General features: G+C 35.4%; 1 protein-coding gene across 1 annotated transcript; it reads right to left on the bottom strand.

Annotated features, from left to right (window-relative positions):
• Positions 1-34738: 34738 nt before the first annotated feature.
• Positions 34739-53879, bottom strand: LOC149548029 (succinate dehydrogenase [ubiquinone] iron-sulfur subunit 1, mitochondrial-like). The gene is made up of 2 exons (XM_089792049.1): positions 53160-53879; positions 34739-35178 (listed from the first exon to the last, which is right to left on the bottom strand). The coding sequence occupies exons 1-2, from the start codon at positions 53783-53785 to the stop codon at positions 35007-35009; spliced, it is 798 nt and encodes a 265-aa protein (XP_089648175.1). The 5' UTR covers positions 53786-53879; the 3' UTR covers positions 34739-35006.
• Positions 53880-72089: the final 18210 nt, after the last annotated feature.

The following is a 72089-nucleotide window of genomic DNA, read 5'->3' as shown; positions in this document are numbered from 1 at the left end:
ACATCAAAGGAAGTTTCAGAAAGTGAGTGTTAATCAAGCTCACTTGGCTAATGAAAGGAAAGCTGGATGGAACCAATGCTAATCAAGCTCACTCAATTGCCAAATGATTTTTGCATGTTTGTAGTGTTAACCAAGCTTTTGTTGGTTAACAAAGGAAATCATTTATGAGTTAGTTTCTATCAAGCTAGGTTGGCTAATGAAAGATTTTCTTATTTTATTTTACTAATCTTAATTGATTTATCTATTATTCCAGCCGACAATGGTGATGAATATTGATTATTCTAAGTTGTATTTGAATCAACTTGACAAAGTGGAAGATATAAGTATAAGGTCAAGTTGTGATTTCAAAGTATGAAAGTGCAAGTTATGAAGAGGTTATTGAATATTTGATGATGAGAAGAGGAAGCGAATTTGAAGGATAAGTAGAATATCCTTGTGGAGAAGCAAAGCCATATATAGTTAGGAAGGATCATGTACAAGCTAAAATATAGATCTAAAATCAGCAATTTAATTACATTCAAATCAGGTCATCTCATTGTTACTCTCTAACCATTGTAGCAGTGATCTAAATCTCCTAACAGATTTTTCTTAACAACAATTTGCAAATCCTCTAACAAGGTGGCAATTCCATTGAATTATTCTCAAGACGTCTAACAAGGCCACTCCTAACAAGGTGATTAAATCCTTTAATAGGGTCACACCTAATAGTGTGTTTTGTAACTTTTAACAAGGTTGGCTCCTAATAGGGCTCACTTCAGAAGAGTGAAAATCAGTAAATAGTTGCAATTGGTGGTTTTTCCCAAATTAGGTTTCCACATTAAATCATGGTGTCAAATGTGTTCATGTTATTTTCTTGCAAGTTAAAGTAATGATAATCATACATAACATTTAGAGGTTTACATGTTAATCCAATTATTACCGAGCTATAGGAATTTGTGTATTGATCGAGATTTAGCAATATTCAATTATCTATTTGCATTTTGCACTGACACCTAAGGGATCTGAGATTTATTTTTGTAGTAATTGATTCACCCCTCCCCTCTCAGTTACTCCTCTTATATTTTCAACGACTATTCCTATACATATTTTTATTCTATACAATTTTTCTCCTTCTCCCCCTTTGACATCAATGAAAAAGGTGTCAAAATTTATTACATGTCAAAATTGTGTCATAAAACCTCTTCTTCGAATGACAAGAGAGAAATGCAATTACCAAAATTGATTGTAAGACTCTTCATATTCTTCTCCCATGATTCCTTGACTCCTCGTCAAATGTTGAGCAGAGAAGACAAATCATAAGATGTTATCTCTACTACATTCATATTTGAGTACACAAAATTTTCAAAAGATGTCTTAACTAACAGACATTCCTCCAATTGACACTCTATTGTGCTCAACTTCACAGATAGGTTTTCTCTTACAAGAGATAACCTCTTAGTTACCCTTATTTTCCTACCTTCCAGTAAGATTATCTCACCATAAGCTTACTAACTTGAGCTTCAACTCTTTTAATCTACATACTAGGTTGACTCAATTGGATGGCCAATGCTTCCACCTCTACGCATTTTTCTTTAAGTTCACTATCAATTTCTTTTGTGAAGCTAAAAGATATCACACTTTTCATATGGGGCTTTTTGTTCAATCTCTCACTTCCCTAATGACTTGGTGCAAGCATCAAGAGTCAATAAGTCATTTCTTGTGTTTTGAAAAATAGTGTCAAATGTCTATGCATCATGCTTTGTCTGAGCTTGTGCAACAACAACCTCTGAAAAACTTGTGAATTCATCATTAAATGCTTGTATCACAGCTTTTTCTCTATCCTCAGGGTTAGAATCAAGTGATTCTTCTATCATAACTCCCTGTAACTTGTCAATGACTTCTATGAGAGTCTTTTGTAAATTCTTTACTTGTTTGTTCTTATTGATTATATTTCTGAGGGATGATTTCAAGTTTAATTGTTCATCGTCATCTAAACCAATAAGTGCATCAAGGGTGATAGATGTGTTGGGTGCACTTGGTTTCTCATCCTTCTTTGCTTCCTTCTTCCTCTGTTCCTCATCCTTTTTCTTCTTCTCATCTTTCTTCCTTCTGATTTCTATCTCCTTTTTCCTCTTTTCCTCTTCCTCTTCCTTCTTTTTCTTTTCTTCTCCTTATTTCTTCATCTTTTGTTCTCTTCTTCTCTTATTTTTCCTTCTTCCTCTTTGCATCTTCTTCTTTCATTTTATTCTTGTCTTCTTCTTCCTTTTTCTTCTCTTCTTCTTCCTTCTTTCTTTCTATACCTTCTTCTTCCTTCCTTCTCTTCTCTTCTTGTTCTTTCCTCTTCTTCTCCTCTTCATTCTTCTTTTTCTCTCCATTTTCTCCTCTTCTTCTTTATGTTTCTTTTCATCTTCTGTGATATTAACTATCACACTTGGAGTGCCAATTTGCACTGTATCTTTTCCAATGGAGTTCTATGAAGATAGATCTAACATCTGCATGTCCTTAGCTTCCACTATTTTTTGTTGTTGGAGTAGTCTGTTCAACAGATATAGGGCTTACTCCCCCTGACTTTGCACTCACTTCCTTTAGTATACAAGTCATATATTTGACAATAGCTTCTTCTATTTCTTTGTTTACTTATTCATAATTTCCTCCCAACAAAATAATATGCCTTTTTTTATTTTGTGGCAAGGGCTCAATCCCCTTTGTAATCTCTTGCAAGTCTTCATCATTGTTAACTTCACAAATATTTTTTATCATGTTTTCTCTGATTTCACTGTCTTCGCCAATGGCTCTTCTTCTCTTATTTATCAACCTAAATGTTTCTCTGAACATCTTCAAACCTTTTATTGTTGAAATCATATTCCTTCCTATTGCATTTTCTAACTAGATTCTATCCATTTTACTTTACATGCTATAAAAATTATTCAACTCAATGAAATTATTATCATTTATGACTTTCTTGTTCAAGTTCTCTACCTTTGGCTTCCAAGGCTTCTTTCCTATATTTTTCCTCACTTTTCCAACTACCTATTCACTAGGTTTGTCTTCTTCATCATATTTATTAGACTCATTTGATTCAACCATTTGTAGTGTCTTTCTCCTCTTTCCAAGGCCACTAGATAGCTTCTTGGTCCTTTTCTTACTAGGTGACCTAGCCTCTTGTTTCACCCTGGTCAATCTCTCTGAATTTCTCTTAGTTGGATCAGTAGATAATTTGTCTTCAACATATGTACTTCCTCTTTATCAATTTTTTTCAAGGGTTGTACAATAGTACATTGTACTTGAGCAACTATTGCATAGGGACTAGTAGGTATTTGTGAAGTAGATTATTCTACTATTACTCCCTCTAAAGGTGCTTCTATGGAAAAAAGAGTAGCTACAAATACCTCAAATTTTCCATTAGCCTTCATCTCCAAGGCTATACCCTTAATCTCATTGAATTCCTTCCTTTTCATTCCTAATTCTTTGAGGATTGATTCTATCTTCTTCCCAACATTCTTCTTGATCTCTTTGTTGTAGATCTTTCTCTCTACTTCTTTGATATTTTCTACACAAGTCCCCCATCTAGGAGTTTCCTTGTGCTCCTTAGACTCATGTATGATCTTTACATACCCTTTAATTATTTCCTCACTCAATTCATAACCCGTGAGGTCTATAAACTTAAATCTTGGTACAACTGCCTCCATATAAGTCACATCTATGTCAACATGAAACATATGTCTTCCTTGTAGTTTTCTACCAGTGAGGGTGGTATTAAATACCCTTGCTTTATGACATATTTAGATTATCTCATTATTCTACTAATATCTTCCACAATATTTTCCTCTAATTTTCTTCTGTAATGCTATGTCACTAAGCACATGGTGCATTGATTCATGTTATCCCATTCCCTATCAGGCATACCAGGGCATTGTGCCATCACTAGGAATAATAGGTTAATCAATAATGACTCAAATCTAAATATTTCACTTCTAGTTTTCTTGATTTTCTCTATATTTTCCATCAATTGGTGCCTTAGAATGCCATACATATTCACTTTATCCTTCTCAACTATCATCATATACATTTCATTTAAGGTTCCAATAGGTTTAGATTCTAATCTCAAACTATGATTCACCTTGTAGCCAATGATCTTATTGATCACTCTCACATCTATCTTCTTAATTAGGTCAATCCTCATGTTCCTACCATCTGTTTTGGTCTTCAAATTTGTCTCCACCATCTTATTTACATTCTTTTCATTTACAAGGTTTTTTCCCTCATTGTACAAACTAGTTATCTTGTGTATCATTTCATTATCAGTCATAACAAGTACCTCTCCAACCCAAAAATTTCCTTCAGGAGTGTAGCTCAGAATGATTCTTCTCCATTCATGGTTTTTGAAGTCCATAAAGAACATATGGTTTATAATGTTTAGTTCTTTAAGGTGTACAAACTCTTCTTTCAATGAAAAGTCACCTTGGGATACTAGGTCTAGGTCCTTATGAATATTATTATCTCCAATGCTCTCAAATTTTCAATGAATGTAAGACCTGACGTCCTCTACATGAAGAACATTCTTTGGAATTTGCAAAAATGGTCCCAAGGGATCATCAACTTGGGATATGAATGGATGCTTCTTAAATAGATATCTTGACCTCTCACTTACATCATTGATGGTAGGATTCATAATTTTTGGCTAATTCAAATACTTTGGAAACTTTGTAAAATAACTAAATTTTGTGAAACTAAGGCTCTTTCAACTTTTCATAATGAATGCTTTCAAATTTTCCTTTACTCACTATCAAATCACTCTAAATTGCTCCTTAACTCATCACACGATTGAATGATACTCAAAATCTTATTTGTATCCTTTAAATCTTTCAAATCAAACTTCACATTAACTGTGCATCTACCAAAATTCATGAAATTGTTTCTCTTTTAACCAGTAAACTTGTTTGACTTCGTTCTCATTCATTTGATCACCAAATGACTTGCACTCTTAATTAGTGATTCCATAATACCTTTTCTACTTCCTGTTAACTTCACAACTCTCAACTTGATTTTTAACTTATGTTCCATCTTCCTAATGATTTGTCTTTGATAAAAGGTGGCTAATTAAAATAAGTTTAATTACACACTATGGTTGTTTTCATTCTTTCTTTAGGTGCATCAAAAAATTGTTCTTCTAAAACTCTATGTCGGCTTTCTAGATCATTTTCTCTCACAAATACTTCCTTTAATTCTTCAACATGCTCTTTGAGTGCTTCCTTATTACTATTAGTGCTATCACTATCATTTCTTTTGTCATTTCTGTTATTGTTCCTTTTTTAGTTAGGAGTCTTGTTGAAATTTCTTCTATCCATTCTACAAAATCCTTTTTTGTGTCCACAGTTATTTCATAACTAACATATAGGTGCATTCCTTCTTTGATTGGTTCCATTTTGATTATCTCGTTCTCTAAAATTCCTTGCAATGTGTCCAAGCTTGTTGTTACATTTGTAACATACAATCTGGTTCATTTCTTCATTAGGTCTTTCTCCATCATTAGATCTTCTTTGTGATCTCCTTCTTTCATCACTTGTAGGGTTGGTATGCCTAAAAATTCTACTATTTCCATTATTACTATCAAACTTAGGTTTCTTATAATTTACGGCTTTTTGTCAAAAACCATGACATTTATAACAATAGAAATTAGTGATAGGTCTAAAAGACTTAACTGTGCAATCTCTCTTCATATGACCAACTTCGTTGCATATAAAACATCTACCTTTGAATTCATGTCTAGCCTCCTTAGATGATTCAACTTACTTTTTTTCTTTGGCTCATCACATTTCTTAGATAGATTGATTGCTCAACTTCTTTAGATACTTCTATAGATGTTCTTGGTTCAATCCTATTTTTATCAATTTCTTTAGGCTTGGGATTTTGAACAACTGATTTGGTTCATTCCTAATTTCAATTTTCTTAGGTGATTTCTCTCCAATAAGATACCCAAGACCTATCTTATCATAAGAAGATCTCCAGAAAAATAGTTGTTTGTCAATTTTCTCACTACTAGAATAAAAAATTTCTAGTTTTTTTGCTTAGCTTGAGTTAATTCTCCTTTTGCAATGGAATTTTACTTTTCCAATTCTGCATGCTCTATTATGACATAATCTAATTCAGATGTTACTTGAGTTAGATGAGATCTTAGGTCTGCATTCTCAAATTTCAAATCTGGTTATGCCTTACTATCATCCTTTTTCAAACTAAACTTTAGTTCAACAATTTTCAACTCATGTTTCAAGATCTCATTTCTTTCTTAAGGATTACTACTTCATCAATTTCATTAGTTTTCTCCTTTGATTCTTTTCTATATTTTAGGTAATCAATCTTATCTTTTAGTTTACCAATGTAATCTTTTGCATCTTCATACCTATCTTTTAGGTTGCCCCTTTCTTCTATAAGAAGATCAATTCACTCTAGGGCTTATTCAAGGTTTCTTTTTAATTGTTCCATATCCATAGGGATCTTATTCAAGATGTGAAGACTCTTCTTACTAATTGCACTCTAATATCAATTTTTAGAAATAGATAATACTGAGGGGGAGGTGAATTGGTATTCTACAAACTTTTTCCCACAATTGGATATTATTAATTACTTTGCAACATAAATAAGAAAGTAAACCAAAAATGTTGAATAGTAAATAAAAAAATATACAAAGGGATCTCACAACACCATTATTTGTGAACTAGGGAAACCCTAGCCAGGGGAAAACCCTAGTGGGGACGGTACCCACAAAATATCCACTAAACAAAAGAATCTTGTTAAGGATATTGACTCTATTAGGAGTCTATGAATTACATATAGTATCTCAGTCCTTGTTAGAGGACTAGGCCCTATTAAAAGACTCAAACCTATTAGGGTTTGGTATTACAATTACAATTGTATGCAAGAAGACCCCACTTCCCTAACATGCAATTATATGATCTATAATGCCTTTATACAAAAGAGGTAGATACAAAAACCTCTTTATCGTTGACTGTCATTCTTCGCATAGCCTAATTTGACATCATAATTCACATCAAAGATCTCTCATATAAATTTTCATGGCATATACATAGTTCAAATTAACATCATATACTTCACATTCTCAGATATATCACATATTGCACTTCACTATACTTCATATGAAGTGAGTCTTTATTTATATCATTTCCTTTCACAAAAACTCTTTTGTAGTCTGCTTGATGCAAACACATGTTACACTAACTTAGGGTAAACATCTAAGATTTCATCCTACAAACATAAGTAATTATTTTGTGACTGAAATAATTCCTTAAGAATTTATACCTCTTTTCTTATTGTACTCTATTATGTTGTGTACACTACCTTTACTGGTATTTAACGTATAACTTTGTTCATACTGTCTCTACAAACTTGCACACTTACGTATGTCATCATGGAACTCTGATATACCTTCCCTTAACTTTGAATGTGCCAAATATCTAAGTAGCCTTTACTATACCAAAAACAATCTATGTGTTGCCAGTGCAACTATCTAACACTTAGACAATTTTCTATCTCTGATTGTAGATTCTTCAAAAGTATATTTTGTCATTACATCGTAAAATATATGTTGCCATAAATGACAACCCTAACTCATCTTACCTAGGCATATTTCCAAATTTCCTTTCCTTGAGTGCTTGAATGTATTGAGAAATAAATGTCATGGATGAGATGAGATATGAAAATGAATCCCCCAAGCCTCCTTATATGTGTTTTTTAGAAAATAAAATAACTCAGGCCGACAAGGGAGTAAAATTAACTAATTAGAAAACTCAAGGACATTCAACCCCTAAAACCCACAACCACTAGGGACTAGGTTGACTTAGGTCAACCTAGTCCATCCCAAGTTGACCTTGTCCACTCCATGTTGACCTAGTCTCAATGGTTAGGATAGATAGGCCTCATAAAGGTTAAGAAGAGGGTGCAAGTGAGATTGAGAGATAACAGACTGATATGGTCAAAAAGGGTAGCATAAAAAACACCTAGAAAACATGTTAGAAGGAGAGAAACAATGAAGAATAAAATGGAAGAGGAGAAGAGGAAAACAAGCCTTAAGAAAAGGTTATCCATGGTTAAAGAGAGGAATTATGGAAAGGGCACTAAAAGCTCTTATAATGCAAGTGCACCCATTTTAAGATGATACATATGCATCATGAGTATCAATTCCAAATACACATAATATACATCTATAGCCACAAAAATTATGCCTTAATCTCTCATGGAGGTTGGATCCATGATTGAATGAGTTCCCTATAGAATACCTTTTAGCCATGTGCCTTCAAATGCATATCAAGGCAACCACATTTTACTTTCTAAATCAATCACAAGCTAGGTCTTGGTGGACATTACCATATGCAAATAAAAACATTAAGACCATAAATATTTCTATTTATATACATAAAATGAAAATATATATCCATGAACAATTAAGAAACAAATATTTGAAACCAACCATGAATAAAATGTGTAGATTGCGGCCCTAGCTAGGGTTTTTATAACTTTGGAAGTAAAGACATAAAACTAGTATATCCACCATGAAGCTTGCAACCTATATAGTCTCCAACATCAAAAAATGGAGGTATATATAGTAGAAAAACATGGAAACTAAAAATGCACAGCAACAACCTCAAATCCATGTATTTCCAAATACAAAAACCAACAAATGGAGTAGTAGATTAAGGGAAAACTAACCTTATACATTCAATACTGGTGTCTCCAAGATGAAACCCAAGAAAAAATCCATTTCGCTGATGTTTCAAATAAAAAATTTCCATCTTTCTATGGTAGTTCAAAGTCCATATGAAAGGTAGGTCACATTTTTGTGCTCAAGAGTACACTTTTAAGATAATATTTTGAAATCAATTTTTCTTTGGAAAGATTTTGGTTTTAACATTATACCTTTTGAAGTTTTAGCATGGAAGGCCAAAGTGTTATTTGTTTATTTAAGAGGAGAGTGTGCTAATTTATTTGGAAAAGGGGGTTCTTTAATCTTATAAAGTGAAATCCTTTGTTTGTAAATTATGTGAAGGGGTCAATGTGAAATGGAGAAAAGGTATTAATGATTGATGGTTAATGAGGGACATATTTTAATGTGATGAAGGGGGATGTGTGCGGTATAAAGTTTAATATTTTAAAGTGGGGTTTCTTTTAATTCAATGGCATTATATTAGTTAATCTTATTATTTAAGGAGGGGGGTTTTGGTTTCATGGAGTAATAAGGATTGTAATGTGAACATGTACATATATGGATCCTTGTAAAAGGGAGGAAATCTTATCATTTTTGCACATACTCATATTGTAAATATTTAAATAGATGATATTTTATAATTTTTCCTATTTAAATATATTTATTAATGCAAATGAGGGGATGCTGAGATTTGACTACACGAAACTCATGAGTTTGGTATTTGGTTAAGCAAGAAAGAATTGTATGCCTTCCCTTATTCTCTATACCTATTGGGTAATTTTGAGGAGGTTGTCAACATTCAACATGATCCTTGGAGCCAAGATCTTTGTGCAGATGTTAGCTGCTTTTTTTGTTCCCAGATTTGATGGAGGTAATGGATATGTTTCCAATTTGTGAGCATGATGCAGGTTTGATGCTCAAACTTAATTATACCATTCCCCTGGGAATTATTTTAGTTAGTTTTTGCATTCTACCTCCTTGGAGTTGGCTTTTTCTCCTTGGAGAGTTAGTACTATTTATTTCCCAAGTCCTACTTTTTGATACAATTTTGTACATTTCCTCCTTATGAATATGATATAATAGTGATCCTCTTTAGCCCTATTTTAACTTATCATTATATTCTAAGTGTTTTAAACTATAAGTTAGCATGATTTTTTGATCCTTAGCTTAAACTTTAATGTTTAAGAAGGCATATGAGAGTTAGATTCATTAAATGAGTTAGTATAATTTTTGTGTGACCAAGTTGAGAAGTTGTGATATAGTTTCCTTATTTTAAACTCTGCACCTTGTTACATTATATGCATCCAAAGCTCATCGGCTCATCCTATGATCAAGTTTTTTATTCATTACATTTGTGATTTTTCCCTTTGAAGCTATATCATCTTCATAATTTTTGTAAAACACCTTTGCTTCAAGTTAAGCTTTTTTCCAAGTCAAGTTTATGTTTTTTTTTCCTCTCTTCCCTTTTCCTACCAAGTTTAAGTTCAGTCTCAATAGTTTATTGAAGGCACATCAACCCTTTATACTGGAGGTTGATCCTTAATATGGAATACCCACAGGGTGAGAATCATTCAAATTTTCACTAGATTGCTAAAAGTTTACTTTAGCAAAAGGGTGTAATATAGTTGAAAATAGTTTCAGTATGCTTGGCGAGACAAGCATTCAAGTATTTAGATTAGTATTTCAAACCTCCACCTATTTGTATCACTAAAAAATGGAAGTACTTCCATTTAGGATTGGGTTAGCCCTTTGAGTAAGTGGTTTGGGGTCATGTCAAGTTCCTTGAATGGATCTTTGACTTGGGTATGGCTTTTTCCCCTATTATGCCCCCTTTTCCATTATGGATGCAATCCTAAGATTCTTGACCTCAAGGTCAAGGATGACTTTTTAGATCAAGGTTGACCTCGACCCTGACCTAGGTCAAGAATGGCCTCAATCCTGACCTAGGGTAGGGTCAACCTCGACCCTAACCCCAAGGTTCAAATTTCAAGGTTCTATGATTTTCATGTGTCAAGTTTTGGAAAGAATTATTTTTAAGCTTCTAGGTCAGCTGTTTTGGTCTCTAAAATGGTAAACTCTTAAATTAGATTTAATCTAGGTCCATTTCTAGGGATTAAGGTTAATTGGGATTTAATGCTCCCATGTTAGTCTTCTCTAGAAATTTGTGCCCTAGATCTCTATATAAGGAGGCCCCCTTCTCTAATTTTATCTAACCATTATTTTGTGCATCCACCTATTATGAATTTTAAACTCACAAGTTCTATGAAGTGAAGATCTACTATCCATCAAGCATTCAAGCATTCAAGCCTTCAAGAGTTCAAGCGTTCAGTTCATCAAGGAGATCCATGAGTAGCCATTGAAGGATTCAAGCTCTATGAAGCCCTCATGTTGAAGATTCATCCATTTCCATTCAATCCTCTTCCTAATGCAAGATCCATTAAGATTGATGTTGAAGATCTAATGTCATTGATTTGAAACATCTTGCATACATTTCTACATCCATTTGGAGCTTCCATACTTGTGGATTCAAGGATTTGAATCCTCCACAAGGATTTCAACATAAGCAAGGTGAATAGTTCCATTTACTTTGTTTATACATATTATTTCAATTACATTTCAATTTTGATTTCAAACTGGAGTTTGACTAAGGCAAACCCCCCATCCAACAAACTAAACCATTTTTCTTATAGGTACAAGTGTGGAATAGTGAATTAAAGTATAGATTTGGATACTCTTTTTGTCAAACTATAGGATTTGCAAAAAGAAATTTCACTAGAGTAGTGCAGGTCAAGGTCAACTTCTTCGGGTACAATTGTGACCTAGAGTACAATTGCGTGCCACTAACTAGGACAAGGTTGACCTACTCTCAGAAAAGAAAAAGATTTCTAGGTTTTGAAGATATCACAGTTTCCATTTAGGAATGCAGAAATTGATAGTTTTTGAGATCGTTTGACAAGGTTTTCAGCCGATTCTTTTTTAGAGGTAAGTACCTTTATCTCTTCATTTCAATATTAATCTCCTATATTTACATCTCATATGATAATAATTCATATGTATGTGTAAAATGTGGTTTTAGGGTCTCTTTCATGTGCATTATTTTAAACCCTATTCATCAACCATCTTTTACCATATACACTATCATACCACAGTTTCTAGCACACCTCATGGGACTCTTTTAAGCCACTAGTTTGAGAAAGGGTTACATATAATCTTTTTTTTAGTATGAACAGCAATGACATGTTTTTAAGAGTGTATGTTTATATACTTGGTGACTCTCTTTTTGGTTTTGTGCATTATCATATTTTTTAGCATATGAGCAAGAACCAAACTAGGAAGAGCAAGGATCCCTTTATACCTATAGAGTTATTAGAAACTAGATGAAAGCATAGGGAACCCAAATATACATATCCTACTATACCTCAAGTTATTTCTTTTAGCCATATTTCTACTACTACTTCCAATCACACCCCTACGCATACAATATATGTCAATCCACCACTAACACCTCCCCAAGTTGTTCAAGTATCTTTGAATTATCTTATGCCTAGGAATTATCCCCGTGTAGCCTTTAATCAATGTAACCCCTTTAAAGTGCAATATCATGATGATATCCATGTTGCAACCATTAAGAGTTTACCCATTTTCACTGGGGAGGATGAAACTACACCTATCGAGAACATAATATATATTGCATCCATTTGTGGCGTTCATCATATTATCTAGGATAACGTGGTTGTAAGTTTTTTGGTAGCATCACTGAAAGGAAAGGCCCTTCAATTGTTTAGTGGGTTATCGGTCAACTCTATAGCCTCATGGCATAAGTTAGGAACAACCTTGACTACTTAGTTTTAGGATAAATCTAACCATCTTTCCCTACTTGAGCACCTGACTACCATCAAAAGGGCACCTCATGAGAATATGATGGACTTTAATTTCATATTACAAAGGACCTAGAATAGAATCCCAATAGAAATGAGATCCTATACTACCTAAGAGCCCTTAGCAGTAACATCTCAGTGATGATTCAATCTATGGGAGGGAATACTTTACATGAAGCCCGTAATATTGCTATAAAGGATGAAAGCAACCTCATTCAAGCTAGAAAGATATCCCCAAGGCTTTTCCTAATGGCCATTTTTATATAATTATAACCTATTCCTAAAGAAATTCCATCCTTGGTAGCTATTCCACCTATCCTATCACTCCCACCTCAAATTACTATCATAGCTCCCTTAGTATCAAATTAGTCCCAAAAGCTGAAGGAGATCCAAAAGACCTTTTAAAACTTTAACAATGAGTTGGTCAACCTTAAAAAAAATTGTCTTAGATGAAGCCCCTTTTTAGTACAATAGAAACTTTTTCCTAGTAGGCTAGCAAGGTCAAGGGAGGAACTATAAATATAGAGCTAATAAACCCTATAACCCCAACATACCAAGTTCTTTTATGGAGTTAGTGCCAGTACAGAATAATTTGGTCCAATATTATGAATGGTGCTACTTGTGCAAACAAAAACATAGCCAGAGTACCTATCCTAATGGGCTAATTTTTTGGCAATATGGCCAACTAGGATAAGTTAGGATAATTTTGGAGTTTAAATTTATGGAAACATATACCTTATGTGAAGCAAAGAAATATGTATAGATGGAGTTTACATTGTTAGAAATGGAAAATTGTCTAAGTATCAGATAGTCATCTAGTAAAAAAGAGACAGTTTTGATGTGTACAAATGATAGAGTTATTATTGGTAGGTACATAGTTAGGTACAAATAGTAAAAAAATGTCAAGATGATGTATGTAAGTGTTCAAGTTTGTAAAGATAGTATGAAATGAGTTATAGACTAAACACCAATAAAGGCGGTGAATAGAGTAGAACAAAGCATGACGATAATTTTGTAATTGTGAGTTAAATAATTATTTTATTCATGAAATAATTATTTAACCAATTAGGGATGATATCCTAGATGTTAACTCTAAGAGGGAAAAATGTAATTTTGTATTTTTCCAAGCATGTGAAGCTTGAAGGTTGTCTAGGTAGTTTTGATAAAATGTAAAGGTATAAAGAAAAGATTGTAATGTGTGAAGTAGCGTGTGTACTTGTCAGCACTGAAATAGATATGAAAACTTATGTGAAGACTATATGTATGATATACAAGCTATATGTGATGTGAATTCTAATATATGATTAGAGGTATGCAAAGTACAATAAGTAGCAGGAAAGAGGTTTTTGTATCTACCTCTTTTGTATAAAGAATTGCATTGTATAATTTCTTGTTTGGGTAGTGGACTTATCTTTCATACATTTTTTAATTGTATATACCAACTCCTAATAGATTTGAGGCTTTTAACAAGGCCTAGTCATCTAACAAGTACCATGACACCATATGTATGTAATAGACTCCTAACAGGGTCAATATCCTTAACACGGTACTTTTGTTTAGTGGATCATTTTGAGGGTACCATCCCCACTGGGGTTTTTTGTTGGCCAAGGTTTCCATAGCTAACAAAATATGGTGTTTTGAGTTCTTTTATTGCATGCTTATGTTTCATGTTCAGCATTGTTATTTTACTTTCATATGCATGTTATAAAGCAATTAACGATATCCAATTTTGGCTAAAGTTTGTAAAATACTAATTCACCCTCTTCTCTTAGTATTTCCTATTTCTAACAATTGATATCAAAGCTTTGTTACTTTGAAGAGACTTAACAACTTGAGTAAGATCCCTATGGATATGGAATAGTTGAATAAAAATCTTGAAGAAGCTCTTGAGCAGATTGATCTTCTTATTGAAGAAAGAGACAACCTGAAAAAAAGAAGCAAAGATACAAAAGATTACATTGAGAAATTGAAAGACAAGATTGATCATCTCAAATCTGGAAAGGGTCCTAGAGAGAAGACAAAAGATAGTGATGAGGTATCAACATTAAATTAAAAAATGATATTCTGAAACATGAGTTGAACATATTGAACTAAAGCTAAGCCTAAAGAGAAATGATAACAAGGTTGAATTAGATCTGAAATCTGAAAATGTAGTTCTAAGATCACATCTTACAAAAGTGATATCTGAACTTGAATCCATCAAGATAGAGAATGCAGAACTTGAGAAGTAAAATACTATTGCAAAAGGAGGGTTAAACCAAGATGAGAAATAATTATAAAATTTATATTCCAGTAGTGAAAAAATTGATGAGCAACTATATTTTTAGAGACCTTCCTATGATAAGAACGGTGATGGATATTCCATTAGAAAAAGTTAGTAAAGAAATATGAACAATAAAGGAACCAAATCTAATTATTGAAACCCCTAAACATAAGAAGGGTGATCAAGATAAGATAGAATCAAGTCAATTGAAATATGTACCAAAAGATGTTGATCATGCAAGTCAACCTGAGAAAAATGACGAACCTAGGAAAATAGAGCAAGTTGAAACACCTAAGAGGTAAGGTGTGAATTTAAAGGTAGATACTTTTTATGTCATGAAGTTGGACATATGAAAAGAGAAAATACAAGTAATTCATTCAAATCTATTACGATTTTTTATTGTTTTAATTGTCAAGGTTTTGATCATAAAGTAGTTGATTGTAAGAAACGTAGATTTGATATTAATAATAGCAATAGTAGAATGTTTAGAGATGTTAACCCTGCAAGTAATGAGAGAAGAAGATCATATAGTAGATCTAATGGGAAAATAATTAACATTGTGTGTTACAAATGTAACAACTTTGGACACATTGCCATAAATTGTAGAGCACCAATTAACCATAATGGACCTAATTAGAGAAGTAAACTAATATGTCAGCTATGCAACAATTTTGGTCACAAATAAATATTTTGATATGAGGCACATTAATAGGAATCCAAATTTCAAAATGAAAAATAACAAAAACACCAGAAGGAATGATAGCAACAAAAATAGTCAGAAAGATGAATTTAGAGAACATGTGGAAGAATTCAAAGAAGTATTTGTCAAAGAAAAAGATTCATCAAGTTCACATGTAGTATTAAAATATTAGTATTTTGATGCACCTAACAAAAGATTGAATTCAATTATTACATTTGATTCATCCTATTTGAATTAAGCACCTTTCTATTAAAGATTGAGTATTAGAAAGATATAACTAAGGTTGGAGATTAAGTTAAGAGTTGTGAGATTAATAGAAGGTAGAATATGTCAAGAGGAAGATCTAGTTAAGAATGCATATCATTTGGATATTGCATGAGGTTATATAAAATAAAACAAGTTTACTGGTGAATAGAAACAACTTTTTACAGATTGAAAAGTTGTACAACTAATGCAAAGTTTGTTTTGATGAGATATAAGTCATGCAAGAAAGATTACAAGTATCATTTGACCATGTGAAGATTTAAGAAGAAATTAAGAGTGAAGAGACTACGAATTGAAGGAGAATGAAATTGTGCTTGATTATGAACTAGAAAGAAGGCCTAGCTAGGTGATTGAATCAAGGCATTTCTCTCTATAAAAGAGTTTGAACAGTGAATTGAGTTACACATTTTAGTGTAAGTATTTGATACACAATGCAGAAGATGAAGAAAGACCTAAGCTTAAGATAAATTGTGTGAAACAAGTAATTGATGACCCTAGCACCATGTTGTCAAAAATTCTTGAGAATGTCATTCACCTAGAAGATTTGGGTAGTTACGTAAGAAGAAAATTTGTAACTATAGGAGAAGAACACGTCTCTAAGGAATTTAACCATATTTACAACCAAGGCATGAGTTATCAACAAGTATTTGAATATCTAAAGGATAATGACCTAGTTAAGTTTTTGTTTAACTATGAATTTGATAATGAAGAGTGGACTAAGGTGATATTAAGAAGAATACATGATGGCAAATTTTGGTTAGGGGATAATGTGATTGAAATATCAGCTAACCTTATTCATGAGGTTACTAGATTATGCAATGAAGGTAGTATACCAGTAAATGAAAAGAATGTCAAGAAGATATTGTTTGAGAACACTAAATTAGTTTATAATGGAAGAGGGGTAGTCATCAGTAAGATTAAGCAAGATGATGTCTGATTCCTAAGAAAAATCATAGCAACAAGGATGTGCTATAGCTCCAAAGAAGATGATATGGAAGATACCTTTATAAAGGTATCTTACAAGATCTATATTAACAGAGAGAAACTTAATTTGTGTGAAATCTTAGGAGTGCAGTTGATAGAAAATCTCAAAAATATCAAGAAAGCCAATAACAATCAGTTTAGATTTCAATCCTTGATCACTCATATATTTTTCCTTTTGATCAAGAGATTTCCATTTATGCAAGCATCAAACATAATGAGTAGTGATAGGAGCACTATGGAAAATATTTAAGAAGTATACAAAAAATACCTTATTGAGAAGGTCAATCACAATGTTGATTCAATCGTGAAGACATATCAGAATGAGATGAGGAAAAGATTCAGAATCCCACCTTTTATGATAAAATAGTATAAAGATGATATTTTATTGATGATAGATATTGATTCTACCTACGTAGAGGCAATAGAACCTAAAATGTTGTATGTTGAGCCATTAGGCTATGAAATAATTAAGGATGAAATTGAAGACTATGCAAAGGCTATCCTTAAATTAGAAAAGGATGGGGAGTTTGATATGATAGGAACTTATGAAGAGATGATTTAATCACCTAGTCAAGCTCAGTTGGAAAGTCAACCAAGAAGAAAGTAGAATTAGTCATGAGAAACACTATCGAACAAGCAAGGATGACAATAGAAGGAGCTAGTGCAGTGAGGTAGACCATAATCAGAATGAGATAAATTAGACAAGGGATGATGTACATTCTACCCTTGTCATCTCTAGGACCATTAGAAGGAGTAATAGTGGCCACACCAACTATTGCAACACTAATTTCTCCATATCCAGTAGCATCTCAATAAAAGGCACCTATCACACATGCAATACCACTAAAAAAGGAATTAGAAGAAGGAAAAGAATTAGAAGTAATAGAGGTAAAGAGAAAGTGAGTCAAACTAGTAGAGGTGAAGAAAGAGTCACTTGACTCTCCCAAGATGAAGGGAAAAAAGTTATACCTATAGGACCAGGAAAGAGACAGAAGGAATTAATGCTAGTGTGCCATCAAGAAAATGTGAGGTCAAGTAGTATTGGAGAAGAAGGTAGAGAAGAAACATCAAGTTGCACCATCAATAAGGAAGGCATGGAAGCCCAAAATTGAAAAGGTAAACAATGAAATCATCAATGAAGGCAATTTTGTTCAATTAAATAAGTTTTATCATTTATACAGAGGGATTGACATACTAGAGTTAGAAAATGCTATTATTAGACACATAATGCTATCTAATAAGAAATTTGAGGTTGTTAAAGATAAGATCCCAAAATATCTCTATGAGAGGGTAACTAACAAAAGGAAGAGAGTGGTTGATGAGCATAATAACATCAAACATAACCAAATAAGGAAACTATGCCAAGTAGATAGCAATGAGCATATGGCTAGCCGAATGAACAATTTAGAACCTTATCTTAGGAATAAGAAAAGGGCCATATTGATAATGAGTGGAAATTATCATAAAGTTAATGAGGAAACATAAAAGACCATTATGCAAATGATGGCAAACCTAAACAAGGTAGCAGCAACAACAACATCTAAGATCACAATTAGAACATACACAATGCAGATTGGTGGCACAAAAGTCACAGGTGAAATAGTTGAGAATACTTTTAAGGATTATGGCACAAGAATTATTGGCAATATCACTAGTTACTCCAATTTTGAAGAGGAAGCAGCTGAAGAAGAGGAGAAAAGAAAGAGTAAAGAAGAAAGGAAGAAAGGAAGAAAGAAGAGGAGAAAAGAGAGAAAGAAGAGAAGAAAAGGAAGGAGGAAGAAGAGAAAAGGAAGAAGGAAGAGGAGAAAAGGAAAGAAGAAGAGAGATAGTAAGGAGATTATGAAGATAAGAAAAAGAAAAAGGATGAGAAGAAGAAGAGAAAAAGAAGAAAGAAGAAGAAGAGAAAAGAAGAAGAAGAAGAAGAGAAGAAGAAAATAAAAGAGGAGGAAGAAAAGAAGGTGAGTGCACCAAGCACATCTCTTACCCTTGTAGAATTAACAGGATTAGATGATGATGGTTAGTAAAAGCTGATATTAGTTGTAAGTAGGATAATAAATAAGAACAAACAGGTGAAGAGTTTGCAAAAAACTCTTATGGATGTAACTAAAAAGTTATAGAGTAGACTTGTTGTGAGAATGTTAGATCCAGATCCAGAGGACAAAGATAAGGTAGTGATTCAAGCATTTGATGTTGAACTCACTAACTTGTTAGATGTGGTAGCAATTCAAGTCCAAGTAAAGCATGATGCTCAAATGTTTGACACTATTTTTTAGAGCATTAAGAATGACTTAGGAGCTCTTGATGCATGCATCAAGGAGCTAAGAAGATGTGAGCAAGAAGGGAAGGCATTGTATGAAAAATGTTCTATATTGTTCAATTTACAAAGGACATTGATGATGAGCTATCGAGGAAGCAAGATGAAGTCAAGGAATTAAAAAATTAGCTTCAATAACCAAGCATCATAATTGAAAACATTGAAGGAAAAATAAGCAAGACTTATGATGAGATAAGTCTCATAGAGTTAAACACAAAAAGAATTGAAAAGAGGTTCTCACTTATGAGATGACATATATCATTGAAGATAAGTACAATTGAGTAGAAAGTGGAGGAATGTCTGAAAGCGAAGACATCCTTTGATAATTTTTTACATTCAGATTTGAATGCAGTAGTAATTGCATCCTATGGGTTGTGTTCGCTTCTCAGTATATCAAAGGGAGTTAAGGACACATGGGAGAATAATTTGAAGTGTTTGAAGACAAGTTTTGAGAAATGAATTTCATACTTATCCACCTAAATGTAGAGGTAAAGTTCTATAATTTTGACATGCATATAGCTTTTGACACCTTTCTCATTGATGTCAAAGGGGGAGAAGTATAGGAAAATTGTATAAAGTGTAAAGTAAGGAGGATTAATAGTAATATAGAAAGGGAGAGTAGTACTTATGCAAAGTATTGTAATAGGAGATATAGGGAGAGATGGTTAAATTTTTTGATCCACAATTTTCAAAATTTTGTAAGTTTTTGTAAAGGCCAAATTTGTAAAAGTTTTTTATCAACATTTTATGACTTAGCCAATTTCCCCATATGTTTCCATCAATGCCAAAGAGGGAGATTGTTGTCAATATGGCTAAGTAGGTTAAGTTGGTATAATGTTAGAGTTTTCATTTATGGAAACATACACCTTATGTGAAGAAGGCACTATGTACAGATAAAGTTTACACAGTTAGACATGGAAAATTATTTAAGTATCAGATAGTTATCCAACTGAACAGAGATAGTTTTGATGTGTACAGATGATAGAGTTATTATTGGAACATGCATCTTAGGTACATATGGTACAGAATGTTAGGATGACGTATGTAAGTGTACAATTTTGTATAGATAGTATAGAAAGAGTTATGGACTAAACACCAATAAAGGTAGTAAACAGAGCAGAACGAAGCATGACAGTACTTGGGTAATTGTGAGTTAAAGAAAAAAAATTTCACAAAATAATTATTTAACCCATTAGGGACAAAATCCTAGATGTTAACACTAAGAGAGAAAAACGTAATTTTGTATTTTTTCAAGCATGTGAAAGCTTGAAGGCTGACTGGATAGTTTTGATAAAATGTAAAGGTATGAAAAAAATATAGTAATGTTTGAATTAGTGCGTGTACTTGTAAGCATTAAAAGAGTTATTAAAACTTATGTGAAGACTATATGTATGATATATGAGCTCTATGTGATGAAAATTATGATATATGATCATAGGTATGTGAAGTACAACAAGTAACAAGAAAGAGGTTTTTGTATCTATATATTTTGTATAAAGAATTGCATGTTTGGGCAATGGACTCATCTTGCATACATTTTGTAATTGTATATACCCACTCCTAACAGGGTTGAAGCAACTCTTAATAAGTTTGATGCTTTTAACATGGCCTATTCTTCTAACAAGGGCCAAGACTCTATATGTATGTAATAGACTCCTAACAAGGTCAACATCCTTAACACAATACTTTTGTTTGGTGGATCATTTTGTGGGTACATCCCTATTGGGGTTTTCCCTTGGTCAGGTTTTTCCTATTTAACAAGAGTTCGTTTATTGCATGGTTATGTTTACTATTAAACATTGTTAGTTTACTTTCATATGCATGTTATAAAGTAATTAACAATATCCAGTTTTGGGCTAAAGTTTATAAAATATTGATTCACCCCCTCTTAGTATTCCCTATTTCGAACATAATTGGTCAATCTCTCATGGTGTAAAACAATCTTTGGACTCAATGAAATGTGAGTCAAGAGGCCCAAGCCCAACAAAGTTAGTCCATTATGATAAGAAAATAGGGCACACCAGATATGGCTCTTATGAATTGGCTAAAGGACTTTTGTGGGGTGAACTCACCACTTGTGAGTAATTTGAACTATGCCCCTATTTCAGAAAATACAAGGTCAACGAAGAGGGTCATTGAAGTATTACAACCAGCTTCTATGATCCATCAAACTCCTATTATGGTCTCAATGTCTAAGCATGTTCATATTTTTCCTAAGGTTTATCCTTTCTTAGCTAAATATCTTGTAAAAATAACAAAAATATCTTTAACAACTAAAGTAGGCGTTGTTAGCAAGGGACAAGTAATGGTGAGTTTGAGTTCTTTCAATATTGTGGATTGGATAAAGAAAACCTCTCTTAAGTATATCTATGTTGGATGCATTAACTATTTTTAGACAAAAGGAGTTAATGATGGATGCATTGTCAAGAGTTTCAATAACTAGTGAGCCTACCCAAGAGAAATCTAAATTCCTAGCTGCTAATGCACCTTAGTCACAAGCTGACCAGTTGGTCCCAAAGGTGAGACCATAACCCTTCTATGTCACGTTGATAATTGGTAAGTTTTTAATCCATGATTTTATGATAGACATATGTGCTAGTACTCTAGTTATGCCTAAGTTAGTAGCTGATAAGCTAGGTTTTCCCTATGAGCCTCTTGAGAAGGTCATTATTCACTTAGATGGTCCAGTTGTTTGCATTGTTGGGGTGATTAAGGATTTGAGTCTTACCTTATAGAAGTATCCTAATTTCTCAATTCCACAATATATCTACATTATTGATCTATAGCCTCCCTTTTCCATGTGCCTAAGTAGGGATTTTACCACTAAGTTAAGTGGGTATCTTTCTGCAAATTGGTCCCATTTTTTTTTCAAGACTAGGAATGGCATTAGAGTCCAAATCAAATCTGAAGTACTTGCTAAAGACCACCTTCAACCCTATACACCCAGCCTTATCAATGCCAACTTGATATTGCATGATAAAGCGCTCATTTTCACAGATCCTAATACCCCTACGGATAATATACTAGATATAATCTTGGATGAGTGGGCAATTGTGAACCTTGAAGAAGACCTCTTCAAGCATATGGAGGTGATTTGAATTGGTATTTACATCATGCATTAATATCATGTTGTCATTCGAAATTTGGTCAAAGAAGAGATGCAAGAGTCTGAAAACCAACATAGTGACCATGGTAGTTGTTCTTTGATGGTAAAGGAAGCAATGTAGGTTATAGTGCTAGTGTTATGCGAATTTCACTTGAAGGGAAAATTTATTACTCTATTGCTATCTTTATTTTCAATTGTATGAATAATACAACAAAGTACTTCATAACCTGGAGTGGGCTAGGAAGAAAGGTTTAAAGTGTTTGCAAATTTTTGGGGATAATGATTTGATGGTTAATCAAGTATAAAACAAAAATAGTACAAATAATTATGTCCTTAAGATGTATAAGCATGGAATGTGAGACTTGATTGAAGCCTTTAATGCCTTAAACCTTATTTATGTACCTCAAAATATGAACAAGCATGTATATAAATTTATTGTAATGGGATCTAAGTATGACATCACAAAGGTGGTAAACATAGTGGAGACACAACAATATGTCAAGGTGGTTGTGAGGACTTCAATTTTGGAAAACTAGGTTAGTTGGAAATTTTTTGAGAATGATAAAAAAATACTAAAAAAATAATGGAATAGGTTGATTTTCCTAAAGTAAATTAGAGGAAGTTAGAACAACAATATGATGATAAGGGTTTGCAATTGAAATCTAATAAGTTTCCCAAGGGGTTGGTTACCCTTGAGTCTATTTTTAATGATGATGATCAGCTAAAGAGAGATAAAGAAAACATGATGATTAAGGAAGAACACTATCAGTCAATTGAGGTATCCCAAGACAAGATTATGAAGCTTGGAAAGGTATGATCCAAAGATCAACAACAAGCATTTGATTCCTTGTGCCAAGATTTTGGTGATGTTTTTTCATGGTAATATCATGATTTGAAAGGGTTTGACCCCTAGTTAGCACAACATACTATATAGTTTTTTCTTGGTACAAAACCAATCTAGCAGAAGCAAAGGCCCATCAATCCTACGCTAGAAGCACCCATCAAGGGTGAACTAAGTAATATTATTGAAGGTAACATTATATTTCTAATTAATCATTCTTATGTATCTAACTTAGTTCTAGTTTGGAAGAAGAATGGTGAGAATATTTTAGAGACCTTGATAGGGCCTCTCCTAAGCATCACCATCTAATCCCCTCCATGCAAAACACTTTCCAAATAGTTTTAGAATCTAATAGGTTTTCTATACTTGATTTTTTTTTTAGATATAATTAGATTCTAGTGAAGGATGAGGACCAACATAAGATTGCGTTCACCACTAAGTTGGGAACAAAGGCATACAAAAATATGTCTTTTGGATTGTCCAATGTTGGTGCAACTTTTGAAAAGGTAATGGAGATGGACTTTCATGGTTTGATAAATAATTTTGTACTTGTTTTTTTGGATGACATTACTATTCTCTTCAAGGATACTAATAAGCATCTTATGCATTTGGGGAAGATTTTTTAAAGGTGCAAGGAGTATGGAGAATCGTTGAATCCTAAAAAGTGCATATATGTTGTTCATAAAGGTAATCTACTTAGATATGTTGTTTCCAAGCATGGAACTACCATTGATCTTGGAAGGGTAGATGTTATCCTAGCCTTAGCACTGCCAACATACAAGAAAGAATTAAAAAATTTCCTAGGCAATATTAATTTTGTTTCAAGGTTCATTCCTAATGTTGCAATGTGTGTTAGACCTATGACTTAGATGCTTAAGAAGAATGCAACCTTCACTTGAACTGACGAAGATAAACATTTTTTTGAAGAGCTAAAAGAAGCTATTGCTCCAACACCTACTCTTATCAATCCTATTTTTTCTTAGGATTTTAACTTATCTTCCTTTGGAAGCATAGATTCTATATTTATAGTGTTGATATAGAAGAATGATGACAATTAGGAGCAACTAATGGCCTTCTACAACTAGGGTTTTCTTGGGTATGAAAAAAGGTATAGTTTTGTTGAAAAACATATTTTGACCATCATTAAAAGTCTAAAAAAATTTAGACATTTGATTTCACATAACACCATTCATCTTACGATTGCATACCCTAGTGTTAAGGAAATTCTATTGAATGGGGATCTTAACCATAAGAGTTGGCTAGACCATTAAAGTCATGGAGTATGATATTCACGTTAGGATTAATAAGCTAGTTAGAGAAAAAGGCTTATGTGCATAGCTAGTTGGACAACATGTTGATGTTGAACTACAAGATGTGGATGTTGTCCTCATTAATGGTGATTTAGAACAAAGTGATGAGGAAAACAATACCTCTAACTAGGTAGTAGAAATGAAGCGTTACATACTAACTGGTCAATACCCCCAACGTTTGAACAATTGAAAGAGAAGGTACTACCAGTTACAAGCCATTCCATTTCTAGTGATTGATAATGTTTTGTAAAAAATGGATTATCATGGAGTATTATTGAGATGTGTAGGACCAAAGCATATTTATACGATTATAGAGGAGTTTCATGATGGAGTAGCTAGTGGCCACTTTTCACCCAAGACCACAGTGCTTAATACTATGAGAAATGGATACTACTGGCTTTATCTCTATAAAAACACATTCAAATTGGTGGAAAAATGAAAGAAATGTTATTTATTTATTGGAAAGAAACAACTAACAACCCTTCTTCTACATTCTATTTAGGTTGAATAGTCATTTCTTAATTTGGGATTGGATTTTATTGGTCATATTAACCCTCCTTCCACTTCTAGTCACAAATGGATTCTAACAATCACTGCTTATTTTACTAAGTCAATAGAAGTTGGGATTCTAAAGGATTCTAATGAAACTTTAGTCCTAAAATTCTATCAGGATATTGTGTCTAGGTTTGGTCTTTCAGATTCTATGATCTTAGACTGGGATTTGAGCAATAACATGTACTTGAATACCTCATCTAACTATTACCTATAGGGTAATGGTTAAGTTGAATCCACAAATAAAAACCTAATTCAAATTATAAGAAGAACCATTAAGGATAATTAGAGGGCTTGGAAAAGGATTTTGAAGCTTACTCTTTGGGCTAATAGAATAACCCCTAAGAGGTCAACAGGTAACTCACCCTATACTCTTGTGTATGGTAGAGAATAAAGACTTCCCATTTCTATTGAGTTACCTACTTTGGATTTGATTGAAGAAATAGATTTTATTAAAGAAATACCTCTGAAAGTTAGACTTGTTGAGCTTATTGAGTTAGAAGATGCCAAAAAGAAAGCATTATAGAACCTTGAAGGTCACCAAGTACAAATGAAGAAGACATTTGACAAAGGGGAAGCACCTGGGAATTTTATTGTGGGTGAATTGGTACTTAAGTGGGATGAACTTAAGAGAAATCCTAGGAAACACACCAAGATTGATGCACTATGGAATGGCCCTTTTATGATCTTAGTGTGTAAATCACAAAATGATTTCTAACTCTCTAATCTGGAAGGAGAGGATCTTCCTATATAATCAACTAAAATAAAGGATCATACTAAAGGGAAATGAAGAACATATGTGTAACTGGAACATTATGTATATATTTAATGTAATAACAAATGCAAATAATGAGAAGTGCATGTAATAATGATCAAACAAAGGGCATAGGCTCACACAGGCCACATTTCATAAGTCAACATGCACATGTAATTGAGAAAAGTAAAGAAAATGGGGCTAAGTAAATGCATGCTCATTGTTTGAACCACCAAATACCCTGCATGAGATTTTAGAAGCATGTATGTTGCAGAAACACACCAAGTTTTAGCCATTGAAAAACATGTTCAATGCTTGAACATCAAGAACACATCAAAGGAACATGCATGTAGAGGTAGGATCATGTTATGAAACCAAAGAGAACTCATCCTTTAAATTCCTAGAAGGATGTCCATAACAAGAAGATAACATGGATCCTCAAATCATATGTTTAAGTCATATGTGCATGTATGAATAAAGTAGCTTTTATAGTGGAAAGAGGAAGTATAATAATGTTGTTTTAGATACACCTTGCAATAAAGAATAAGATCTAGTAATTTGAGAACATTACAAGAGCATGGCTCCCCATCATGTTAGATAACTAAGGGGGGAAGGGGGTGAATCAGTTATGTCTAGTTATCTCATAGTCCCTTTCAAACATTTCAACACCATCAAAGAATAATAATCATAAAAAAATAAAAAAAATTATTACCTAGTATACTCATCCAACTCAATATTATTTCATTATTTCAATTCTTTGCAAACTGTTATAAAATTGTTCCTTGCATATCAAACTGACGGTAAAATTATAGTTATTACTTATTGATATCTTAGCTATTATCGATCTCTAGTAAAGTGTAAACATGTACAAAAACTTGCAACACAAATAAAATTCACACAATTAATACCAAGTTTTTTAACGTGGAAACCTTCTTAAGGGAAAAAACACCTAGAACCAACAACCCAAAATTTCACTCTTTTGAAGTGATCTCTTTAGGAGACAACCTTGTTAAAGTTAACATACACTTTTCTTAAGTGAACTTGTTAGAGGATTTCACCAAAAGATCATCTAGACCTTATCACTCCTTATCCTTGACTAAAAAGAGTGGCATGATTTAAAGAACTTACAAACACCACTAATCAGTGTTACCATATAGGATTTCATAAACTAGTTAGGTCCACTTGGTACTTCTGAGACTTTTTGCTACAATGGTTAAATAGTAGCATTATAAGGTGATCTATTGAGAATAGAAACTACTTTTGTTTGTTTAGATCTTTTTTCTTGCTCTTTCACTATCTTTTACTCACTCCGTTGATTCTGTATTTTCTCAACTTTGCTTCTTGACTTTTCTCTACTATGTTCGGTTCACCTGGCTCAATCCTTTTCTCTTTTTCTTTAACAAATTATCTCTGTAAGAATTTGGCTTGGGTCAGAATTCACCCAAGAACTAAAGAACTCAACACAAGCACACAGTAGACCAAAATAGACAGAGTATGATCAGAATGACAATATTCATTTAATAACTGGTTGAGAGTACACTAGGAGTGCCTGTATATAAAGGCCTCAAAAGAGCTTCTAGAATGCATATAAGTTAGCATCATGATACGTCATACAACCAGGCACATGTCCACCAGATATGGGTTATCCTCCATTAAGCATGGGATTAAGTGTGATGATGTGAGGATAAGCCTACAATGGTGTAGCACGCAAATCAGTGGTGCAGACAACATGTGCTAAATGAGGAGTGCGGATAACTGTGTTGTCAATATGACAACTCAATGAATGATGCATACTCCTGTGTTGTAGACACCATATGCATAATTAGAGTTGTGTAACTCAATGAGAGTACACAAACTCCTAAGTGTCTCACCTAAAATAATTAAATAATGCATTAACCTAAGTAAACTTAAGTAAGTGTAATAAGTGAAATGCTCATTTATACCAACACTCTCTTGGATCTCTTCTCAACAATATGTTTTGCAACAACTTAAGCCAACATCAATTTTTTTAACTAGCAACAAAAAAATGGCTTGTTCTTCTTTGTAAATAGTTTTCTTAATGCACCCAAATCCTTCTATCTTTTTCTGCTTGATTGGAATTTTTGATCTTAGGCTTACAACTGAATCATTTTGTAAAATGAATTTAGACTTCTAAAAAATATAATCTTACATACTTTGTGTCCAACCTTATCCTTCTTCAATTTTCTCCATTAAATCCTTCTAAACTTATCTCAGCCATAGATCTCGCAATAAACTTTCACTTTCACTTTAGACCTTAGACATGTCATATTTTGATGAAAAAAAATTGGCCTTAAATTCCAATTTCTCAAAATTGTTCATCCGGTTGTCACTCGGTAAACATTACATTTACTTGGGCAAGATATAACTTGGTTAATACTAACTTTCTTGGGAAAAACTATGTTCTTACTATTAGAATATTTAGAATAACTGAGAAGGGGGGTGAATTGGTTATCCAAGGTCCATATGTACCAATTAAACAAACAATCACTTAAACAAATTTAGGTCTTATCATTCCATGGATCGGTTTCTACTATAAACTTTTAGTAACATTAGCTAGTTGTCCACTATTCCAAAATAATAGACTTGCAGAATGTAAATATTAATCAATAAAAACTATGTAACTTTCTTGGGAAAAACTATGTTCTTACTATTAGAATATTTAGAATAACTGAGAGGAGGGGTGAATCGGTTATCCAAGGTATATGTACCAATTAAAAAAACAATCACTTAAACAAATTTAGGTCTTATAATTCCATGGCTCGGTTTCTACTATAAACTTTTAGTAACATTAGCTAGTTGTCCACTGTTCCAAAATAATAGACTTGCAGAATGTAAATATTAATCAATAAAACATCATAATAACATCCACACAAGTTTGACACTAGAATTTAACTTGGAAATCCAATTTGGAAAAAACCACTAGCAACATGTCACCAATTTTCAGTCTTCTGAAATGATTCATGTTAGGAGCCAACCCTATAAAAGGTTACAATACACACTGTTAAACATGACCTTGTTAAAGGATTTAATCACCCTATTAGGAGTGGTCTTGTTAGAGTGCTTTAGATTATTCCATTAGAATATCACCTAATTAAACGATTTGCATAGACTGTTAGGTCAACCTTGATTAAAAGATTTCAAATATTGTTCACAATGGTTAGAAAGTAACAGTAGGCTTGATCTATTTTAGTACAACTCACTTTGCATGTACAGATTTATGTTCAACTCTCATGTACTGATTCACTGTCTGGCCTCCATTGTCATCTCCATCTCTGATTTTCTTGGTAACCCTTCAAGCAATCACCCTTCACTTATTCTCAACTCAATTAATCATTTTTCTTAGACTCACTAGTCAACAACATTAGTAACAAGTCCAACTCTCTAGAACTTCATGCACATAGCCTCTCTGCTTACACTTATAGAGAGAGAGTTCACCTTTGTACCTCCTTAAATAGGTAATTCTAATATTTTTCAGCTTTAAAAACACCATAGATCTTAGGGTTTACAATTCAAGTCATCAAATACAATGAATCTGATTGTCATTTTTTTCTCTTCTTTTCTAGAAACTTCTCTTGGAATTCATCTCTCATGTCGTTTACCTAATCCTCTCTTTCAATTAAATGATACAACTCATTGATCCTTATCTTCAACACGCTTTCCATATCCCAAGAAATCAACTTAGCTAGAAATTATGATTCCTTGCAAATAGTTAAAATGTTGTTCCTTGGCCAACACTATGTTCTGACACTCAGTAATTATTGAATTACACGGTCACTAAAAACTTCTTGTTCGACACATACAGTGTTACTTAGTTGATACTAATACTCGATCGATACTAATGCTCGGTCAACACTAATTTTTATCAGCACTTACTATGGCTTGGTTGACACTAGCATCACCAGCACGTGCATCGAAATTTCTTAGTCCTCTACTCTATTACTCAGTGAAGCCTACACATTTGCTCTATCTTTGTTCACACTTCCAAGTCTTGTACATTATTGTCTTCTCCTCTTGCAACATGATTTAAACAATAAATAAATCTTGTCAAAGTCCAACTAATCAAATTTCCATTTGTATTTTCCATTTCATAACTCAACCTTTCCTGTAGCTATTGTTTTTATGAGCAACTTCTCAAATCCTCTTCATCAATCAAATAAATATGACACATAAATCGGATAGAAAATAATCTACCAATAGGTTTGACATCAATGAAAACATTGTTTTCAATTGTAATTTCCAACAATCTCCCTCTTTGGCATTGATGGAAAAACCTCTTTAAAATATTTCAAGAGTAATACAATCCAAAATGTGTACAACACAAGCAACACTATCATATATTCATTAATATCCTTAGTTTCATTATGATATTTGAAAGATGATATCAAAAAAATATATATATAACAATACCTCATTGTTTTTGTCATTCTTCAAATATAGATTGATGTTAGCATTTGTTCTTGCAAAACCAATCTTCCCTAAATAATTATGCAGTCTTTCATATCATGCTCTTGGTACTTGTTTCAATCCATATAAAACTTTGTGCAACATACACACCATATTCTTCTTGCTAGGATCCACAAATCCTTTAAGTTGTTCTATGTATACTTCTTCAAGTATCCCATTCAAAAATGCAAATTTGTCATCCATTTGATATACCTTAAATCCTTTATAAGAAGAATGTGCAAGTAGTGTTATAACTCCTAGTCTTGCTATAGGGGCAAATGTTTCCCCATAGTCAACACCTTCCTCTTGTGCATATCCTTTGCATACCAGTCTTACCTTGTTTTTCGTAACTTCACCTTTCTCATTCAATTAGTTTCTAAATATCCACTTGGTTCCATTAACATTTTTGTCTTTAGGTTTGGGTACTAGAGACCATATTTTATTCTTTTTAATCTATTTAATTTCTTCATTCATAGCTTGTATCCAATCTTCATTCTTGAAAGTGTCTTTCACAGATTTGGGCTCAAACTCACAAAGTAAGCATGCATCACTTTTGAGTCTTTTTCTTGTCATAACACTAGACTCTTTATCTCTAATAATTTATTCAAGTGCAAGACGTCTTCTTACATATTTTTCTAACATAGGCTTTGTTCTTCAATAGGTTCATCTTGAAAAATAATTTCAAGCTCATTGTCTCTTTCTTGTTCAGGTTTTGGTTCATGTTTTGCACCCTCGACATTGACTTCTTATTCTTTGGCTTCCTCTGTTTGTGACTCAACATCATCTATCTATTGCTTGGCACCCACAGTCTGGTGCTCGGCAACTCAACATTCCTAGTCTATTAAGGATCTATAGCTTCTTTTTTTTGTTCAGGTGGAGTGCATGGAGTAGTATCATTCACATACATGAATAAACTACAGTCTTCAAGTTTTGTCTTACATTCAACTTCATTTTTCTCTGTATATTCATTAACTTCCACATTTGCACTTCCCACAACTTTGTTAGTAATATAATTTAAACACTTATAAGAATTTATCTTAGTAGAATTTTCTAAGAATATACCTTCATCACATTTAGCATCAAGTTTTCCATTCTTATTGTCTTCAAGTATGAAACATTTTCTTCCAAAAACTTTGAAATGTTTCACATTAGGTACATATCCATTCCATAATTCAAAAGGTGTAGCATTTGTACTTTTCTTGACTTGCACTATGTTCAGAGTTGTTAACCCTACTTTTTGAGTCGTCGTGATTGATCATTTGTTTTTTTCTTCACTTACTAAATTATGCCTTTGAAATGTGTTGTTCCCCTTGAGATGTTGTTTTGACTAAGGCACATAAAGTCGAACCTCATTGTGAAATACTTGTGATTAAATCCCTTGAACCACTTAGAAACTCTTTGAACCAAGGTTCAAAGTAGTTCAAAGCAGTTCAACCAAAGGTTTTTGGACTAACTTTTGTCTTGCAGGTGGGACCTACCAAGTATGTCATTGGCTTTCTTCTGAACCACTTCGAACTTCTTTAAACCTTGGTCCAAAGTAGTTCAAAGTAGTTCTAACACTAAGAATTGACACTCAAGAATGTAATTGGTGTCTGACAAGACAATTGTCCCGAAGTTATGGCAAATGATGTCCTGATGATGATGTAAACATCCCCTCCAAATCATTACTGCTTAGTACGGGTGACAAGCTGATAGCATAAGTGGAAAGAGCCAAATCTTTTTATTTTGAAGACTTAATCACATTGTCAAGAAAATAATGATTGTAAGACACTTCCCTCAAGCGAGCATTTAATGAAGAAACAAACATCATGACTCCTTGAAGCGTGTGTACTAGCCTACGATAATATCGCCATTAAAAACTCATCATTCGGTGTTACTTTCCCTGGTATGCTAGCTTTTTTTTAAAATCAAATCTAAAACTCATTTGTCTTTATCCTACTGTGGTAAATCGAGAGTTGAACAACAGGAGAAGAAAGAGAAGTATTTTGGTTATTCAACGGCTTACAGGTGAGAATTGAAAAATATTTCCTTTATACTTCTGTTATGTCATTTTTCTTTCGAGACAAAGGTTTGGAAAGCTTGTTTTTAAGTTAAAAAATGAAGTCCATCATGCATTTTTTCGAAAATACCTCAAGTGCCAGAAACCTGTAATTTCTGATACTAATTTGATGGGAGTCAAGGTTGAGAAATTACAACAAAGATGTTTAGAGCAAGATGAGGTTGAAGGATGTTTGGAAGAGCTAACAAGTGGTCTCCTCGAAGCAGTTGCCTTCTACATTACTAAGCCTAGAATTACTCCGATTTTGTATTGACCATTATGACGTAAAAGCTAAAAGCATACTAAACAAAAACGGGGAACCCTTTGCTGTCTATTACCACAAAAACCATCTCGTCTGTCCAAAAGTTGCCAAAATGTGCCTTCGCTAGTTTTGATCCTACCCAATCCTTGGTTCAATACTGAAAAGATCCTTCAAAGTACTGTAACAAAATGAAACATTTTATAGGGGAGGTTCAAGACTGCCTAAAGTACTCACTAAGGATCATATGAAACCCCATATACAGTACTTGATGGTTTTGTTGCACAAAACTAAGGGGTCGGCTGATGTTTCGGTTTAAAAACAATGGATGTTTCATTATATAGATATTGTTTTAACTAGTAAGCAATTTCTAGACTAGGCAGAATTGATAGCCAGTTCATTAAGGAGCCAACTTAAGCACTCAAAAGACTCTAAACAAGAATTTTATGTGTCTTCCTATCTGACTTACTGCCTTGCATGTGTGAGTGATCTCACCTCTATCCCTCACGAACCTTCGAGTGAAGACGTAACGATATATCAATATTGTCCCTTACTAAGAAGATTAAGTGTTAGCGGATTTCAAGAGAGTAAATGATGTTTTCCTCGGAAGTGTACACCTTAGTCTCGTTAAAACCCCATGTCCCCAGAGGGACAAAGATTGATTCAAACCTATAAAAGTTTCTCCATTCAGTTCCCTAGGTTTCAGGAAAAATCTTGGGCAACAATAAATACTGTAAACTATATTGCTCTATTCTCTCAATTGAAATTTTATGACTAATATGAAAAAAATGAATTACAGGAGACCCATAATCTATGACAATATCACTGCAGGTCACCTTGATACTAAAGATTGGGGAAAATAAATTTCAAGAGCTGCTGTAAAATGGAGCCGCCACCATGCTGAAGAAGGAAGTTAGGTATGGTTTCATGGCAGAGGTTAACAAGACAGAACATCCACCTTTGAGAGAGCATGGGAGGAAATCAGAAGGATGTCATCCACCTTTGAGAGAGCAGTGGAGGAAACCAGAAGGATGAGCCAGGAAAACAGAGAACCCTCCATTGCTGCAAATCCAGTTTCAATCCTTCCTCCGGTGATGGTGACAGTCATCCACCAAGGCCCTCAGGGATGGACAAAAGTTATTCCCAAGGAATGCAGTTCTTGATTAGATAGCTATTTCTTTTGGAAGACATATACACAATGTTTATATGCAATGTATTTTGCTAATTTTGTAGATTCATGTTCGAAGAGCCATGTATTAACTGATGAATCATAGATGATACTAGCATATGAGATGTGCTGAACTAATGTAAAAGCTGCAGACCTGTAAAAAAAATTCCCTTATACACAATAGAAAAAAAAAATTGAAGTGAAATGAATTTTAAATGGCTGCAAAAGAGGACATTAAATTATCATTTCATTTGACATTGGCTCATATAAATTCACATATATTTGTTATTGCTAATTTACGATTAGATATAATCAAAAAATGTTCGCATACATTTAGAAATTAACCAGGAAAAAGAAACTGAAAAAATCAAAGCCCTGATATGATTATTCTGTTCATTTTGCATTTCCGAATATTAAAGTAACCTGCTTTCAGGAAGGAAATCATAAGAAGATGATCGTATAATTTAAAAGTGTTCATTCTTAGCAGAAGCATGGCCTTTCCCTTGAAATTCCATTTATAAACAAGGTTTACCATACCAAATTATTGTTAAAGATACTTGTTTCAATAAATAAAATATGAACAAACATGATTCAGGGAGCAGGTCATTTAGTGCACACGAGCATTATGAGTGCAGCATCTTGCCAGAGTTCAGAGTACTTCCATCACTGATGCTAAAAGTCAAAAGCCAAGGGATGTTATATGATATTAATGTTAAATGTTTATTACCGTGCAGACAATAGTTGCTATGCTGGAACCTCATAAAGACTTCAAAAGTTTAAAATCTCCATTTAGATGTCTTCATAATCACATCAAAATAGTTTCCTAAGTGTGATCATGGGCCCTGGAAAAAGTTCCCAAGGGTAGGTGCACAGATTCCCAATTGGATAGAGTTATGTTTTAAAAATTCATGTAAAAAGAACGTACAGGACCCTGTAACAATCTCCATGACAATTAACTGTTTTGACACTACAGCTATGTTTTCCTTCACTAGAATTCCACAAATAGATTTTTTTTTTTTCTATAAGTAATAAAACCTTTCTACAAAACATTGTATACAACAATAGATACAATTTCAATTCTTAAAGTAAAAATGAGGAAGGAAGGAAATGCCATGGATGGAGCAAATAAGTAAAACACAAGAACGAAAATATAATATCAACGTTATATTCAAGATCTCTCTACTGTATCTGCAATCACATTGCCCAGTGAAAAATATTTCTTATAATTGAATACTATTGAGTTTTTTTGTATAACCATGCAGCGTTTCAATTCAATTCATACAGTAATTGAGATTGGATGGAGAATGTATAGAATGTGTAACTTTATTTTCGAAAAAGACCTGGGAAAAAAAAAAGGAAAAGTACAGAAGCACCCAATACAAATAAAAATCACTGTCAGGCAGCCTGATTCCACTAATTTGTCAGGGCAAGCTTTTTAATATTAGCAATCTGTTTTGCAGGATTTAAACCCTTGGGGCAAGCACGAGTGCAATTCATGATGGTATGACACCGGTATAACTTGAATTCATCATTAATAGCATCTATCCGTTCAGTTGTATACTCGTCACGACTGTCACTGATCCACCTGCAATCAAAACAAAAGATCACACTATTAATTTTATTTTATGGTATTATATTCATGGCAATACATAATTCAAGATGAGATTTGTGACAAAAACTACATTTCCTAATAAGCCTGTAATATTCAGACAAGCCTTTGAAGCATGTAAACTGGGTTTCACATTATGCTATAAATAAACAACAATTTGACAGCATAAGTACTTTAGCAATAGATATGCTGTTGCTTGAGAAAGCTTTTTCTCAACCAACTACGGAATGTCATCGCTGCACTTAAATCTGTTTTATCTAAAAATATATATATAGAATTGAGTATTGTTTCATATTTTACTCCATGTAACAAAATACACTATCAAGAATTGTATCCACAAACCCTCAAAGTTTGGGAGTTCTAAAAAAACATAGTAATATTAATTGATCCAGGAAAACTATTAACGACTGAATTAGCAAAAAGTTGGCCACAAATTTCAATTGCTAACATAATTCAAGATGAGATTTGTGACAAAAACTACATTTCCTAATAAGCCTGTAATATTCAGACAAGCCTTCGAAGCATGTAGACTGGGTTTCACATTATGCTATAAATAAACAACAATTTGACAGCATAAGTACTTTAGCAATAGAAATGCTGTTGCTTGATAAAGCTTTTTCTCAACCAACTACGGAATGTCATCGCTGCACTTAAATCTGTTTTATCTAAAAATATATATATAGAATTGAGTATTGTTTCATATTTTACTCCATGTAACAAAATACACTATCAAGAATTGTATCCACAAACCCTCAAAGTTTGGGAGTTCTAAAAAAACATAGTAATATTAATTGATCCACGAAAACTATTAACGACTGAATTAACAAAAAGTTGGCCACAAATTTCAATTGCTTTATTTTCCCCCCACCTCAAAAATATACCCACATTTCAAGGATGGCAACATTTCAAGGACTCGGAAGTTTTCATAGAAATGTTCCCTTGATGCACCTCCACCTTTGCCATGACAGAGAAAATACAGCTAGGATGCAGTAAACACCACTGCAACATCTCAAAGATGTCCAAGGGGCTCCCAAGAGTCTCCTCACTGTCTCGAGGACAACCAAGCAAGCATTTCACATGGCCAAATGGCAAACGGTTATTTTGAAATTATAAGAACATAAAGGATATTGATTTCTAGGTGTGCTGATGTAGATTGTTCTATTATTATTTTTATTTCTACTCCAACTTCTGACTCACTTGAATTTTAATTTATACCCTTGTTTCATTTTTTTGAGCCATTCATTATTCTAGACTATTTTGCCCTTCCCAAGACCATTTAATTAAGAATATACGAGTGTACAAAGAAATAGATCTTTGCTTGTCATCTGCTTGAATTAGAATACAACAGAATTTCATAAGGTTAGATATGCGTGAATTAATAACCTACTAGTAGACTGTATATTCAATTGTGATACACAATATTGAAAGTAATAGAATAATTTTTGCATATGAATCACCACATGTATTCTTCCAATATTGGGAATACCAACCATTAGTCATCAATCTGTATCTGTTTTGTACTGGTTACATGTGGTCCGCATTACTCAAATAAGTCTTTCTCATATAGCACGGAATGGCTAACCAACTAAAGGAGCCCGCACAGACTGATAAGAACACTACATTCAGACAGGCAGGACTGTTTGCCTGGTTGTACTTTGGAGGAGCTTGACCATGTGGAGTCCAGCAGTTCCAGTGATGAGCAGTTTGGAAATAATAAGCAGACTCACTCAACTCCATTTTGTGATTTTCAACATTTGTAGTCATCATCATACTCATTGTATCATCATTATGAAATCTTCAACGTAATATAGATTTTAAATTCAATATTTTCATTGTTCAATGTTTAATTGTTAATGTTCACTTCAGCCTACAAAGTTTAGTAGTTTTCTTTACTAAATCTTACAAATTTTCTTTCGTAATTCTTATAAAAAAAATTATGACCACTTTTTTCAAGTACCATATGTACATCAGCACCATCCCCTGACCATAGTCTTCCCAAATTTAGGCACTTGGTCCCTCCTCCCCATGTCACCTTGGTCTCTCCTCCCATGTCACCAAAACCCATCCCCCCATCAGGAAACCCCTTGGAACTCTGACAAAAATACTCTTAGAATTTACCATTTTGAATCAAGGACAAGAACATTTTGTTTTTCAATCCAAGTTGTTGCAGATATTCACAAGTTCCATGCATATTCAACGAAGAACTAATTTGCAAGCAAGTATTAAACATTGATATCAAGGTGAGATTGAAGCATTTATTAAAGAATTTCCCAAACTTACTGGCTATTTCGCAGAAACTACAAAGACGGACCTGAATAGCATTATAGCAGTTAGGCTGTTAGGCTGTCGTCATTTTGGGGAAGAAGAATTCAGCAATTTGACAATTAGCCAAGGGTTTCAACACTGTCCTAACTCATTCCAGCCAACCAAAACCAGAAAAATGGAGTGCCGGCCTTGCTTGAAATGGAAATTGTGGATTATTAGCTAACTTACAGGTTCTATCAGGAAAAAACACCATATTATAGAGCAGCCATACTTATTCTGTACAGTCCAGAAAGAAGTAAAATTCAGAAATCTGTATTCCGGTGTTTGCAAAGGCTGCAAATAATATTCTAGATAGATTATCCAAGCAGCTCAACATTCTGATCATCATAAGTGATCCATTCATCTGCTGCAAACCCTAGAAGTAAATCTGTATCAGCTGTAAACATCCTCCTGTGAGGACATAAATTTTGGAAAACTCTGTACGTCCAATTTGGCATTATAACTTGTTGTATCAAGTTTCTCTGGAATAAAATAAAATAGTTTTAAATCATACATGCCACCTAGGGTTTATGATATTTAAATTCTGACTTCTAACAGCAACTAAGGTTTGATTTCCAAACGAAATTTAACCATCAAAAGTTAATAATGACTCTCATTTTCAACATTCATTGAAAATTCAGAAAATAAATCAGTGTTTAGCATAATCTTGTCTGGGGACAATGCAAAATTATTATTTTTATTTATAGTCCTCTCTTCTGCTAAAATGTTGTCTTAACAAACTCAACTATATCAAGCGAATGATTGCTGCCACAATTATCTAGTTTGAAACACAATTTTGAGGAGAGGTCATTAAATGGTGTGTGATGTCTCCTTTCTGCAATAGAATTTAATAGATAATAATAATAATAAAATATTAAAAAATATAAATTAAAAATAGTTCACTTAAAATTTATGGTCAAAAGGCATGAAATGAAAAGATGTGACTACTTCAAACATGAGATATAAAAGGGAGAAGAGAATTTCTTTTAGAAGGGGACAAGGAAAAAAGAAGAGAGGAAAGTGGAAACTATGGCCGGAGTAACCAAAGAAGATTGGAATGGGAAGAATGGATGAAGGGTTGTGACCCTCCCATCATGAATACATAAAGAGGATGGAAAGTCATTTGTTGAATGCGTAGGAGAAGGGATCACCATAAGGAAGGTAATCATAGTAAGCTCTGTTGTGAGATATAAGACAGTTCTCATCTGCATAAAGCAGGCATACAAATTTAAGGCAGGAATAATGGAAGAAGGAACTTCCTTTGAAAGGGGGGGCAGTGATGGAGGGTTGTGACGCTTTTGAAGGGTGGTAGTTGTGAAAGGGTGTGACCACTAAAAAGGGAAAACATAGTAAAGAGGTCAACCCCTCCCTCGCAAAATATAATAAGGGAGAGCATAGAAGGAAAGAATACAAGTGTAGTTAGAGATATAATCCTCTCTAAAATAAGTTTGAGACTAACTTACACTGGAAACCACAACCATATTAGAAAATAATGTAGATATAATTGATGAAATGCATCCAATCCTAGGATTGGGAAATACATATTATATACATATAGATCTGCACAACAAATCTCAGTGATCACATTGGAGCTCGATAACAAGGGTTATTTTGGAAGACATGATAAGATGCCCCAATTATCCTCTATCCTAGGCCCAGCAACAAGGTCTTTTCCTCTATGGCCTCATCTGGTCCTTAACCAATGATCCTTAACCAACATCACGAGATACAAAACCAGGTGAGGGCTTTACATTGTTCTCCTCTATCATCTCAACTTCTTTCCTTTTATGATTGACTGACTTCAACCATTGTTCAATGTGGGTTAGGGGAGCTGCAATAGGGTATCAATGATCCTCAACCCTGGGCCCAAGGGACAACCGTATCCTCCTTGGCCTCGAGTGGTCCTTAGCCATCATCATGTGGTGGCCTCTTGTCCTTAATTGCTTGAGGGATTAGTTATTGATAGAAGGAGGATGATGATTGATAACTCCCCCTCAATGCTTGTAATGATATGTCCTTTCATACTTTATTGGTGAAAGGATCACCGCCTTTCCCAGAAACTGAGTTGCCTCTTTTTGATGTTGCCCCTGAGAATACCTAACATATTATTCCCCAAATTGCTCTTCCTTGGATGTTTTCATCAAATGAACCCTTCTCCCCTTAATCTCCCAAAATGAGGGAGAGCGACACCTCTTAATCATGTCTGCCCCTTTGCAATGGTCACAACGTTTCATAATTACCAACTTTCAAGAGAGTTGCAACCCTTCTTCAATTTTGCCCTTTGAGATAGTCACAAACTTTCATAATTACAACCCTTTGAAAGAGAAGTGACCCTTCATCATTTCTGCCCTTTGAAAGAGTCAATTCCTTATTTCCATCCAATTCCTTTCTTTTTACGTAAATCCTTATTTAATTCCTATGCTTCCCTCTTTCTCCCTTCCTCCTCCTTTCAAATGAACTCTCCTCCCTTCTATATCTTATGTTGCGGGAACTACGACTCTACATTGCATATCTCATGACCTTTCATTGAACTTGATTAAGTTGTAATCATATTATATTATGTTATTATAATATTATTTGTATATTTTCGATTTAATTAATTAATTCTATTTTTTTATTTCATTATTATGATTTGTTATTAAATCCTATTTCAGCCTTGAAAAGTTGTTGAACATACACGGAAAGGACATTAATTTTCTTTCAAGACTTGTCATTTGGCTCTTGTATATTGCTTGTCTAGATAATCTAAGACAGTAGCAAACTGTATTCCCTCTTGTTCCTATCATCCCATGCACAAGGACTAGTAATCATTAAACAAGGTTCATGCTAGATACAGAGCACACGCTGCTACATGTTCCCTAAATTACAACAGGATGGCATCAAAAGAAAGAGTTCTTGCTCTTATCTCAATGTCCATTCTAACATGCCCAGCATGGTAGCAAGGAGGAAACTTGAAAGTAAACTACCTAGTAATCCACTATAATATAATAAAATTGGACTATAAACAATGTAATCAACTATTGACACTAAAGAAAGACGATTACATAGTAGAATAATAATCACTTATTCACTACAATCAAGTACACGTGTACAATAGACTAGAACATTAAGAATACCAATTCCAAATGAAGAAAAACTAAAGATGAGAACCCTAACTGATTTTTCCGGCTACAATGGAACATCCACATCAGCTTGAACAGTCAAAGAGCATATTTTCTCAAAACTATATTCACCTAAATAAAGATCAATTACAATTGAAACCAAGAAAAATGTACCATCAATTATTCAAAGAGTTTGAATTTGCAACGGTCAACAGTTCATCTTCATTAGCATGTGTTGGTTCTGAACATCTAAGTGGCAATCCATCATTTTAAGGAAGCTCATTGCATGTGAGAGCAAGGCTAACACATGATTGCCATTGGATTATAGCACCAGTGAAGGCAATCCATAGGATATTCCATTTGCATTCAAATCACTCATTCCCTTGTTTGGTGTTTGACTGGAAAAACAAGTCTAAAAATACACCACAAAAGTTTGGTCTCCTAGAAATATCACAAGGTTAAATCTGTCTATGATAAGCATGCTCCATAACCTTGGTGAATAGTCAATGGCCATCACTACTTTGGTAGGCTATAGTAGCGAAGTGTCATATCCCCAGCATAGCAGATGATTTAGAGATCAGAAAATTGTCTTATAGATTTCACAATTTTCTGAACATCGAACCTAAGGAAGTAAGTAATGGCAGCATAAAATAGAATGAATAGTCAATGGCCATCACTACTTTGGTAGGCTATAGGAGCGAAGTGTCATATCCCCAGCATAGCAGATGATTTAGAGATCAGAAAATTGTCTTATAGATTTCACAATTTTCTGAACATCGAACCTAAGGAAGTAAGTAATGGCAGCATAAAATAGAATGTCTGATAAACTCAGGATGATGCCCAGAAATAAAGAGGGGCCAGTACAGTAACCAGTGATGCCTAGATAATGAACCAGAGATCTATATAACAATGCAGCTGTGCTTGGAGACAAGCAATGATACTTAAAACACAAGCAGGACAGCAATTCAACAAGGATCAACCAAGAAGCCTTAAGAGCAAGGAATTCCCAAAAGGTATTCAAATACAATTATTTAAAAACTAAGTTAAGTTGATATTAAATGTAAGCCAACCAAGCAACACCACTTTTAGAGGACTTAATAATAAACTAATTATGGTTTTGACTAGGGCCAACCCTTCTTGGACTGTCGCCTCTTTTGGTGCAGAGATACACTTAATGGTATAAAACTATAAATGGACAATCCAAGGAGGATGAAGAGGGCAGGAGAAAGGAAATGAAAATCAGGGATACAAGAGCAGAGATAACCAGACCCTAAGAGCAGCAAATTAACAAACAACAGCAGAAACAATACATTAGATAGCAAATATATTTTTAAAAGAAGCAATTACTAATACCCAAGAAGTTCATCAATAAGCATCAGCAATTGTAAACAGCTACCAGGATTAGAACAGAATCTTTCTTGATCAGCAGATGGTAACGTTCTTGTTATTTGTGGACAAATTATAGGATCATCCTAAAGGGGATCAGGAGAGGATCCAGGGAAAATTAGAGATGAATTACATGCAAGGGATCTGCAATCAGAATAGAAGGATGAAGTAGAAATGAGGAATAAGAAAGCTGAGATAAGTCAAATAAGAAAATAAGGCAAACGAGAGCAATATATGATCTAAATTTATCAGCCTGAGTTTAGTAAATTTACATACAGTGATATGAGTATATGATTAATATGAACAACTAATTGGAATATAAAGGGGCATTGAAAAGATATTAACACTGGAATGAGAATCAGATAAAATAGAGATTAAAGCAGAAAACTGAGATGTTATTTATTGTGTTTGATATAAATCAAGGAATGGACAAAGGAATGTAATTCCGATCATTATATTGATCAAATCACAGAGTTTTACAAGCAAATTGCATTCAGAAACTATTATCCCATAAAGGGGACATTACAGTGGTATCAGAGCATTCATTCTACCCGACAGTCAGATCAGAATTAAAGCTACAAGGGTATGTAATGAAATGATTTGCAGAAAATATCAGCAATCCACCTTGGAATTGAAGGACAAGTAAGAATCAAATTGCACAGAATTGCCTTGTAGCCATAGGCCACTACTTGCAGTTAGAAGACCCACCTAAATCAGTTTTAGGTCCTCATTCAAGGCCAGCCTATTACTCTACTGGCATAGATGAATGCAAGGTATCAGGAGATAAGTTTATGAAAACTGAAGTGTTTCTGAATGACATCCAGTTATTGACAGACACAAATCTATATACAAGGCTGGTCAACCCCTTCTTACTTTGATGCCCAGTTTGATAAATAATATTAAACCTACATTAACCTTAGTTGCCGATTCGGGATACAAATCCAGTTCAGCAACATGAATTAGATCCGTGGATTCATGAAAAAAAAAAATTCTATTATGGTTCGTAAGGATTTGTGTGTATGTATATATAAAAATATTTTTATATATGCATTAAATATACAAAGAAATAAGAGAAATAGACATAATTCTAAAACTAAATCATTTCATAGTAGGAATCATGATTCTAAATCATTTCACAGTATGAATCTAAGAATCAAAGTCATTACAATTATAAAGAAAATTGCTAAGATACCAGTTTGGCCTCCTGGACGCTGGATGCAGAAGCGGATATGGACGGGTGTTGGAGGCAGATGGGTGTGTTGTGGGTGCCACCCAGATGCCACTCACAAGCACTAGGATGGGTCTGGATGCCTGTTTCAAGCATCTGGACGCATCTAGGTGCCTGTGAGTGGCATCTGGGTGGCACCCGGTAGCATCCAGACAAATCCAAGTGCCTATGAGTGGCATCCAAGTGACACCCGAGAGAATCCGCAGGCTTCCTCGCCCAGAAAAGAAAGACATTTTTTAAATTTTTTTTACATGTGGCGAGGTTCTACAAGGCTTAAATCATGAGTAGAATGAGTGAAATAATTAAACAAATGTAATCAAGATAAGAGTAAAACAATAGATTTGAACAGCAATGAGCGATAGATGCCTCACAGAAACTCTTTGTGGGTGAAAACTTCAACCAAATGTGACTATATGCTTAGTGCTTAAAAACGGCTTCCAAAACTGATTCCACAATTTTGAGTTGCAATAGGTTTCGTTTGGGCTGCTGGCTAGTTGAGCTTATATGGAATTCCATTTTTCAAAGCTTTTCAAGTTTGATGGCATTTTAAGTTGCCATTTTTGTGACAAATAGTGAGGAAATTCTCTCTTCAAATTATAGGGCAGGATTTTTTTTTAATTAATCTATGCCTAAAATCTGAAACAAGTAAACAGATTGCAGATTATGTACTTGTACAAATAACTTTCTAGGGGTTTTGCATCTAAACAAAATACCTGAAAGAAACAATGTAGATCATCTTTTGATCTTGAAGGTAAGAATACAAGACTGATATTACTTATCTCATTTCTTTGCATATACACAATATATATATATATATATATGCATCCACCCCCCCAAAACAAATCCTGCTTCCCGCATCTGGCTTTAGAATTCGCATCCGCATCGGTAACTAGGAAAATAGTAATAAAAAATTAAAAAAAAACTGGATGAATCCAGGCACGAATCCGAATCCGGCTTTCACAGCACAAACCTGGTAACTAGAATATTTATTATTAACTTATCGTGAGCTGACCACCCTTGAAATCTTACAAAGAAACACAAATATAAATGAAGACCATATACCCAAATTTACTGTCTATGGCATACTGTCAGCAATCACAAGGAACAGTATTTGTAATATTAAATGAAGGGCAGCAAATGTAAAGAGGAGTCAGCAGTGATTATTATATATAAACTATGCAGTGATTGGCATATTTCAAAGGAAGTGAACAAAAAGAAAGGAAAGAGAAGATTAAGACAAATGTCAAGGCAGTGATAGAAGGTATATGAATTGGAGATAAAAGTTTGAATGCGGTAATTAAATAGTCTCTATGGCAGCTATTGACACATTAGAAGGGCAGAGATTTATATCAGGAGCAACTTCATTAGAGAAATGACCCTATTTATGGAATAATCTAATTAGTATTAAAAGCAATGATTGAAGATAGTATGCATGCATTGATATTATCAATTAGGTAGCAATTAATATAACACAAAGGCTGTGATTAGTTACAGAGACAGCAGGTAGTTAAGCTCTTTTTGAAAGGATGTCACTCGTCCAAAGGATGTGTTCATTCACAGAGGCCTATGCATATGTATAAATAAACCTAAGTTGCCAGTTCAGATTCGTCTTCCAGATTCAGGTTTGAAATTTGTTCAAAACCTAAGTTGCCAGTCCAGAATCTGAGTAGAATCCACAAGAATACCAACATGTGGGTGCCAAAAATGGGCCAGACATGTATATTTTTAATTTTAAAGAAACTAAAAAGCCTCTAAACCCTAATTCGACCAGTAAAGCATACATTTGGTCATTTAATGTCATATATATTTTGTAAATGTCTATATATATAACCGTGGTACCACAATCCGCCCCAAAAATAATTTGGCCAAAAATCCAAATCCAAATCCGAACCAGAACCAAGATTGGCTACTTAGGTATACCCCCAAAAGGGTCCTTACACCAAGCTTAATGATAAGGTGAATTACCGAGATTTTATGCATTCCATGTAACCATATTCCTTAACTAGCTAGCTCCACCTTCAATATTTTATTTAGAGAAACAAAGGAAACCTATTGTGATATTGCTATCAGGATTTAACTATGTGATTTTGAGTCAAACTCATTGACCCATCTTTCATGAGTAGTGATTCAACATGAATCCATCTCTCATGAGAATAAATGGAACGCTTGGCACTCATTGGATCTCCTACTTATCAAAGGAAACCTATGTCCAAAAGTGCCTTTCTGATTCCAACTGGGTCGTATTTTAAATATTCTATTAAAGTATAACAATTCATTATATCAACCAAAAGATTGTTTCTTAGGAAGGGGTCCCATGGAGGGAGCTTGGACTCTATTTTTGTGGAGCGGGAGGTCCCATAGTAAAAAATTTGGGGTGCTAAAGGTTAAAAGAGGAGCTCCTACTTTTTAGCCCTCTCAATTTGAGCGAGTGGAAATGGGGTGGAGCTGGAAATAGTCTCACCAATTTAGGGATTGTTTTTGCCACATGTCAACAATGGCTCATTATATCTCTACCAAAACTAAATTATAAATTTTAAATATTATGCTATCTTCACTCTAAAGTTCACGGGACCACTTGCTTCCTTAAACTTAGGTGCTAAATTGTTTTAAGCTGAAACAAATTAAAAAAATTCATGGGACAGCTTAACATTAAATAATCCTAAAAAATCTCAGCAATCACCCAATCTACTTTGAAGAAAGCTGTTGATGTATAGCATCAGTAGAAGTAATGATTTTCATCAGACATATGCAAATCTGTATCAGGTTTATCTGATAATATTCATTGATGTTACTTACATGTGTGTGTGTGTGTGTGTGTGTGTGTGTGGTTTAGATTAACATACATATAATGATATTATTGGCAGACAGTATTATACTGGCGAACATCATAAAGCAGATACTATCGGTGGTCTTGTATTATGGTGCCGATTGCTTATACTAAAGCATTGTGTATATGTTGATTTACTCTAACAAACCAGTTGTTAGTTATGCCTCCGTAGAGGCATGACCCTTCGTGGCCAAAGGCCATGTAGAGTCATGACTCTACGGGGGTCATGGCTCTTCACAAACGTATATGTGCAGATCATTGAGGACAACGATCAATACATGGCATTATAAGTCCCAACGATCTACACTACAAATTACAGATAAATTCTCAACCTTCTTCTCTGCACTCTTCATTGAAAGACTATCAATATATTCTCCTACTTCATTGGAAGACATTCTACATCTCAGCAGTACAAGAACATTCACCATTTGAAGAACAATTATGTTCTGCAATTATTAAAGTAAGAATGCATATCATTATTCATATCTACTATAATAGTTTGGTCTATTGGAGATCACTAAAACTAATAGAAGCCCCCATCTATGGGACCCCGGCCTTCTAAATTAGCTTGACTACCAATGGGAAGCCTAGAATATGGACAAGCAAAAGAATCCTGACCTGCTTTTTTGAATGAAATGCAGAAGCATCTTCGGTGTAAGGGCAATCTTGCATCACCCATAAACATTATGATTTGTCTTTCCAATAAGGGTTATCTCAATGCAGAGTTGTTATTTCTAGAAGCTTACTATTTTTAGTAAGTTGGTTGTTGGAACTCAAATGCTCTAATTTCTTCCCTGGAGGTTCACTTTGAAAATATCAGCCTAGTAGTAAAGTTTCATTGTAGCAAGGTATTGGCAACAGGGTATATAAACTTTGAACTCATTTTTGAAGGCTTTAGAGGCTCCGAAAAGGGGTGAAACCTTAACTAAATAGAGCTTGCCCGAGTTGGGCGTTGTAGAGCAATTCATGGCATTTTTGAAATTATGTCATAATAGTCAATCAGATCAACTAGCAATGAGTTATGGTTTCCAAAAGTTGTGCTACCTGAAATGAATGAAAATGGAATTCTTCCAAACAAAAAAATTGAGTTTTCAAGTCTTTTGGGGTCTACACTAATATAATAAAATATAAATAATAATATCTTAGAGTTGGTTGGCCTCAGATTCTAAGATTAGAATTTCTAGAACCTTCTTGGGCAGTTAAAATTTGAGTATATAAAGAAGGCCCATTTGGTTGTCCACGACAGCATGTATATGGTGGCTCTAGCTAACAGAATATTGTACGGAAATTGCTCGTGTAGCTTTGCATGTTGTGTTTTTTAATATCGTAATTCCATTTTATTGGAGATTATAAGAAGCTAAGTTCTTGTTCTTGCAATTTGGTGTTATTTCTCTATTTTATTGTGTGTATTTGTGTTAATAAAACAAGTAGCCTTCATCAAGTGGTATCAAAGTAGAAGTTTATGAGTGTGTAGAGATTTCACTGAACGTAAGGTAGTTTGTACCAGGATTGTGGTTACCGGTTTGAGTGATAAGTTGGAAAAATGCCTCCAAGAAGGAATTGTAGTGGAAGAGCAAGAGGTGTAACAGAAGAGGGCTTTAAAGCCCTCTAGAGACAAGTGCGAGCATTGCAAGAAGAGTTGCGTAGAGGAATAAATGCAACAAGAGACGAAAGTGAGGAGGGATTTGAAGAACAGCATATAGAACAAGAAGCACCAAAAGAAAATGCGAAGGAGGATAGGCTTTTGAGGGTCATTTCCAAGATTGCAAAGAGACCCAAAATTGAAGTCCCCACATTTTAAAAAAATCTGAACCCAAAGGAGCTGATTGACTGGATCGATCATGTGGACGAATATTTTAAGTATTAAGATATCCAAGATCCTGAGGGTCAAATTTGTAAAGGCCAAACTGAAGGGTCATGCGAAAATTTAGTGGAAGAAGATCAGTTGTAAAGAAATAGAAAGAAGAAAGGAGAAAATCACAAGATGGAATCAAATGGTGGAGAATAGAAGAGACAGTCATTCTTATTGATTATGAGCTCGATCTGCTGAAGAAAATGCAAAGGTTGAAGCAAGCAGGAAGATTTCTTCAGGAATATACAAAAGAGTTCTATCGAGTCCTCATTAGAACAAGCCATGCGTAAGTTGATAAGTAAAAAGTTGTATGTTACCTTAATGGCTTAAGGCCAAGTATTCAGAAGAAGTTGAGCCTGGATAGAATGACTAGTATTGAAGAAGTATACCAATTTGCCTTAAAGGTGGAAGAAAAGATGAACAAGAAATGTGAAAGTAAGCAAGGTGGAAGAGGTCGTGGTGAAAAAAACAACAGACAATCTCATGGAGGCTGAAATGAAGACCAAAAGAAGAATGATGAATCAAGTAGCAGTTAGAATAATTTCAATTATTCTTGCGATCAAAATAACAAGGATCAGAGAGGAAGAGGAAGAAGGCAATGACTAACTAGAGAAGATTTTCGTGGAACATGTTTCCTTTACAAATAAGGTCATAAAGCTTATGAGTGTCCTCAACATCAAGGGAGAACCAATAGAAGACCCAAAGGCAAGGCATGAGTTGCACATGTAGACAAAAATGTCAAATCACCACATTTTGATGATGTTGAAAGAGGAGAAGTCTTGGTTACCAAAAGAGCCTTGTTGAATGATGAGAATTAACCTAAACAAAGGAAGATTTTATTCCACACTAGGTACAAGTGTAATGTAAAACATGCAATGTCATTATTGATAGTGGTAGGACAAATATTCTTGTTTTCAAGGAAATGGTTAATAAAAATAAAAGTTGAAGTTACTTGGTTACAGAAGGATTATAAGACTTTGGCTAACGAACAATGTTTGGTAAAGTTCAATATTCGAAACTATCATGATGAGGTAATGTGAAATACAATGCCTATAGATGTTTGTCATGGGTATGCAACTTCCTATTCTTTGACAAAGGATGTAGTGCAAAATAAGTTGAAGCCATTAAAGGAAACAAAGGAGAAGGTATGAAGTAATGCCAAAATATGTTTGGTTGATGGAGGCAAGTTTCTAGAAGGTATGAGGCATGAGCATAAGTGTTTTTCTTTAATTCCAAAAACTAGTAAAGAGCAAGTAGAAGATGTATCTACAGAAGTTGCATATTTGTTGGATGAGTTTCAAGATATTATATCCAATAATGTGCCTGATGGATTATCACTAGTGAGAAAGATCAGTCATCGACGGACTTGATTCCAAGAACCAAACTGCCAAATAAGGCAGCACATAGAATGACATCAACAGAAAGTGAAGAGTTGAATAGACAAGTGCAGGAATTGTTGCGGAAAGATTTGATTCGAGAGTTTGAATCCATGTATTGTACCAGCAATATTAACACCAAAAAAAATGGAGAATGAAGGATGTGTACAAATTCTCAAGCTATCAGCAAGATCACTATCAAGTACAAATTTCTCTTGTCGAGGATGGATGGTATTATGGACTGCTCGAGTGGATCTGTGTATTTCAAAAAAATGGACTTAAAGAGTAGATATCACCAAATCGAGACTAGAGAAGGAGATGAATGGAAGACAACTTTCGAATAAAAAGAGGGATTGTATGAGTGGTTAGTCATGCCTTTTGGGCTAACCAATGACTATGCACATTCATGCGGCTCATGAATAAGGTATTGAAAGAGTTTTTGGATAAGTTTGTCATTGTTTATCTAGATGATATTTTGATCTTTAGTAAAACATTGGAGCACATATATTTTTAGGGTAAAGGAGAGATTAAGTGAAAAAAATTTATTAATCAATATGAAGTTCAGTTTTGTGAAAGAGTTAGTGTATTTGGGATTTGTAGTTTCAGCACAAGAACTAAAAATTGACCGATTCGAATGCAGATTCTGAAACAGATATGGGGTGAGGGAAAAAAAAAAATTTGGATGCGGATGCGGGAGGAAACGTATGTGTTTGTGTGTGTGCAAAGAAATGCAAGAAATATACAAAAACAAATCATTTGATAGTATGACCATGATACTTCCCTGTATCAAAATTCAAGATATTTCAAAATTCATATGATATATCAATATGTGCTTGTACAACATTAGAGTTTATATCAATATGTGCTTGTACAACATTAGAGTTTAGTCTTGGACAATAAGTTCAAATAGGTCATGTTCAAGATTCCAACAAAATAAAAACTTAGTTAATGAGAAGTGGCAATGCAAACTAGAGACCAAATGAGAAGTGGCTGTAGGTGCAAACAAAGTTCCAAAATGAGTGGTGAATGCTTCAAAATTCACCTTTAAGGTCGTTTTAGGGTTTCATAGCAAAAAAAATCTAATAAAATCAATTTAAGCACATGTGTAAAGGGGAACTTAAGTTTGTTTTTGGGTTTTTTTAATGTTTTTGGCCACTGAGCCTGTGGGTGCTCCCAAATGTGTGAGGAAGCCCTATGGAAGCTGTTTAGAAGCCTGTCGTAGGCTTTTGGATGCGTGTAGAAGCCAGCCATGGGCTTTTGGATGTGCATGGAAGCCACTCTATGGCTTCCACGCACATCCAAAAGCTTGTGGCTGGCTTCCAAGCAACTTCCATAGGGCTTCCTAACGAATCACACATCCATGTGCTTCTGATACAGAAACCAAGCCAGACCAGGACGAATCGGTATCCTAGGCTAATAAGGTAAGATCTTTTGATAATTTAATTAGATTTGACAAAAAGTTTATCAAAAGTTTTAGCAGTGCATGCGAACCCTTGACTGAAACAATTAGAGGGGATAGGAAAGAGTTTAAGTGGACTTTTGAATGAAGTAATACATCACTTCTACTTTCTTACCAGTCTTCACTAGTTTGTGCTTCCAAGCTATTTGATCAATCGAGTTACAGAGTCACAATCCCACATTTGCAAAGCCTGTTCACCATGGAGTGCCACATTGTTTCTGTCATTTCTTATTCATTATAGAATTTGATCTCTCCACATATTTCAGTAGCTTTACCCACTGCTTAGTTCCTCTTGCTTCACGAGAAGTTGCAACACGGCCATGACAACGGTGAGATAACTCAAGTCTGCCAGAGGAGTAATATAGAAATAATAAAGAGGGGAAGACTAGCAATAAAGTTGCAGTTGACATATTCAGCAAAGTACACCTTGTATGCACTCCTCTCCCATTCACACTTATTGTAAAATTTCTATCCCAAGTTTTAACTCACAAAAAGTAAAGACATAACAATCTCCGCAACAACAGTAATCACACACAAAAAATCTGAATGACATTTTAGAAAAAAACCAATAAACTAGAGACACTAAATTTTTTGAGCAAGCAGATGCCATATAGTGATCACAGGATCATTTTTTAAAAGCTGATGACTAAAGAAAAACTCGCAAAGGATATGAATCGACAACAGTTTGAATTCATTCTATGCAAACACATAAAAGATAGCAAGAGCCCAACATGTTCACATTTCCTACTTCCGTATTGAAGATGTTCCTTATCCACAAAAATACCTCTGTGTGAGTTGTTTCCTTGATCGCATTGAAACAACCCATAATGTTGTTGGATAATCTTTTCGCCCTTTCCCATGAGACAACCCACCTAGTTATTCAAAACAATCATGCGAGTAATTACAACACGAATGGCATCTTTATCAGCTTTTGCGATCTTGGCACGAACTCGAACCCATAAGAGACTAAAATGTTGATCTCTCTTTATTGAAGCAAAAACAAATACGATCCTTCCAACATTACTTGCTCACTTATTTGGGCCCCTATTTTACGTTATATAATACTTCCTCCTTTTCCAATGATGCCTCTTGCCTTTGCCTGAGGGTAACAAGATCTTAAACAATATATCTTCCTTCTCAGCCTATGGTACCTGAAACCACTTCGCATGATACCCATTGTCCTCCGCTCCCGTTCACACTCACTTAAACTTTAATCAACAAAACATAATGGCATCAAATGGAAAGAATTGTGACCGTCAAAGTTTCTTTGCTTAACTCAACGCAGATGTCATAATGAAGTTTATGAATGTAGCATACCAAGTCAAAGCTTGTTAATTGACGGCTATTCCAAGATCTGTTAGAATATCACCATTAAATATTTTGAGCCACACCAAATTGCTTCACCATACATAAACACAATACACAATACTCTGCAATCTGTTTTGTAGAAACACTACCAACTCACGATGCTCTGCAGATTTTGTTAACTCTGATAGACTAGTTCTTCACCAATGAAAGGAATTGATTTCTTAATTTGATTCAAATCAAATTTTCTTTTATCACTTTAATTTGCAATTTAATGACATCCTCACAAGTGGAATCACCTGCAAAGCTTGTGCCTCTATCTGAATTGATTTTGTCAAAAAAGCCCATGATCCATGGATTGTTGTAAAGATTTAGTGCGTAAAGTGCAAGAATGATGACTTGGTTAAAGATTCCAAGTGCTTAAACACCAGTGGGAGCTGGTAACAAGCTTTAAAGAGGCTTTCAGAGAAAGGGCGGCTCTGAGGTAGGATTTCCAAGTTTGATTGTCCATCGTCTGGTAACCAAATTCAGTTTTTTTTTTTTTTAAATCCAGTAGGAGCTTGGTTTTTTCCAGGCCACCTAATCATTCTAAACTTTCGGATTCCTCTAAATAACTATCCTCTCGCCATTCCATGACGAAATAACCGAATTCGGATGTTTGAACCAAATCCAGCAGAATTCCCATTTTCTTTTATTATCTAATCCATCCAAACTTTTCAATTCCTATAGAAAATATTACTCAAAATGAGCCCGTGCCCTAGCTACGCAGTTCAATTTTTTTAACTAAATCCAGGAGGATACAGATCATTTTTGGGACCGCCGTTTCCTATCCGGACTTTTCAATTCCTATCGAAATATGCCTAAACCGCAAACAAACCATGCTTCAGTTACCGAATTCGGACTTTTTCTTAACAATAACAAGCTCCCGATTTTTACGAACGGCCGACTCAGTTAAAACTTTTTTATTGCTCCGGAAATTTTAATAAAATTTTCAAAAAATTCCAGATTTTCAAGCTCTTTAACTCCTAAGCAAATCAAAACATTCATACCCGCTAACCAAAAAATTGAATCCATACACCAAGACGTGCTTATCAATTTCAAAATGAAAAAGCCGGGTACCTGTTAGCATGGAGAAGCGCAGCGGGGCCGAGGTACTTTTCGGGGTTCCACCAGTAACTAGGACACGAAGTGCTGCAGCAGGCGCAGAGAATGCACTCGTACATGCCATCAAGTTTGGAACGGTCCTTCTTACTCTGCAGATTCTCCTTTCGTTTCCCGTCAGGTCCAGTCGGAGGCGGAGTCTTTCGCTTGAGCCAGGGCTCGATACTCTTGTACTGATTATAAAAATTGGTCATATCCACAACGAGGTCCTTCATCACGAACATGTGCGGAAGCGGCGTAATGGTAGTAGCGGTGGCAGCGGCAGTGTCGATCTTGGTGAGGCAGGCGAGGCCATTGCAGCCATTGATGTTCATGGCACAGGACCCACAAATCCCCTCCCTGCAAGAGCGCCGGAAGGTCAGAGTGGGATCCATTTCATTCTTTATTTTGATGAGCGCATCCAGCACCATCGGACCACATTCCTTGGTGTTTATGATGTATTCCTCCAGTCGTGGCTTCTCTGCCTGGTCCGGATTCCATCTGTAGATCGAGAATGTTTTGGTTTTCGCTTCAGCCGATGAAGCGAAGGAGCGGGCGAGGATCAAACCCGAGCGCCCTCTGAGGGCTCGCAATCCGGCCGCCATGAGATCAATCACTGGTTTTTTCTTCCTGGCGCGGCAGTGTCGTTTGTACTTTTGTCACTGAATGTGGGGCTTTGTTAATGCTTTTCTCCCCTGTGGCTTGTGGTTTCCACTCGGCTGCGCAGAAATATTAAAAAATAGTGAAGACACACGTGTTCTCTGACGTGGCGCACCCTCCACCCACAATATAAAACAAAATTGAATACGATCAACCTTCGACCGTTTCATTTGGGTGCTGCATGTCTTCAACACCTCCACTAAGTTTTATTTCGATTTAAACAGGCCACGTTTCTTAAATACTCTAGTAAACAATACGTGTAAGGGTTTTTTTTCTTCTAAATAAAATCATACATAAAGTCATAGGTATTTTATATTACACTATTTCGATTTAAACAGGCCACGTTTCTTAAATACTCTAGTAAACAGTAAACAATACATGTAAGGGTTTTTTTTCTTCTAAATAAAATCATAGATCATAGCTATTTTATATTACACTAAAGAGTTTAATTTGACTCAATTTGGTAGCACCTAAATTTTATTTTCGAGGCATTTAGTAAGTGAAAAATAAGCTTTTGGTAAAATTTTACCAAATGGGATTTATTGATTAGTGTTTCGAAAGGGGGTTTTTGCTCTGTTAGGGTTTCTTGCTTCATGCGAACTTGCAGTTTTCTTGTGTACGGCTCTTTGTCTAAGCTTTCCTTCTGTAACCTCCACTTGTCACACTGCATTTACTACAGGAGCTTTTAGGCTAGGATTTAATGGCCCCGGCCAGCGGTGAACTAGTTGTACCTGGTGTTAACAATGCTATTTCAGATTGCCATGGCACTGCCACAGAACAAACACCCTCACAAGTTTGTCCCGAAGGTTTTTCATGAGGTAATCCTGATATTATCCTTCCTTTACAAGAATTTGATGTTGCATGTGACTGGTTAGAACAGCATACTTTGATAGGGTATTTTGTGGGTAGGACTCCTCCTAAAGCTATGCTTCGAGAATGGGTTAACAAGTGTTAGACTCCTCATGGAATCTGCCTTGACGCTGTGCAAAACCTTACCAAAAGTTTTTTTTTATTTTGCTTCGCCAACCCATCGCAAGCAGACGCAGTCTTTAACAACGAACCTTGGTCTGTGCGATCGTCCCTACTTGTTTTTCAAAAATGGTCGCGAGACTTCATAGTCTCTAATGATAAAAAGCTTAGGGTTCTTGTGTGGGTCAAGTTCCCTAGTTTACCCTTGCCATGCTGGCCTTTCATTGAGTCCATTGCCAAAATCCTTGGCAAAGTTGTCACAAAGGAGCCTAAGAATTTTTTTAATACTCGCCCACAACGACGTGTTTGCGTCGAAGTTGATCTTTCCAAGGATCTTAAGGATTTCATGGAAATCCATATTGGGGCTCAAACCTTCTCTCAAAAGGTGCTCTATTTGAACCTCCCCAACACCTATTATAGGTGTCAGTCCGCAAAACACAAGATCAAGGATTGCCCTTTGGCTATGCCTGGGGTTAAGCCCATGCCTAAAGAAGCGCCTACCAAGCCAACCAAAGGGGAAAAAAGAATGGAAAGACAAAGAATGGGTTACTATTGGGCACAAGGACAAGGCTACCTTGAATCACTTGCCTCCTAAATAGTCCTACGCGGTCGTCGTTGCGACTCCTTCTCTCCTCAAAGGAGTGTCAATTCCTACCAGCATAGGGACGGAAGTAGTTTCCACAGCACCTATTGTGGGGGTTTCATAGGTTTCGCACCCTGTTGGTACGTAGGGGATTAAGGCGGCCACTAGGGCTTCTGCCTCGGCTGTGATTCGTACCCCTCTTGCTACTTCTGTCATTGCGCCACAAGTGACGCGGTGTTCTCACAATCCTCTTGGACGTGCAGAGATACCAGAGGTGAAATGGTAGGCTATAAGTTTAGAGGACTTTCCTTCTAGCTTCCACCAGGTTTCTACCTTCTTGCAGAATAGCTACTCCTCTCTTGAAGATGAGGATGATATGGAAGAATTTTCATGAATTTTTTATCATGGAATGTAAGAGGTCTCATAGACCTCACCAGAAAGTACTATGTCTAGGATACACGTCATAGACTTGGTAACTTAGATTTTCTATGTCTGCAAGAAGTTAAAATTTCTGGTTTCATGCCCTCTTATGCATGTCACGTCATTTAGCATGATGGAGTTATGTTTTCCTCTCAGCACGAAGCTGGTCGAGGTGGTGTAGTTACTCTCTTGTCACCTCGTCTTCATTCTGCTATTATTTCGCACGGTTCTGACCCCACACATAGAACTATTTGGCTTTTGCTTTCCATTAACAATCATTCTTTTGGAGTCATTAATGTTTATGCTTCCAATGATGCTGTGGAAAGATCCCAGATGTGGGCCTGGTTGGCTAACTTGCCTCCAGCAACTTAGGTTATGTGTGGTGACTTCAATATGATTGAGGTGGCCTCTAACAAAGACAGCTTTTGCCCTTTCACTAGATAGATGGGGAAAGGGAAGCCTGGTACTACATGCGTAATAAATTGGACCTTTTTTATCCCAATATTAATTGTCGCCAGGATAGTGGGGTTTGGCACACTTGGTCCAACTTTTGAGCTAGCTCTAACCGCATATTAAAGCGTCTTGATCGTGCCATGATTACTGCATAATATTTTTTCTCTTTTTCTGAGGATCGAGATCTACCTATCATTCCCCTACCAGATGTGACGTTATCTAACCACTATCCCATTTATTTTGTCATTTATTGGCAAACAGTTGTCCTAAAAGTTGCCAAGTCTCAGTTCTTTCTCAACACGTCTGTGCTTATGCATGCTTCCACTGTCGCACATATCCTATGTGTCTGGAATTTGGAGCCACGTCTGCATTCTCAAAAGGGATGGATTCAATGGTGGAATGATGCCATTTCCTATGCATCTATGGGCGTCAATTGGCAGTTTTCAGAAAACGACCATATGAAGCCAACACTCTTGTGCTCAAAAAAGCCTCTAAGGCTCTCATCCTTAATCTATTTGATGTGGATTTGCAAATTCAGTTGGCCAAACTTTGCCATGGCAAACAAGTTGCTAATAACTATGTCGCTCGAGGAGCCCAAATCAAAGCCCATCTCCACTGGCTGGAGGTTGGCAATAAAGCTTCAAAGGAGTTCTTTACGGTGCTTCATGCCTGTCACACCTATGTTGGGATTAAAAAGATCAAACAAGGAACTATTGTTCTTTCCGGTCTCCCTGACATCCTACAAGCATTTGTTCATCACTATGAGAAGGTTTTTGCTTCACAAAGAAATTCGGTTGCTTAGGAGGAAGCCCTCAGAAAGTGTATTTATGTTACTCCAAACTGCCTAGCAATTGAGCAATGTGCTTTTTGTGAGCAACTTCTTTCCCTTCGAGACCTTAAAGAGGTGGTCTATTCCATGGCTGATGACAAATCCCCTAGGTGTGATGGGTTTCCCTATGAATTTTACAAACACCTCTAGGAGCATATAGGTCCTGATCTGCACAAAGTTTATCTTGAAGCCTATCATTCTAAAAGCTTAGGAGCCATTCTAAACAAAGGAAATATCAAATTCATACCTAAAGCCGGTCATCCAGAGGACATTTTCAATTGAAGGCCCATTACCCTTATGAATGTGTCTTAAAAGATTATTGCGAAGGCATTATCTCTCAAAATTCGGCACATGTTGCCTTTAATTGTGCACCTTAAGAAAATTGGCTTTATTAAGTCCAGATACATTCTTGACAATATTATTGATGTCTGAGAAGGCATGGAATGAGCTTGTAGGTCCAACCAGAAGGCCATCTTTCTTAAGATTGATTTTGCTAAAGCTTATGATCGCATTGAATGACCCTTTATTTTGGCTATGCTCCAGGCTCTGGGTTTTGGTCCCAATTTTTTACAGTCCATGGAGATATTCTTTGGTGATGCTAATGCTTGCATTACCATCAATAATTCACAATCAGAGGCTTTTGGCCTTTTTCGCTCAATCAGACAAGGTTGCCCTTTGGCCCTGCTTTATGTCCTTATTGTTGAAGGTTTTGGCTATTTGCTAGCTCATTTTGTGTCTTCTAGACTGGTTCATGGCATTTCCTTGCTTGAATCATCTTTGCAGTTAGTCAATGGGCACTTTGTGGATGATTCCTTTATCAATCTTCTTGAGGATGAAGAAAACATCAACAATGCTTTAAGTTGCCTCGACACCTTTTGTCAAGCCTCTGGATCTTCCATTCAATAGCATAAAATGCTCTGCTTTCGCTAGTCATTCTTGCCAGCTCCACCTTGACTCAGCTAGTTTGAATGGAAATGGGTTACGCATGGGGAGATTTTTCACTTTCTAAGTATTCCTTTTGCTTTCCAAGCTTCGCCTATTGAACTTTGGAATGTTGTGTTTGCCAAGATCACCAAGAAGCTTGATAATTGGATTACGAAACTACTCTCCCTTGCTAGCAAATTCCAGATTTGCTCGAAGGTTCTCGTGGCTACTCATGTTTATTATTCTTCTTGTTGGGCTCCCTCCAAAGCTTCTTATCAAAATTTGGAAAGATTGCTAAGGGATTTTCTTTGGGCTTCTGGTTTGGATCATCATGGGTTTCATAGAGTTGCCTAGGATTTTTGTTGTCTCCCAAAAGAATCTGGTGTTCTTGGCCTACTTTCCACTTAGAAACAAGGCCTTGCACTTTGTGCTAAATGGATTATTTGTGCTATCACTAGAGATGAAGCCTGGAAAATTTTGGTTTGACATTGCATATCTTGCGACTTTCTTGTCAATAGGCCTGCTTGGAAAGGGATTGGTTTCCACACCCTTCTCATCATGCATGAGCCAGTGACCATACAAGGCTCATTTGTCATCATGAGCATATGGAAAGCCTGGGAAGCTATTAAGCCTTGGCTTTGATGGGCTGGGGATGAGTTTTGCAATGGCCTTTCCTTGAATTAGCAGAACATTTGGTGGTCTCCCCTATTTGCCATTTAGGGTACTCCCCTTGCCAAGACTTAAGGTGCTAGTGCTCTATGTTTTTTCAAATGAGGCATCAAAATTCCCAAGGACCTCTTTTCAAGGGTTTCCATGAGTTTTAGGTCTTGGAAAGATATGCAAGTACAATACTGCCTTTTTTGTTCAGATTGACAAACTTTTGACCTGTCGCTCTCTTCAATTCCAGTTCACTTAATTCACAAAGTGGGTATTCAATTTGTTCGACCTTGGTGGCATGATTGGAAGTGGTATCCTTCCACTCCATTTTCCAATTATAAGCCAAGTTTTGGTTATCGATGGCTTTCGCCCCATCTTCTGATGGTGGACATGCTCAACCAGAGATGGCATTTGCAATCTTCTCTTCTCAATGGAGAAAACACTTTGATACCATTTGGAGTGCTATAACAAAACCCAAGATTGTGCATTTTGCTTGGTGTCTTGCCTTCCAAGGTCTCCCCCTGGGGTCTCAGCTCAAACATATTGGGGTTCCAGATCCCAAATGCCCTTTTTTTGGACAACCAGAGTCTTTCTTGTATATCTTCTAGTTTTGTAGGCATGCCCAAAATTATTGGCACTAGATTCATGATTTTTTTAAGCCATTTAGACTTGAAACTTTTTCTTGGCACATGATTTTGTTGGGTGATTCTCCCAGAATCCCTCAAAAATTCACCCAGATTTGGCATACTTTCAAGATGGAAATTTTTTTTACTCTTTGGAAAGATAGGAATGTTGTTCTTTTCACACACAACTTTTTGGATATTAATATTGCAATGTACACTAAGTCATGCATTTGTAATAATGTAAATATGCAGATTCAGGTGCAAGCTAACAAAGTTGCTCTTCAGGTAGCTTACCTGCAGGAGTTGTTGAACCACTAGGGCAATGCCCCCTGCACTATTGCCAGAGTTCCTCAAGATGCCTCGGCAGAAACCTCGATGCCTTGTGGCCGCCGTTCGCAACGTCATTCCTCAAGTTGCCACTTGCACACCTCGTGCTCCTAGGCTTCCTACCATCGCTCTCCCAGTGGAGGTGATGGTGGATGGAGGCGCCACTTAGCTTCCCCACCCCGTGGTGGTTCTGGTTGGTCCTCGGATCCTCCTCTCGGTGCTCGTCAGACATTTTTTGGGAAATGGCCTCACTTAGATTTGGCAATTTCTCCTCTATGGCCAGAGGTCAAAGATGCGGAGGCTACCACTGATCCTCCTCCTACTACTACTGAAGATGGCTGGACTATTCCTAGCTTGACCCCCAATCCCAAAGATGATTGGGGCTTCCATGATAGAGATGAACCACCACCCTCGGCTAGCATTGCTTTGGCCGCCTGAGGTTGCCTTTTATATTTTTTTATTTTTTTATGAATAGTGTTTAATTTTGGCTACGGTCATGTGAACTCATTCGCGGGGTGATCTTGTATCCCCCGGCCCTTTTTTGTGAATTGTATTCTTAATATATTTTAATTAATAGAAAGGGACTATTCATCCAAAAAAAAAAAAAGTAAGCTTTTATTTTTGCAATTGGTTGAAAGATTGCATTTCAAGTTGAAAAGGTCTTGAGCTTCCAAATTAATGGGTGTTAATGTTTTAGACATTATAATTAGAGCACAAAGCGAACCTTAATAAATCTGATCTGCACAACCAAAAGGAAGAAGTGTGCTAATGCAATATATATTCTAAAAGGGGGTTTGGATTCCAAAACGGATAATCTGATGTGATAAAGTAATGTAAGTTTGAAAGAAAACAAGAGAGAGTAAGTCCACCTAAAAATAAAATAGGGAGAATGGACTTTTAGACCCAAAGTTTTGAGAATCTGGATGTTGGAGCCATTTGTAATTGCAAATTTGGGAAATAAGGATCTAAATATTTTTGCTCATAAATGTTTACTAGAAAATGGTTAGGAAAAGTTGACCTTTTGGGAATAAGTCAACTTTTTGGGGATAATTTGCCAAGGGCGACTTGTTCCTAGAAAAAATTGATGAAACTTTCTCAGATATTATAGATGCACTTGTACTACTCAATTCCAAAATCACAAGTCCACAACCTATTCATGTATATAGAAATATGAGGAAAAGATTGTGGAAAGGGGTTTTCCTTGGTCAAACCCCTAGTAAGGAATGAACCTTGAAATGTGATAGAAATTACATAAATGAAATTATGTAAAAAGGTAAATTATTGATTCATCTTGTATGAGATCCTCATGAATGTAATTCGTAATCACTCAAATGCACGAACATGGTTGAATGTGCTTGTTCTCCAAAGATTTGACTTTGGAATGAGATTTAGAATCAAGGATTCAATCATAATCTTAAAGAAGTGGAGACTTAGAGACCTTTAAATCTTGAATCTATCTTCTCAATCACACACCTTGATTTCTTGATTTCTTGAGGGATAGCTTATACTTCTTATGATTTAATATTATGGAAAATAATAGGAGATAATATCCTTTTATACTAAACTTACTCTATTTTGGGGTTCAAATTTGATAAATGCTAACCAAAATTGGAAAACCTAAAAGAAAACCCTACCATTAGGCCCTAGCACAAATATGATCTGAAAACCCCAGGAACGAGTCACCATTAGCAACTTGTCCTAGGTAAACTAGGTCTAAAATATATGAGAATGTCGGGGATGGTGAAAAGAAGCAGGGGAAGAAGTATTAGGTATTTTTGATCAAGCCTAATGGACATTCAAACCATGGAATCACTAAAATGGGGTCTCATAGGTCTTAAAGAATCCAATTATGTGTGTTATATTTTATGACAATACATTTACCCCATACTTTAACAGGAGTATGAGATGAGATCATGATTTTCATAGAGTTTTATCAAATGCATAAGAATGACCTTGTCAAGGTCAAGGAGACAAAGAAACATCAATCACCTAGGTGACTCAAATCTTCATTAAATCCAAAACCATGATGGGAGAGGCATCACTCGAAAGAGAGAGAAAGAGAAGAACACAATCACTAGTCTAGTAAGAGATTGTCATACTAGGGATCACATAAAAAGGAAAATGCTATAAAAGATGGTATTGAATTGTCTAGCAAGATAGATTATGCTAGTTAGTCCATAATAAATGACTAGGCCTTAAGGAAAGCATTGTATCTATTAAGGGACCTGAGAAAGGAATGATCAAGCCTAGGGAAATCATTGTCTTAGTAGGGACCAAAGGAAGAGACGAGGCATATGGAAATAATTTTCTCATTAGGGATCAAAGAAAGTGATAAGGCCTAATGAAAGAATTATCTCCTTAGGGACCAAGAAGAAGGATTTGTCCTTAAGGAAAGTCTTATTCCCATTAAGGGATAAAATGAAAAGTATAAACACAAGGAGCTAATTATCTCCTTGGTCATCCACAAGAGAGGCTACATTGAATCATTACATATGTGTGCACACAATGTGAAACATGAGTAGAGTGTATGTACGCATCTTAAAGAAATTGTAGATGCCTTAGCAGGAGCAATGGCTTTAACCAAGAAGGCATACACCTACAAGAGATGTTTCCACTATAAGCCTCCCTACCAAAAACAAGGACAAATTAAAAGAAATAAGAACATGAAAAAAAGAGCATGGAAGGGATCTACTAATTCTAGGGTTAGTATGACGATATGATAATTCATGAGATATTATATCAAAATGAGCTATCCTCATCCCCCATAGGTAGTGTAACTATAAGCATAATGAAAGAATGACACATCTTAAGCTATGAGGAAGAGCCTTTTTGGGCTAGAACTATGGTGACCAAAATGAAAAAGTGGATACCATTTTGCACCATCCCTGATTAGACAACATAAAAGGCACATTTACGAATATTGGCGCATGCATGAGATAACATGTAACAACATCTAGAAGAAGTGAGGTGCAAATAGATATTTTTTATGATGTTTTGATTCCTTTATCACCTTGCAACAATGGAGCAAAAAGGGTTACTTAAATAAAATATAAACAATGCATATTAAATGAAGCACATCATGGGGGAAACAAATTATAACAAGTAAAAATATAAAATCCATCACATAAGAGAATCTAATCAAGCATATCACCTACCCCCCATCTTGGTCTATAGTATTTAGGGAAGGTGGGAAAGTCACAAGAGGAGAAAAATCAAGCACAATAGATAGAACAATGAGTAGTTCCAAATAAGGGTTGTGCTATAAAGATGTTTCACTTTATTTGTCACTAGGAGTGATAGATATTTTGTTGGTGCCAACTGACACTAAGAGGGTGGGGGGGGGGGGGGGTGAATCAATACTTGCTCTAAAACTGGTTACTCTCATAAACATTCTAAACAAACTAAACAATAGTCTCTTAAAAGTTAAAACAGTGATAAAGGTAATGTAGTAAAACCATACTATATTACACAAAGATGCAAACATCAATGACATAGATATTTTTGCATGGAAACCTCCATTGTGAGGGTAAAAATACTACAACATCTGGGGTCAAATTGCAATGGTGGTGTAATTTGTGGTGATTTTCATTTTATTTTTTGCAATTGTCCTCGACACCATTGCAATACCGATGTTGGCATCCTAATTGCAATGCCCATGTGAGTATTAAAAAAAATGACATAAATCATTTCCCCATTTGTTTTGATTGTGGAGAGATGTGCATGAAAGAGGGTGGAGAGCTCCAAATGAGGGTGGAGAGCTCTGAACATTGTTGTGCCCTTGTGATATCTATAGTTCATCGTGGTGCCCTTTCTCTATAATTTTTTTGTCATGCCCTTATGATCTCTACATTTCATTACAGTGCCCTTGCTTTGCAATTTCATTAGCATGCCTTGTGATCTCTACATTTTGTTGTCATGCCCTTGTTCTGTGATTTCATTGTCGTGCCCTTTCTTTGTGATTTTTTTGTCGTGTGGTGCCCTTGTGATTTCTATGCCCTTGCTCTATGATTTTATTGTTCTATCGTGCCCCTGCTCTACAATTTCATTGTCATGTCATGCCCTTGCTTTGCAATTTTGTTATTGCGCCCTTACTTTGCAATTTTCTTCAAGGGCTATGTAAATGTTCTTTTCTTTTCTTTCTAAACAAGTATCTCTTTATATTTCCTTCTAAATATGTATATCTTAGAGATCTTTTTTAAGGTGCTTATTACATCTTAGCATAATAGAAAATTGATCCAACTGCATACATATTCTAGACTCCAAATAATAAAACAATAAAAATCACTCAACCCGTGCTAAGTGACTTACCTCAAGATCCTGCACAAAAATAATGTAGACTAGGAAAAATGGACAAAGTTCACAAGAAATTTTACAAAAACATATCATAGAAAATTATTTTAGAAAGAAACTAGCCATAACTTAGTTAAGTGGGTCTAGTTGTTGATTACAAATTCCTGTAGAACTATCATTAGATTAAGTATAATAAAATGAACAATCAGTTGTTCCCAGCTAGCAGGATCAAATACAATTTTCCAAGGTGATAAAATTGCATATGCAGATGCATCACTTACATGATAGGCATGAAGTGCATACCCCATTTTATAACGAATGGTTGGATATAAAGGCTCCATATGCTAGACCAACAATGGAAGCCAAGGATGTAACCATGCATGTATTGGCACACTCTCCCTATAAGGATGATACAGAAGCATCCTGGGGTAGTGGGCCATCTTACATGTTAGAGGGATTCTAGTAGAGTTGAGTGGACCTATTTGGGTCTTGGTTAATTAATTTTGATGTATTTAATAAGCATCATAATCCTTTAAAGGTATTTGGTATTTAATTTATGTTGCAGGACGACTTGTGGCTCTTCAAGTATTTAATGTAAGGGATATTTAGTTTGTAGCTTACTGGGTTGACTTTTGGCTTAGGTTGGTATACCTAAGGGGTATTGTGGATTCTTTAGTCATTATTCATCAATCTTGGAGAAGAGGATGTGGTAGAGGAGCAAATTTTGAGAAGGGCTAATGGTTGAGGCTTGGGAAACAAGGAGATTACTTGGTGGGCTTGCAAGCATACATTTAGATCTTCCTTGAAGGTTTCTACCAGAGTGTGGATCTGGACTAGCTAGGGTTTGGGTTGGCTCTCAAGGGATCTTGTAGATTTATTACTTGCTTTGTATTTGGTTGTAATCAAGAAGGCTTTACAGCCCGACACAGTGCATGTAATCAATTATATCTATGAATAACTTATTGTGATTTGGCTTTAAATCTTGCATCGTTGTGTTTTCATTATGTGGTTATTTGTTGGGGGTTTGGACATCTCCTTTGAGGATTCTCCTACCTTGAACTACATTAAATGGTATCAGAGGGAAGGTTGTTCCTAAGTGTGTAGACCAAGCGTCAAAGTTGAGGCAGTTTGCACCATGATCTTATGAAGTGGATTTATTAGGGTTTGCAAAAATCTTGGAAGATGCCTTCGAGGAGATTGGATCCTAGGGCAATTGATGATCTTAGTGATGTTATGGAGGAAAAGATCTTAGAGAAGATTAGAGCAAAATTCAGATCTGAGATGGCGTTGATGAAGAGTGATATGATCATTGAGATCATAAGTGCTATAGGTGGTGTACCTCAGCATGCAGGTACTAAAGATGGCTATTAAGAAGTTTTTGAAGACTTTGAAGTTCTATATCAAATGGAGAGGGAAAAACTAATCATGTGGAGAGACTATGAGAAATAGGGTTGGTCAGTTTGCTAGACCTAGATCTCAGTTGAAATTGAAGGGTTTCTAATTTCTCAGGTACTTTGAATCTTGAAGACTTGATTGATTGGATTGGTGAATTAGAAGACTGCTTTGAGCTTGAGGATATTGAGGATCCACTCAGAGTAAGGTTGACACAAACTAAGCTGAAGAGACATGTTGCTCTTTGGTGGAAATAATTGTAAAGAGGAGAGGAGGAAGGTGAAATGAAGATCACTAGATGGAGGTTGATGGTAACTAAATTGAAGGCTAAGTTCATTCCTACTGATATGGACTTGAGTTGTTTAAAAGGTTGCAGAATTTGAAATGGAAGGATATGTCTATGAAAGATTATATCGAGGAATTCTACAAGTTTACTATTCGGTCTGGGCATAGAGAATTTTGAAAGTAGAAGGTAGCATGATATATTAATGGTTTGAGATTCAATATTTAGGATGAGGTTGGTATGCTGAATATTTCTTTGGTTGAGGATGATTATTAGTATGCTTTGAGAGAAGAAGAGAAGCTAAAGAGAAAAAATTAATGTAGTTCCCAAGGGAAGGAGAACCAAGACTATTGGACAAAGGCTAAACCGAGTGCAAAAGATGAACCAAATCCTATTAATCAGAAGAAAAGGATAGGTAGAGGTGAGTTTAAGGGTACTTGTTTCATATGTCATGAAGGACATAGATCTTATGAGTGTCCACAGAAGGCTTGTGACGGAAGAGCTACTATTGTGAATGAGGTTGAAGACAATGAACCTGAGAAAGGAGAGGGTTTGCTAGCTAGGTGAGTGTTGGTTGGTCAGAGGACACTGGAATCTTGTCAGAGGAGTAATTTGTTCAGGACTCGTTGTAAGTCTAGTGGTAAAGTTTGTAATATGATTGTGGATGGTGGTAGTACTAGCAACCTTGTTGCCAAGAAGATGGTTCATAAACTTGGTTTGAAGAGATTGAGACATCCTTATCCTTATAAGATTGGCTAGTTGCACGGTAAGTATGCTTTGGAAGTGAGGGAACAATGCCTTGTTGATTTCTAGGTTGGGTAGTATAAGGATCAAGTGTTGTGTGATATTTTGGACATGAACAATTGTCATGTGTTTCTTGGTAGACCTTGGCTATAGTGTCTCTCGTGTTTTCAGTCTATACCTTGATGTATTTTGATTTGAGAGATACTTGTACTCTTGTTATTTGTACTTTGAGATGACCTGATGGTTGTATGTTATACTTTGATTTCCAATATCATAGATGTTAGATCTTTATATAAATGTTGTTCAGTTGATCATATTTGCATGTTGATGTCATTTTGAGATGACAGTATGTTTTATGATGATATGTGGTTATCCAGTATTTGGACATATTTTTGATTATGTTATATGTTGGATTTATTATTGTGGTGATTTACTTCATTCTTGTTTTATTGTGCTTTATGCAAACATGAGTAATGTAAATGGATTATTTCGATATTTAATGCCTTTACTGCTCTGGCTATGTTATTATATGCAATTGCACTTGATCATGTGTTTTAGTGTACATGATTTATATCCCTAGTAGTGGCACCTAGAGTTAGTGATTCAACTATTCATATTTTACCAATATCATCCCTGTATGGTCGACGTATCCTTAATTAATTGTTAAATTTAACCTTCCATTGATTGGATTAAATTTGGAATAATTTTCATTATGTGACTAGACCTTTGAGTGTGTCTATGCATTTAGAGGTTCGCATTGTTGTGAAATTTGTTAAGGAAATTTCTATGATTTTGGATTTTTGAGCTTTAAATTTTATTGAATTTAATTTATGGCAGCTTTGCCTTAGGTGAATTCCAATAACTTAGAATAGCCTATTTCTATTTGGGTTGATTCAGGATCTAGCTAGTCCTTCTAGTTATGTACCCTAATTGATTATTCACTCAAAAAGTGAATAAGTATTGAAAGAGGAAATTAATTCCTCACTTCTCACTTTAAAATCCTCTTCTGGAGGATTATATTTATGTTTGTTGTGAGAGCTATGAGCATGGAATCTTTACAAGATCGGTCTTGTTGGATCTAGCTCGGGGAGACCTTGTTGCCTCGTGATTGTTGGTAGCTTTTGCAGGTTATTTATTTTATTGTGTTGTTTCCTTTTTCAACCCCTTTTGTTGTCAAGTAGAACTCTCTTATTTTCATGTTTTGGCTAAGTTTTTATATTTGTTTCTAGTAGTTGTTTGTTAGGAGGCTGAGAACTAGTGTTCCCCTTTGTTTTTATTTTTTGGTTTTGCTTGGTTGGTCGGGTATGAATGTTTTCCCAATTTTTGGGATGAGGGTTTACAATTTTGCGTTGTTATGCTGGCCATTTTTGCATATAGTGTCTAAACCTAAATTATATTGGATTTTCATGGCTTTTGTGCCCAAAGACCAAATGAGTTTTTATTTTTGATGTTTTTGAGTTTTGGAGTTTTTACCTCAATTTGTGTGTTGCCCAATTTTCTCAGGTTTTCTTGGCATGTTGTTGATCATGGACTTGGAGCATCTATATGATATCAATCAAATCATTGTTGCACTTTTATGTTGCATTGGGATGCATGTCACATCTATCCTTCCGAGTCTATTTTTAGTTGAGTGTTTTCTTTGCATTGTGATCTCATCTAGTCCTTGTGTTATGATCTTCCTAATGGTGGTGCACCACACACGAGCACATACACATGCATTTCTTGGGTGACTTGCGAGGCCCGATCTTCCTTGTTACTTTTGGGAGCTATGATCATTTGGGTTGGGTTGGAATATGCATGTCTATGAGCACTCATCATTTAATGAGCATGGGTTGGGTAGGGTAGCATATGGAGGGGGCTTCAATCTCACAGGCTAGTGATCATTATGCCTAGAGAGTTGGTCGAGGAAGTTTTAATTAATTGATAACTAAATAAAACACTGGGTGGTAATAAAACTTTAGATAATAAAATTTTTAGTGCGAGATCCTTCTATTGAGGAGTTGAATCCACACAATCCAAGCTTGGGCTTTCCAATGCCAAGCGACTCTCCATGATGTCAGCCCCTATATAGTAACCCATTGAGTGTCTAACTAGGACCTGTAGTACTTGCATTATCTCATGATCTTGGTTTCAGTCATCATTACTATCTTGCATGAGTGTTAACCATGGATGTTTTCTTTGTGTATGCTTGTGGTTGGATCATTATCTCCATTAGCATGGTGGAAGTGGACCTATGGGTTCCACGTGGTTGGGAGGCCTAGTTATCTTCACCATAGTTGGGAACTGGTGTACAAAGATGGTCTATTATCCTAGTGCAATCATTGCTTGTTGTTTCACTTGGTACTTTAGATTCTAAAGTATCTTATCTTGTGATTTATGCTTTCATTAGAATGCTTGGATATCATGTTAGAAGATGTTAGTTTATTTGACACATTCCTATATTATGATATTTAGCATATGTTAGATGACGTGTTTGATTAGTTGGAATATCTAATGCTTTACTTTTAGCATGCTAGATTTCCTTGTTCTTATGATGTTATTATGTTTTAGTAGTGACATCCTCATGAGACAGCTCTAACGATCTAGTTGGTAGTTTGGGATGTTACATGTGAGGGATGGCTAGGACCTTTGATGTCTCATGATGCTATTATGGTTGGGAGCAATCACACATGAGTTTTGTTATTCTTGTTCATCGTGATGTTGTTGTTGTATACTACAATGTTTCTTTTAGTATGTTTCTTTTTTTGCTATGTTTTAGATGGTTTGATGTAGTTTTCATCTTGTAGTTATGGTATTCGAGTGTCTAAGCTTTGATTTGTGGATTTGGTACTCCCCAATGTGGAGGAAATTCATTTCCTAGCTTTTTACCTTAATGTTTTCTGGTTTGTTGATTTGTATCCTCATGCAAAATTGTACTTTCTCGCGTAAGAATGCAAAAGTTCATGTGGTGTTGGGTTTCCTCACATGGCTCATAATGTATTCTTGTGCAAATCCCCACACCATTTTTGGGTGTTTTGGCTACTGGGCCAAGCATGTCCTCACATGAAAGGCATATCCTCACGTGGCTTGTTGTACTTCCTCATGCAAAAATTTATCAGTTGTGTTTCCTCATATGAAAAATAGGGGGCATCTCCGCTAGTTTTTGAGGAACACAATTGGGTGTTTTAAGTCCCCTTTGGGTTTGCTTAATTTTCCATGCTTCGACAGATCCAAGATTCCTTGTTCTATTATCATCTTTAGTTTTTGTTTTCTTTGTTTGAGTGTGCTATTTTAATAGTGGCATTTGGAGGTTTGTTGGTTATCAGGATTGTGATTGAGTCTTCTATTGTGATCTTTGTGATCCTCATATTTTGAGTGTCATGTACATCCATACTTATTTTAAATTTTTTTAAATATTGGCTTGTATTGAATCCTTGTTCCAAGGATCTCTGGGCAGGGCATTACATCTAGTACCAAAGCCCATGTTGCAACATTGGGATCTCTGTGTTATGCTTCCACTATGTTATCGTTTTAAGTGTATGTATTGTTATCTTATGTTATAATATCTTTTTGGTTCATGTTTTCGACTCTTATGATTATGATGTATGTTTCTAACACTTATCCTATGATTCCTTAGTAATGCCCCTTGCACATAGACTTGGTGGTTGGGGTGGTAACTGACAGAATAATTGTGAAGAAGAACACCATGAAGAGGAACATTAGGACGGAGAGGGGGAATAGGGTTATAATGGTAAGAATGGCATTGGGGTATTGATGCTAGTGCTATAGGAGATTCTAGCTCAACTGGGTCCTCATACAGAGGAACATCGATAAGATCATGATCAGGAAGAGGGATCTCATCATAGAGATTCCCACATGTCAGATCGCGGGGAAGAGGAAGAGTGTGACCATGAGCGAGAATGTTCTTGTACACCACTTGGTGGTCGAGGGCATTGATAAAGAGGCCATGATCATAATGATGATGACTTCACTTAGGTGGAGATGATGTAGGAACTTCAGAGGTCCAAACCACCATTGTTTGATGGTCATGGGACAAGGCTTGAGACTAAGACTTGGTTATTAGACATGGGAAATTACTTCTCCTTATTACCTTATGGAAGCAATGTGAAGGCCCATTGTGCAATCACACAGTTGAGGGACCATGTGTCTATTTGGTTAGATATGGAGAGTGAAAAGCTCCTTATTATTGTGACAAAGCTCGCTTGGGCAATTTTCAAATAGATGTTTAGGGAGAAATTCCTATCTCCATAGTACTGTGAGGCCCATACTGATGAATTCCATGAGCTCAAGCAAGGGAATATGACAACATACCAGTATGAGAAGAATTTCCTTGGCTTGAAGGAATATTCAAGCTATCGGCATGATGAGACATTCCTCACTCAATATTTTGTTAGAGGCTTTAGGTACTCTATAATTGGAGATGTTCATGTTCATCAACCTAGGATGCTTACACTTGTTGTAGAGAAGGCAAGGATTCTTGAGAGTAATGTGACTAGAGGGTTCAATAGTAAATCAGGTTCTTAGAACCAAAGTGCATAGAACTCAGGGCAAGATGCATAGTTTATTCAGTCCTCAAGGAAAGGCCAAGCCTAGCCAGCACCCTTTTAGGGTGGTTATCACCATAAGAATAAGAAGAGTTGTTGGAGAAAGGGTGGACAGTCTTCAGGTACCTCCAAAAAGAAAGGGGATGACCAAAGTCATGGGCAAAATCTTACCAGGATTGCCCTCCTTAGAGTGGTCAATAAAACTCTAGTAGGGGTAGTGCACCATATCCTAGTGCTCCTCAGGGTGGTCATGGAACTGGTTCTAGCTTTTCAGGAAACTATTATTCTTATGGCCAGCCTGGCCATAAATCTTTCAGATGTCCTATTAAACCATCTTTAGGACCTAGTAAGGGTGCAACTAGATTGGAGCCTATTGTGGGAGATGTAAAAAGGAGCCATCGAGCCTTTGTGGTGGTTGACAAACATCAAGATGAACATCAAGGTACCATAGTCAAGGCTACAGGTACGTTGCATGGTATTTCATCTTCAGTATTATTTAACTCTGGTGCTTTAGATTTTTTTAATTTCCATCTCTTATTCAATGTTGTGGGCTAGTGGCATTATGTCAGGTCAATTGGTGGTAGGTTGAGTTAGCCATAGGATCTAAAGTGGCTATAAACTCCTTGGTCAGAGGTTGTGTGTTGACTTTGGGTACCTTCACCACCATAATGGATCTTCATATCCTACCTCTAGGATCGTATGACATTGTGTTGGGCATGGATTGGTTAGCCACCCATTAGGCAAATATAGATATTCATCATAACTTAGTATAGTGTGTTAATGACACAGGTGGGCAGGTGGAACTTTTAGGGGTTCAGAGATCAATCTCACTTTGGATGATCTCAACTAATTAGGTAAAGTAGAGTATGCGAAAGGGTTGTCAGTTGTTTGTTTTTTCTGTTAGTGATCTTGAGGAGCTCGAGAGTTTTATAGTGACACTAGATGATCACACACTCCTTCATGAGTATGCAGATGTATTTCTTGATGAGATATTTGTTATGCCACTGCAACGTGACATTGATTTTTGGATTGATCTTGTACCAAGAGTGGAGCTGATTTTATGTGCTTCTTATCACATGACTACTTAGGAGTTGAGTGGACTCAAATTGAAGTTGGAGGAATTTTTGGCCAAAGGCCATATTCATTCAAGTGTATCCCCATGGGGAGCACTAGTCATCTTTGTGATGAAGAAAAATGGATCATTGCATTTA

Source organism: Cupressus sempervirens, chromosome 7 (assembly GCF_028749045.1).
Source record: "Cupressus sempervirens isolate cs-2001-9-10 chromosome 7, ASM2874904v1, whole genome shotgun sequence".
NCBI classification, from domain to species: domain Eukaryota; kingdom Viridiplantae; phylum Streptophyta; class Pinopsida; order Cupressales; family Cupressaceae; genus Cupressus; species Cupressus sempervirens.
This window is presented reverse-complemented; position numbering and strand designations above follow the sequence as displayed.

What these genes read in the sequence shown, in the direction of transcription:
- LOC149548029 (XM_089792049.1), bottom strand. Translation starts at nt 53,785, where the DNA reads ATGGCGGCCGGATTGCGAGCCCTCAGAGGGCGCTCGGGTTTGATCCTC. An exon ending in GCGCTTCTCCATGCTAACAG is followed by an intron (nt 35,179 to 53,159) that starts GTACCCGGCTTT and finishes TTTTGATTGCAG; the next exon opens with GTGGATCAGTGACAGTCGTG.